General features: G+C 38.6%; 3 protein-coding genes across 5 annotated transcripts in view; 2 read left to right on the top strand and 1 right to left on the bottom strand.

The window, feature by feature from the left end:
- The first annotated feature begins 19,475 nt into the window (after window positions 1-19,475).
- pyya (peptide YYa) lies at window positions 19,476-28,159 on the top strand. The gene is made up of 4 exons (XM_083566314.1): window positions 19,476-19,577; window positions 21,901-22,088; window positions 26,059-26,139; window positions 27,891-28,159. The coding sequence occupies exons 2-4, from the start codon at window positions 21,901-21,903 to the stop codon at window positions 27,913-27,915; spliced, it is 294 nt and encodes a 97-aa protein (XP_083422440.1). The 5' UTR covers window positions 19,476-19,577; the 3' UTR covers window positions 27,916-28,159.
- A 900-nt stretch (window positions 28,160-29,059) lies between these two features.
- On the top strand, window positions 29,060-52,310 carry mpp2a (MAGUK p55 scaffold protein 2a). Of its 2 annotated transcripts, XM_083566977.1 has the most exons (15): window positions 29,096-29,183; window positions 33,023-33,202; window positions 36,304-36,347; window positions 39,631-39,728; window positions 39,808-39,960; window positions 40,792-40,941; window positions 41,138-41,365; window positions 42,193-42,324; window positions 44,514-44,616; window positions 45,895-45,963; window positions 48,297-48,458; window positions 48,624-48,826; window positions 48,930-49,058; window positions 50,092-51,847; window positions 52,051-52,310. In XM_083566977.1, exons 3-14 carry the CDS (start codon window positions 36,317-36,319, stop codon window positions 50,266-50,268), a joined length of 1,635 nt encoding a protein of 544 aa, XP_083423103.1. In that variant the 5' UTR covers window positions 29,096-29,183; window positions 33,023-33,202; window positions 36,304-36,316; the 3' UTR covers window positions 50,269-51,847; window positions 52,051-52,310. The 2 variants fall into 2 exon arrangements, with proteins under 2 accessions (XP_083423102.1, XP_083423103.1); XM_083566976.1 differs by lacking the exon at window positions 33,023-33,202 and having other exon boundaries at window positions 29,060-29,183.
- A 14,487-nt stretch (window positions 52,311-66,797) lies between these two features.
- The window catches only part of LOC310740383 (uncharacterized protein), a 6,727-nt gene continuing 1,435 nt past the window's right edge, over window positions 66,798-72,089 (bottom strand). For both annotated transcript variants that reach the window (XM_083567082.1, XM_083567083.1), the window contains exons 3-4: window positions 71,109-71,334; window positions 66,798-69,287 (exon numbers count right to left, since the gene is read on the bottom strand). In XM_083567082.1, coding sequence (XP_083423208.1) covers window positions 69,168-69,287; window positions 71,109-71,334 — 346 coding nt within the window. In that variant the 3' untranslated portion in view covers window positions 66,798-69,167. The remainder of the gene's footprint in view (window positions 69,288-71,108; window positions 71,335-72,089) is intronic.

The following is a 72,089-nucleotide window of genomic DNA, read 5'->3' on the forward strand; positions in this document are numbered from 1 at the left end:
ATGACTTCCCTAATGAGATTTAAGAGCAAAGCCTGTGGGTCAAGCACCTAGTGTACTGTAAAGTCTGAGAACATAGTGCACAGTGTGCCGTTTGAGACGCATCCCAACACGACGTGGTGCGAAAAGGCGATGAATAAATTGTGAAGAGAAAAAAAAAGAATAGAAAAGAAATATAGCTAGAAGTGTGTCTCGCTGAAGCAGTGGGAGTCTGACTCAGTCTGAGCAGCAAGTCCTCAGGAAAAAAAAAAACGCAGCACTTTTTTGCGATTCCCCTGGAGTGTTTCTCATTTCGAAAGGGCAGAGGAGATAATTGGAGCGATCAGGCGCGCTGAAGGGTCGTGTAGTTTTGAATTAGATCTCTTCGGCATTCGCCTTTTACGAGTCTCTATGACAGTCTGGAGCGAAAGAGCTGACAGAATGACACGCGGCTTGGCGGATCAAAGAAGAAGAAGAAGTAAGAAAAAAACCCTGTAAGTTCCACGTTGATCTCTGATGGCTTCCGTGCTGACGCATTCGTCATGCACACGCTATGAAATAATGGCTTCCTTGTCCTATGTAGTGGTTAATAGAGTGCCATTTGGGGATTCAGTAATAAAGATGTATTCTACTGGGAGTGTGTGTGTGTGTGTGTGTGTGTGTGTGTGTGTGTGTTTGGGATTAGAGGAATTGAAGCATCCAGTGATGCATTTGGTTTCGATTCCCAGGACCTCATGGCATTTTAATGATTATTATTATTACGACCTCTGTAAAACAAACCCTGGCTGCTGTTAGTACAGACATCCTTCATGATCTGCTGTCTCTGTGGACGCTCACGAAATAACCTCTTCACACACATGGCCACGTCCCTGCTGCTTTAAAGCAGCACAGAATGCATCTTACTGAGTGTCAGTGCGACTCCATCAGCTCAGGGACAATGAAACCAGTTAAACATGTGGTCATGTGACCAATATATATATTTATACCATAACATAACATTAAGACCACCTGCCTACAGTAATATTGTGTTGGTCCCCTTTTGCTGCCGAAGCAGTCCGACCCATTGAGCGCCACACGGACCAGCTTTTGCTTTAATGAGCCTCGGCTGCCCATGACCCTGTCGCTGGTTCACCACTGTTCCTTTCTTGGACCACGTCTAAAAGATACTGACCACTGCAGACCAGGAACATCCCACAATCCTTACGCTCACCCATTTTTTCTGCTTCTAACACGTCAGCTTTAAGGACAAAATGTTTACTTGCTGCCTAATAAATAAAAATCCCACAGGTGCCATGAGGAAGAGATCATCAGTGTTCTTCACTTTACCGCTCATAATATTATAACATCTATCTATCTATCTATCTATCTATCTATCTATCTATCTATCTATCTATCTATCTATCTATCTATCTATCTATCTATCTATCTATCTATCTATCTGTCTGTCTGTCTGTCTGTCTGTCTGTCTGTCTGTCTGTCTGTCTGTCTGTCTGTCTGTATGGTGGTATAGTGGTTGTGGACACCAGAACATATCCCATCCCACCCTCAGTCCCTATTATTAATCTGATGTAATAATAAGATCCACTGTTCTGGGAAGATGTTTGACTGAAGTTGATGTGAGGAGGCCTGGGGTGCCTTCAGCATCCCAATTTATTCATGTTCATTAGGGCTGGAGCTTTGAGCAGGAAATCTTTTACTCCAACCCATGGATCGCAGATCTTCATGAGGCTGGCTTTGTGCACAGGGCTATTGTCATGCTGGAACATGTTTGGGTCTCCTAGATCAAGTGAAGAGAAATTTTTATACCACCAAATGCATTCAAAGACCCATATACAATTGTGTTTAAGGTTCTTGCTGAAGGGCCCAAGAGTGGCAGCTTGGTGTGGCTGGGATTTGAACTCACTACCAATAACCTTAACCACTAAGCTACCACCTCTGCATATTAATGTAGTACACCAGTTTGGATAAAAAAGTGTTTGTTTAATGAGAAGTTGTAACAAATAATCATTCAGTTTCAGCAAGAAATTAAAGGAGCTTATAGCTACCAATATCTACAAGTGAAAAAAATAAACAGAAACTCCTTCCTGAAAGATTTAAATCACAGCTTTACATATGGAAAATGGGAGCTCATGTGTTTATGATCGGAAGGTTGTAAGTTTGAATCCCAACATGCCACAACTACTCAGTGTATAAATGCGCTAAAGGATTTCTGCTCATCGCTATGAATAAAGGATGTCATCAAAGTGGCGTAAAAGTAAAAGTTGACACTGGAGACTCCTTCCACTAAGCTGATGCTAAAGAAATGATCTATTTCAAATTCAAATTTTATTTGTCACACACATACAGAATACGACATGACAAATAGAAAAACAATATTAAACAAAACAAACAAAAAAGAATAAATTAATGTAAAAATTTATTACAAAAAAAAGTATTCAAGTATATAAAAAGTATAGTCTAAATATAAAGTATGAAAATCAGGTTAATATATATAATATATAATATAATATATATATACGCTCAAAACAATATATACACATGAATTAAACGGAAAGTTATGAATATGGAAAGATATTGACAGAAGTAGAGATTAAAGTGTCTGATTTCTGATTGGAAGCAGATAAAGTTTCTGCGGTGTTGCTTCTACACCAAACCAATAAAATAAAACATGCAACAGTCACGAAGCAAAATTTGTTTACACAAACCGAGGCATGACTTCGGGCGAAACCTTGTCACCCTGCGAAGACAAACAGCGTCGATTACGGACTTCGCTGCAGGAATGTTTCAGCTCGAGGCGAAACACATTCAGCTCCGTTATGAGGGATAGAAAAACAAAAATCTCCAGGTTTCTCTCATGTCTTTTATGCTGATATCCATTTTCTAAATGTATTTCTTTATGTATTGAACGAAGACCGTTATCCATCCATTACATATTAAAAGTAGAGAAAGAAAAGAGAAATCAGTTGTTCGCTCACATTGTTCATATTAAAGGTAAAGGACTTGACAGATTACACACACACGATATACCGCTCGCTTTCCTTTTCGCAAATATTTAATCAATTGAATAAATAAATCTCTTCCGATCGACCAGACGATAAATTCAGACCTTCTCACCATCCATTATTCATCTACATTATTTGAAAATTGCACCAAAAACGATTCCATTACCGAGTCTTCAGATCAGGGTTGGAAAAAAAACCCTCCAAAGCCCCGTTTCACCTACAGATCAAAAACAAGTCGATAAATATCGACGTGCTGGTCGCTCTGGAGATCTCCAGAGAGCTGAGGGTCTGGCTGTGATGATCCCTATGACTAGCAAAAGAGTATAAACCTATAATCCTGATCAGATTTTAGTGCATCATGGCCACTGAGATAAAAAAAATACACATCCCTAAATTCCATCAAATCTCCAGGAGAACTTTGGAAAGATGCAACTACTCGTAGCACCTTCTTCAATACTCACTATGGGTAAATGTTTGTGGACATCCAACCATAGGATTTGGGTGTGCTTTTTAAACATCACAATCTGGTCCTTTTATAGTGACCTGCATTCTTCTGAGAAGATGAAGATGAGTAGGTTTGTAAAGGTTTGTGCTTATTCAGCTACAATGGTGAGGTGAGGAGGTGAGGTGAGGAGACCAGGGGTGTGTGAAAAATTCATCTCAGAGGTGTTAGCTCTATAGTAGGATATCTTCCACTCCAACCAATGGAAAGCATATCTTCATGGAGCTGGTGTGGTGCACAGTGGAACAATTTTGGGTCTCCTAGTTCAACCAAAATACAATTCAATTGTGTGCCTTCTACTGGAACTTCAACTTCAAGTCCTAATACTTTTTATTATACAGTGTATATAACCAACACTGGAAAAAACATTTGGGGTTCTTGGGTTCCAGCGATCGCTCTAGACATAATAAATAAGGCGCTGGTGTTTGCTGGAATGAAGAACAACAACGTCATCATTTCCATTTCTGAAGATCATGTTCTCCTTCAGCCTTCAGAAGCTTAGATACTTTGGCAGTGCATTTTGATTTGCCTGAAAAATGTAGGACTTTGGATCTATGATCTATGCATCATGCATCACAGCTGTAGAAGATCTGAAATACGTCTCTGGCCGAGTTTTTCAGCTTTGCACACTTCAGAACAAGACCCTGATCTGGTTTGATTTAGAGCAGGGGTCTCCAATCTTTTCCAGAAAGGGCCAGTGTGGGTGCAGGTTTTTATTCCAACCAAGCAAGTCCACACCAAATTCTACCTGTTCAAATCTAATGATCCTTATTTTCAATGACTATCAGGTGTGACCATTGATTGGTTGGAACTAAAACTAACCTGATGTATTTATTATCTGCACAAACCTCTTCAAAGTCTTCAAATCAAGATTTCTCATACATCATCATCTCAGTTAGAGTGGATTCCTGTCTACATTCCACATATCTGACAATGAATCATGCTGATATTCTATTGCAGAAAGAATTGTGGACATGGTGACATTTATTTAGCAGTTATGGAAGGAGTCGTCAGTGTCAGCGTTTTGACCATCTTCAGGATAGAGAAGTTTGTGGGTTCTTGCTAGCATAGCAGCTGTTTCTAGCTGCCTTGGCACACATAATAACAAAATCTATATCAGTGAATTCACGTCAGAATGTGCTTGATCACACACTGTTATTAAAGTTAGCAAGCGTATTATATACATAAGGGAATACGTGATTATACTCCATGATGTGGAGGTGAAGAACAGCTTGAGGTGAAGCAGAGAGCATTAAAATGGTGTCCCACCTCACACTTAGCCATGGTTTAGCAGCTTATACCATGGTCACTCATTGATTGGCGATCATTGATGTCTGAATGTTTCACAATTTGGTTCTCTCAATCATTTTTACGGCTTGTAACGTCTAGAATTCTTCTGCTCCGACTCACACACAGAGATGAAACTCATTCATTCATTCATTTTCTCCCGCTTATCCGTAATTCGGGTCGCGGAAGGCGGCCCCACGTCACTCCGACGTCACGGACCTTGATATTTCCCTCGTAAGGGACCCCTGGAGCATAGAGGGTTAAGGGCCTTGCTCAAGGGCCCAAGAGTGGCAGCTTGGCGATACCGGGGCTTGAACCCCAGACCTTCCAATCGGCAACCCAGCGCCTTAACCGCTGGAGCCACCACTCCCCCAGAGATGAAACTGTGTTTACTTATTTATTTTTATTTTTATGAATTGTAATAGTTTGGTTAGACGGCAACAAAGAGAATCACGTGTGTGTGCTACGTCTATGCTTATAATGAAGATGTCGGAGTGAAACTCCTGGTGCCAATCTTTTGTTCAATTTCTCATTTGAACCTTCTCAAGTTCATCTTGTACCTCGACCCATTTATTGAAATCTCAGTATTAAGCATATGTTACGCCGCACGCTGAAATCCTCCAAGGAGCTCAGTGAGGTGATTAGGAAGTGTCTACAAAAGCTGTCTCACTTTGGATGAAACTGGAACCAGGAGTTTACAGGAGTTTATAAACAGTTCATTCAATTAGAATGATGATTCAACTAATCAGAAACTACCTTTGTGTTTAACACCGGAATTTCCAGCCAATCACAATCCAGTATTATACATTTATATATATATATATAGGACGTTTCCAGGTTACTTACCTAACATTAGTATATTTTATGAATTGTAGATAATATTTTGGTATAAGATGCTGGTACTTGGGCGTAAAATGGGAATTTACTCAGCTAGAAAACTTCAAGGACATTACACATTATACTACAAAACTTCAGCACCGGCGCCTCCCTTTACCTCCTGCTGCCAAAAACGCGGCTATGCCTAATTTCCCCACTAGAAACCCTGAGCGTCAGGACCACACACTCTCCTGCTGTTTTCTCTTCGGCTCTCATTTCCTGCGTCAGCTACAGTGAAGAACGTCGCCTTTCCAGACTTGGAAGAAACCGCAGGGAAACCCCTGGAGCTCCTCTGGTTTTGGGAAGAGATCCCAAACAAGCACTTAAGTAGCAAAGCGGGGGCTCGTTGACGTATTTCCACGATGCCTCGTGCGCACAGGCCCCCTTTCCGCAAGATTATTTTGGCAAATCCAGAGCTGAGAACGAGGTGGGACGAGGCTTTGTGGAGACGTAGGAACAGTTGGAGAGGACTGCAGTGAATAAGACAGAAATGAATACAGACATGTTTATAGTAGTGATCATAATTCCCTTATTGATGGGGTTCAGGGTTGCCTTTGGAACCGTCTCTGGTAATTTGATCAAACATTTCTGAGCTCCGTTGTTCGCTTCTTTGGTCGTAATGACACTAAATTGAGCCAAACAATTGAGCACATCACGTCATCACATCATTACACCCTGTAAGACCAACGTTCTGAAATCGTTGGACTGTGCAATCATAATCTGAGACAGCCAAAAATCAAGCCAAAACTCCGACTCTGGCTGGTTGTCATAGCAACATTAGCAACATTAGCATTGGGGGATGCAGGTAGCAGTCTGCTTTTCTCAACAAATCGGTTTTCTTGCTGCAAAACGTAAACATTTCGGAGGGATATAAAATTGTATGTAAAATTTAGCCGGATATAAACTGCCTCATGCACTCTACGCGATATTGCCAAATGTTTGCAGACACCTGACATTTCCTGCCATATGTGGTTCTCCCCCAAACTGTAACCACAAAGCTGGAGGTTCACAATTGTATAGGACGTCTTCAAATGCAGTAGCATTACATTTTGCGTTTACTGGAATTTGGAAAGCCAAACTTGTTCCAGCATGGTAATGCACAAAGCCCAGCTCCATGAAGATGCATGAAGAAACCATACCTATGATCAGGTATCCGCAAACTTTTAGCAGTATAGTGTATCAGGTATCACACCATCTATCAAGTGCTCTACAAGCTTTTCCCCCCGTAGGTGAGTCGCTGCACCGATTCACTCCATATTCGCTGTTTGATGAATCATGAATCAAACACATCAACATACTGCTTAGAATACACACCTATTTCCATTACGTTTATATTAGCTGGTTGTTGTGACGCAACAGTTAGCATGTTTTTGCTAACTGAGCACTTCCTGGTTAAAGAGGAACACTGTTCATTACATGTTCCATTAAAAACCTTACGTTTACTGCTGTACGAAGATCATTTTCTCCTGTACCAGACACTCATTTATTTCAAATGTCCTTAAATGCCCATTATATAACTGCTTTTCTAGTTTCATTAAACTTCCAAGCCCCGCCCAACACCCGTCCTCCAAAACAATCCCTGCTGAAACCATACCAAAGTGCTGCTATGATTTCTTTTCAGAACTTCTTCATTTGTTTTCCGAACGCAAACTCGTCTAATTCATGGACACTTGTTTGCTTTTGATTCCATCACATTACTGTGTCCTGTTGTCCAAGGAGACGGCCACAGACTCAGCAAGGTGAAAGTAAACAAAGCCACGGAAGCCCAGAGCTGTCAGTTTAGATCAACACCAGGAAGGCATGTTGCTGCTACAGGAGGAGGAGATGCCAGCTGACTGCTGGTTACATAGGTGTGGAATTCACACTAATGATTACACTGACGGATAACAGCATTATAAAATATAATAATATAAATTTGAGGATAAAAACAGAAACCACACCTTTTTAGCTAGGGAACAGAATCAGAAGCCACGCCCCCTTCATTAAGGAACAGAATCAGAAGCCACGCCTCCTTCACTAAGGAACAGAATCAGGAGCCACGCCTCCTTCATTAAGGAACAGAATCAGAAGTCACGCCTCCTTCACTAAGGAACAGAATCAGAAGCCACACCTCCTTCACTAAGGAACAGAATCAGAAGCCACACCTCCTTCACTAAGAAACAGAATCAGAAGCCACGCCTCCTTCACTAGTTTAGGAACAGAAATAGAAAACACACTTCCTGCGCTAGGGAACAAAATTAGAATTAAAAAAGTTTTGCTTCACCCCATTTGAATGTGTGATACTTTTTATTCCACTACGTTTTAGAAAAACCTCCACCTCATAAAAAGTGTTATATAAGAAGTCCAACGGTTCTGCTGAGGATGTGTGTGGGGTGAAGGTTCTCTGTGTGTGTGTGTGTGTGTGTGTGTGTGTGTGTGTGTGTGTGTGTGTGTGTGTGTGTGTGTGTGTGTGTGTGTGTGTGTGTGTGTGTGTGAAAACTCTATTTATCTCAATTATCTGGTGTGCAGGGCAATGGAACACTCACCTGCATTCTTTATTCATATATACACTCTATATTGCCAAAAGTATTGGGACACATTTTCCACCCATATATGGTTCTTCCCCAAAGTGTTACCACAAAGTTGGAGGCACACAATTGTATTGAACATCTTTAGATGTGGAAGCATAAAATGAGATGTGGTCCCCATTGTACTAGGAGACCCAAACCTGTTCCAGCATGCCACATTACACCTTGCCCCTGTGCACAAAGCCAGCTCCATGAAGATCTGCTTCACATCGGTCTGAAGATGTGGAAGATCTCCTGCTCTAGAGCTCCAAACCCTATTTACATGAACAAATTTGGATGCTGACTTCACACCAGTCTTCTTCACCTCACCTACATCATTACCTGACTTAGCTAACACACTTATGGCTACACAGGCCCACTCCAAATCTTGTGGGACATCTTCTCAGAAGATTGGAGGTTATTATAAGAGCATATGGGGACTAAATGTAGAATGGGATTATTCTGTACCCATACGCACTGCTGTTTCGAAAAGGTTCATTCACGTTCTTCTCATTTCTGCATTTATTCTCATAGTCTTTCAAATGAGAGTTTAAGGTTCATTACATTTTATGGAAAAGTCTCGAGTAAGCAAATAAAATAAAATACAAAAAAAAAAACGTCAGGACACATTTGTGTAACTGTTGCAGCATCTGGTGTCCACTGAAGCCTGAGGTGTTCGGAGCTGTTGCTGTTTCTTAATGAATGATTGACACAATGCGTAGATGGAGAACCCTGTGACGCAGAGCTCGCAAATCCTAAACACCTGCTCTCTCTCTCTCTCTCTCTCTCTCTCTCTCTCTCTCTCTCTCTCTCTCTCTCTCTCTCTCTCTCTCTCTCTCTCTATCTCTTTCTCTCTCTCTCTCTCACACACACACACACACACACACACACACACACACACACACACTACGCTAAGTGAACCACTGTGGGCTTCTCATATACTGTTTTAAACTGTGAGTTGTTTTAATAAATCAAACTGCACTTCTTAAGAAAATAAAATCATGGCTCGGTCATGTGATGATCCATTGGAGCTCGTCCCTCAATCAGAAGCTCCTCGTGCTTTTAATCATGTTCTCCTAGTGTACTCAATAGACCTTCACTGTGCCTGAATAATGAATAGGTTTCCATTTAAGTAAATTCACTTACCACTCATTTGCCCATTCCAGGTGTTGCCTTTCCGCTGCTAAACACAGTATTAGTTCCCAATCTGTCCATCAGTGGACCACCAGGTGGACATCAGTGAAAAGGGACCACCAGGTGGACATCTTAGCCGATATTTTTCGCCTGTTAGTTAGCATTTATGTGTCCAGAGTAATCAATAATAAGAGTAATCTAATTGTTTAGAAGGTGTTGATTTATTTCCTATAACAGCAGCAGCTACTCATAATAATGCACTCATTCCAATATACACCTGTAGCTATAGGGACCTTCATGGTGGATCACATTATCTAGATGGATGGATGGATGGATGGATGGATGGCCAGGTGGATGCATGAACAGACAGATAAACTGAAAAGGACAGAAATAAAGGGAGACACATTGTATAGATAGATGAGTGAATTGATAGATAGACATCTGGGTGGGTGGATGTATGAATGTATGGGTTGTTGAATGGATTGACAGAATGATGGGTGGGGGGGGTAAATAAATGGATGGACAGACTGATGGTTAGGTGGATGGATGAATGAATGGATTAACTGAGGGGTGAGTGAATAGATGGATGGATGGATGGATGGATGGATGGATGGATGGATGGATGGATGGATGGATGGATGGATGGATGGATGGATGGGGAAACAAATGGGTGGGTGAGTGTTTGGATAAACAAACGGATTGGTGGATGGATGGATGGATGGATGGATGGATGAGCAGATGGATGAGCAGATGAATGCATGAACAGACAGATGAACTGATAAAGGACAGAAGGAAAGGCAGACAGATTAGATGGATAAATGGGTGATTTGAAGAATGGTGTGTGGGTGGGTGCATGAATGTATTGGTTGGTGAATGGATGGATGGATGGATGGATGGATAGATGGAAGAAAGGATGGATGGATGGATGGATGGATGGATGGATGGATGGATGGATGGTTGAATGGATGGATGGATAGACAAATAAAATTCCTTGAAACCAAAGGGGAAAATTGGAGATGATGAAACTTTTACTAAATTAATCAGTGAATGAATGAATAAATAAATGAATAAATGAATGAATGAATGAATGAATAAATGAATGAATGGAAGTAAGCAAAAAAGGAAAATCAAAGTCACAAAGGGTCTTTCAAAACAGCACTTGAACCAAGCCCAGGTGTAAGAACTGCTATTACCCTCTTGTTTGTTTGTTCCTCTGCAGCTGATTGATGGGATGTGAGTTTATCCAGATCTGTGTCTCTGCACAGGCGGGAAGCTTCACCTCGCCATCCACCTGCCACAACAATTTACAACTCTGTCTTGGGATTACATTTGATTGTGTGTGTGTGTGTGTGTGTGTGTGTGTGTGTGTGTGTGTGTGTGTGTGTGTGTTTGTGTGGTGTAAGAGCCTCAGCATAGACAAAAGACTATGAAAATCCTTCACCACAAGACAATGCCATCAATCTAATACATGTACTGTGTTATATTTAGTTTCCAGCTCAAAACTTGTATATTTCTTTTACCACACAGTAGCATGTCATGCATTTCACCCCCAGGACTTCAGTGGTGTCCTACCTGCATCAATCCACCTCATCCCATCGTTATGACGCCACGTCTATAGAAACCATTAACATTATAGAGAAGCACAGTAGAACAGAACTCTGCATCACACACAGGAATCTCATACAGCGAGAATGAATATTGTTACTAAAGCAGGAAACCCAATGAACACAATTCAACTACAAGTTTTCTTTCACTGGAGCCACAACGGCACCTCCTGCAAACATCATCTCTAGCAGTAGCATCGACATTCACCTCATCAAATGACCTTGTGCATTTTTGTGCATTCTTTTTCTGTGCATTACGGTTTACATGGGGGTTTGAAACGAAGGCAAACTGTGTGTCTTTTTCGTGCAATTTCTTCATCAAATTATAAGCGTAACAACTTTTTTTTAACTCTTCGGGTCGACCTTTCCTCGCAATGTCCAGCTTTTCTTGAAAAGTCCATCTTGAAAATGTCCTCGAACGTGTTTCAGTGACCAAATCAGTTTCTTCTTCTCTGTCTGTCGTCGCGAAATGAAAAAAAAAACTGCTATTAAATCCACACGGATATATTTGAGCTGGTGCAGTTTGCTACAGATGCGGTCGGCGAGCTCTGACTAGTGCGCTCTCTAACCGTCCGATCAAAAAAGGACGTGAAAATGGTAATAGATGCCTTCTAGAGGGCTTCTGAGTCACAATCTGAATGGTTAAAGCTACAGTTTTAAGCAACTTGGATTGTATGCAATAGGACGCCTGCGGTGTTCACAGTGAAGGCTCAAGGCAGATAGGTACAACTGCTTCAGGTAAAGGAATGGCAGAAATCTGATTGGATAGAAACTCTAACCAAAATTTCCACTCCTAGCAGCAGCATACCTGAGGGAAAAGACATGAAATCCACAGAATCCACATATTCATGAACTAGAATGTAATAAAACACAAGTAAGTGCTCCTGATGGAGTTTAGACAGTAGAGAAGGCACATTATGAGAAGGCAGGTGGTCTCAAAAAGTTTTGAGACTAGCTCTGTTCCAGCTCTGTCTCTTTTACCGAAGGTCCTCCCTCAGACGCTATAACCTGGCAGTAGAACTTGCTATTAATGTTGTGGACAAGTTCTCGATGCACAATGTCGTAAAGTAATATGAGCATGCGCTTGGTCGAGCTGCGGACCCGCCTTGCCTTTTTTCGGTCATGTAGATGATTCGATTTTCCACTGTGAAGACTGTTAGGTCATGTCAGGGTCAAACACTTACACTCAAGATTCGTCACCTGTAATGATCCTTGACAAGGACAAGTCGTCCTCGGCACACTGACAGGGTTCTTGGCAAACTGACAGGGTTCTTGGCAAATTGCGACGCGGTGTTCCTTCTGCTCCTGGGCCAGCAGCCTTGGCAGCAAGTCAAACATGATCCGAATCATGTGGCAGATTTGCCCAGTTTCACACAGAAATTCACATTTCTAACTCGCTGTCCATGATGAAATCGCACACGTGATGACGTCATCACGTGATCAGAACAGCACCAGTTTCACAGCTCTCGCTGTACACAGGACGATGTATGTTGGCACACTTACTTATGAATGTCGGTGCTCCCTGTGACTGTGTGTGCGGCCTTGTGCTGCTATTTGTTGGCGTGTTATAAAACTAGTTTCTAAATTATTCGATACCACCTCGTATGTTACTACAGGAACAACTCCACATGAACTGATCAGTAAACCGATTAGGAGATGTTTATTCAACATTTTAGCAAAGGAGTCTCCAGTTATAGTGTTTTGTAAGAATCAGTGGTAAATCTGCAACATTTTGGGACACCAATGAGTTTATGCATTTTGGAGTTTCTCTGTAAATGGTAACTGGTTGGAGAGGCTGGAGAGGGAACGGCTACGTTTATAGCTGCTGTAACGTAAGTGAGAACAGGAGCTAATATTAAATGCACCTACAAAACGAACAGCTATTAGGAATTACTGTGAAATGGAGGAATTAAACATGTGGATTGACCTGAGGTGTCCTTAAATGATTTACTCGTTCCAGCTTCACACCTCCAATTTTACTCTTCGACCAGTAATCTTTTATACAGAAAAAAAACCTGAACAAATGAGTAAGCAGCGATGATTTGCGCTCCATTTGTGCGGCTTCTGAGTGTGAATGACTTGTCTGTAGTCAGTGCAAGCTGCAGACCTTTGTGTGATTATTTCACACCTCGAGAGTACACGGAATCATCCCGACTCGTCATTTCCAGCATTTCCATACAGCATCGTTTTATCAGCCCCGATGATCACGGTGAAACTGATATTAAACGCGCTTAGCCGACAGAGCCGGATCGTATCTGAATCACCTAGCGGTGTAATCCGATCTTCAGAACAACATCTTCCCAGATGCATTACTGCAGCTCTTAGGCTTGCTGGCTCGCATGACTCTGCATCATCCTAATGATCCGGGGCAAATTCGTGCAGTTAGTGAGTAAACCCGCTGACGTCGGGAACATAATCGGGGGTCTTCTGGCCGAGCCGGCTCCGTAACTCGGCCCCTGAGGAGAGGCAGAGCGAGAGAGGAGAGAATGTGTCAGCGTTCCTGAGGCTAAATGCAGCCCTTCTGACATGGTGAGACAACAGTCAAAACCCCGTCATCGTCTCACATCGTCATCATTCACACGCCGGCTGATTTGATGGCGTGTGACCGCCGCGACGAGAAGAACTTGTTTTCGTGGCTTTTACAGCAGGAGGTCGAAAAGTGACATTTGTGTATTTAATCCTGAAAACGTTCCTCTAAACATATGAGGTTCTTCATCTGTCCTGTAAAATGTGACTCCAGTAAAATTAAAAGTGTCTCTTCAAACTTTCACTTGATTAAAAGTACAAAAGTGTTTTGCCTTCAAATTGACTTCAGTATCTAAAGTACTGATTTATTATGACTATAATGTTCCTGTTATCATCTTTATTACAAGACTCTTTACTTAATAACCTCAGTTTATGTGAAAAGATTCGATTGTGACTCTCAGCACACTGATCTATTAATAGAATGACATTAATGACTCAAACACTGATTGATTTCTATTACAATTATGCAAATAAGTCCACAGGTGCTGTGGCTGTGTTCAAGTCAGGAGTTTCTAAATGTTCTGCTTGCTGTTGTGTATGTTGGTGATCAGTAGATACATCAAGCGCCAATCAACAAGTGTAAAACAGAGCGTGCGCTCGATCCTGATTGGTGGTTTGTTGCGTGTTTGAGCAGTTACGTTTTTATGCTCATAAATAAAAAGGAACGACTGATTTCACTAAAAATAGTTGAGTACAAAGTAAAATATTTTACTTTGAAATGTACTTAAATTACAGTAAAAATCTCCCCAAATGGAAACTCTTCAGTAAAGTACAAATACACGAAAAATCTTCTGAAGTACGGTAACGAATTACATTTACTTTCTTACTCTTCAAGACTGAATATCATGTTATGGATCCAATGACATCCTTTACAATTGTGCATCATGTGCTCTGCTCCCTAAATCACTTTCTACAGGCACATCATGGTGCTAAACCCATTTACATGAATCATGAAACCTCTATATTTTTTTATCTTTTCTTTTTGAATATTATAATCTATCAGCCAAGTCGGAGTTTTATTATTATTCATGAGTAAATTGTTGCCGTTGAAGTGTGTGTGTGTGTGTGTGTGTGTGTGTGTGGGTGTGTGGGTGCATGTGTGTGTGTGGGGGGGTGTTTGTGTGTGTGTAGATGTGTGGGTGCGTTGTGTGGATGTTGTTGTGTGGTTGAGTGGGTGTGTGGGTGCGTGTAGCTGTATGCATGGCTGTTTATGTGAGTGTCTGGGTGTGTGGGTGTCTGGGTGTGTGGGTACGTGTGGCTGTGTGTATGGCTGTGGGTGTGTGTGTGTGTCTGGGTGTGTGGGTGTCTGGGTGTGTGGGTGCGTGTGGCTGTGTGTATGGCTGTGGGTGTGTGTGTCTGGGTGCGTTGTGTGGATGTGGGTGTCTGGGTGTGTGGGTGCGTGTGGCTATAAGTATGGCTGTGTGTGGGTTTGGGGGTGACTGGTTGTCTGGGTGTCTGGGTGTGTGGGTGCGTTGTGTGTGGGTATGTGGGTGCATTGTGTGTGTGTGGGTGTGGGAAAAATAGATGGGAAAAAAATCTGCTGTTTGCGTGTTCTGTTGAACCAAAAGTTTACATGTGCAGTGTTTATTATTGATTTGTATACAGAAAATCCATTTGCACAACCTTCTGTACTGTTCTGTGCTGGTCAGCGCTACTGTGTTACCGTTTCCTTTTCTCATGTTCTCTTTTGTCTTTTCTTCGTTTTGTTTGTTTGCACTGTTGCACAGGTGCTTTTTTAAAGTATTTGATCCAAAACTCATTTTCTTCTGACTTTTGTTTGTTTTCTTCTCAATTGCTTTTCTTTTTTTGTTGTTTTTATGAAAGAAGAAACATTTGTAACTGACTCATTTAGCATTAGCATTTCTAACATCCTGTCTTGTGGAGTAGCAGCAGGTCTCCTGGTGTGCAGTGGTTTGTACCTTCTACCAAGACTGCTCCATTGAAGGACAAGCTCTGGGTCACAGGTGCTCAAAGCTCATTGATCCACATGAGGAGCAAAGGCTAGGCCAGATACCAGCAAATCTATGAAGATGAGTCAAATGAAAGCGTTCATATTGTTTTTTTTTCCTGCAGCATTTATTACAAATTTTCAACAGAAGGCCATTTTATTCCCTGCAAGTGTTTCAGCTCTTAATGGGATCCCACTGAGCTTCCAGATTCCTCTTTGCCAGAAAACAAATCCATTTTTCTCCTTTCCTGCAGTTTTCTCAGTTTTCATAAAATCTCACAGAAATGTTTTTATGTCGATCTTCAGCTCCGGTACGTATCTATTTCATTGCTGACATTTATGAAGCCATAATACCTGAGGAAATACAGCCTAGAAATCAAACAGTGTGATCTGAATAATTAAACAGCTTGCTAAATAATCTGCTCATCACCACCGGCATGTGACATCCATCACCAGAGGTGACAGGTTGAAATATTTCTGCTTGACTCGACGTAAACAGGAGATAAACTCAGCTCTTGATATCGTGTAGCGAACATGAGTATACACAATAAAAAAGGATGTCATGCATATAATTTGAAGAGGTTTAGAGAGAGAGAGAGAGAGAGAGAGAGAGAGAGAGAGAGAGAGAGAGAGAGAGAGAGAGAGAGAGAGAGAAAGTGAAAGATGAGATGAGATGAGATGAGTGTGTGGGCAGGGTGTGGGTTCGTGTTCATGCTTTTGTATTTTTGCCACGCAGTGCATCATCACAGCTGTGAGTGATTGTTCACAAACTTCCTGGTAGAAGATCTCAGTGGGTCTTAATCATAGCCTTGAGTTGATCATCGTCTAGATCCAGAACAGTACCACCGGACAATCAGACCTTCTGTGTCCTGTGTTTAGCTTCTTCTTCCTCTCCTTCTTTCGGCTGCTCCCGTTGGGGGTCGCCACAGCAGATCATCCGTTTCCATACCACCTTGTCCTCTTCATCTGCTTCTTCCATAACAACCACCTTCATGTTTTTCGTCACCACATCCATAAACCTCCTCCTTGACTTTCCTCTATTCCACCATCCACAGCAGCTTAGTTCTCAGCACTCTTCTACCCATATACCACATGTCCCCCCTCTGCACATGACCAAACCTTGTCTCACCTTGTCCCCAAAACCAGGTCCCTCTGTTACACTAAATTTCGATTCCTGTTAATCCTCCTCACTCCCGATGAAAACCTCAGGTCATGTCCACATTAATACGTTTCGGTTTGAAAACTTTTATTTTTCTCTATTGTTTGACCTTTTGTCCACAGTTGGAGAAGGAGATGTCAGTCAACGGAAACGCAGCATATGGACAAATTAAAAACTGCCTAGAAAATTAGAAACTCTCTTCTCTGGGGACTGAAAACTGAAAATGAAAGCGTGGGCATGGTTTCCAAATTTATCAGAATTTGTGTATAGACGTAGCACCAGGATCTTCCATTCTGCCACCTCTAGCGCTGCCTCCTGTTTGGAAGCTAATGTAGCTCACAAGTATGAGTATATAGCTCCCAGTTTAGCACTGTGTAAGATGCATTTGCACATTCGCCACCTATCATAATAAGAGTAAATCATAATTTACATTTACAACATTTGGTGGACACCCATATCCAGAGTGACTTACAATTATCTCCTTTATACAACTGAGCAGTGCTTAAAGACAGGAGGTGGAGCTGGAGGTAGCAGAGCTAAAGATATTGAGCTGTTCATTGGGAGCGATGACGATAGACAGAATTAGAAATGAGTTTATTAGAGGGACAGCGCATGTAGGATGTTTTAGAGACGAGGTGAGGGATGTGAGATTGAGATGGTCTGGACATGTGCAGAGGAGGGACATGGGGTATATCAGTAGGAGAATGCTGAGGATGGAGACACCAGGGTGGAGTAAAAGAGGAAGACCAAGGAGGAGGTTTATGGATGTAGTAAGGGAAGACATGCAGGTAGTTGGTTTGAAAGAGGCAGATGTAGAGGACAGGGGGTATGGAGACGGATGATCCAATCTGGCGACCCCTAATGGGATCTGAATTGGTGCCGTATATAATATAAAATATACATTTTCATTGTGGCTCTCACAGGGCAGAATACACAATAAATACTACATCATATCCACATCATTGTCCCCAGAATGTTCTTGTGACCCTGTAGCAACTGTTTCACGGCCCGTAACTGGGTCAGGCCCGGGGGTTCGGAATCTTTGATCTACACCTTTTACACATAATCATAGTATTATATTAGTTTGTTATCGTCGCTTACATTTTGAAGGAAATAACAGGAACCAGTCTGACTCAAAGAAATCAATTTAAACTTTTTGTGGTTTAAGGATGAAGAGGTCATGCTGTTATTGAAAATATCTCACCACATCATGGCGCCATTGGTTATTTTTTAAGACATTGCTTTCGGTTGTTTTATTTCTTGCTAAAGAGGTCAATAAGCACAAAATTCCATTTTATTCCAATTTAAATATAAAAAAATTTTGGGATACAGCTTGGAAGTTTGCAGGGTAAAGGTGAAAAAAGTGAAAAAAGTGTTTTGTCTCTAGCGCCATCTTGTCTTTCACTTCAATTCAATTCAATTTATTTGTATAACACTTTTACCAGTGGACATTGTCCCAAAGTCCAATTGACATTGTCCCTAAGCAGATAAATTATAAAGATAAGTTCTAAAATTGACATGTTAGTACTTATAAGTTTATCCCTAATGAGTGAGCCAGTGGTGACAGTGGCATGAGGAAGAAACCTCGAGAGGAACCAGACTCAAAAGGGAACTCATCTTCATCCTCAACACCGAATTTCCATTCATTACAGTTCCTTCATTGTTGATGTGTACTGTTCAGTGATGGTCCTTAAATTCAAAACTGCTCATGCAACCATTGTAGCAGACGGTTGATAATAGTTACAGCTCAAAACCATCCTCAAAGTTCTTGAGTTCATCTCAGTACCTTCATGGACATTTAGGTTGTTTATGTGAACCATCCTCAACTGCAGAGAGTGGCCACCTCTTCAAGACAACTCCATCCATGATGTACTCTAGGGATATAACAAAAGGATAAGAAAAAGAGAAAGGGACAGGATTGCTGAGATCTCAGGAGCACTGGTTCTGTGAGTATTGTATGGCATTTAAATGAGCTATTCTGTAGATTTTTTCTCTTTTATGAAGCCTCTATTTCTGTTAAACACCATCAAATATTCAAACTACACAGCTACACTGCTGATTTAACACATTAGCTCAATCAGCTAGTCCCAACTAAGTCCTAGACATGTAGGATTTAGGTTGTTCATTTAAGACCTTTATACAAAGTACAGTCTAATAAGAGAATTACATTTTTTTATCCTTCTCCACAAACATCAAAAATGTGCCTGAGAGTAAACCAAAATGATCATCAAAAGAGTGTCCTAATGTCCAAGATACATCCAAAAGATGTGCATGTTCTGTATCTCAGTATATGTTTGGTGATCAGTGTTATTGAGTCAATCACGTGAGTGATTGATAAATATGGCTGGTTTAACTGCATCTATCAGCCTGTAAAGTGGTAAATAATATAAATATATAAATGACAATATATACATTTAAAGTGATACATAGAATAAATAGAAAATCACATAAATATAAGATGGGTGAAAAGATCAAGGCATTTATATGTGACATAATTTTACACACACACACACACACACACACACACACACACACACACACACACACACACACACACACACACACACACACTTTATATACATAAAGCCAGTCAGTCATTCAATGAGCGAAAGCGCGCGCAACAGGTGCCAATTACGCTCTGCACAGTGCGCGCGCAACAAACTAATTGAGGTCGGATTAATTGAAATCACGTCAAAGGGATACATAAATAAATAAATAAATAAATAAATAAATAAATAAATAAATAAATAAATAAATAATCCCATATTTGATGTCGTGTACGTGAGTCCGCTCGTGCATTTATCTCTCTCTTTCTCTCTCTCTTTCTCTCTCTGTATTTTACTCGCTCTCACAATCCCCCCCGCCCCCAGGAGAGCCCGGCGCTTATAAAAGCACGTGTAACGGCGCAATCCGCACAACACTGACGATCAGCGCGCGCAGCTCTCCGAGCTCTAAGGACTTCAAGCCTCAAACAGAACCCAGACCTCAAACCAACCGCTTCATCCCAAACACCGAAAGTAAGTCTATTTCCGCTTATACCCCCCCTTATAGGAAGTACAAACCAGGCGCGTGCTTTTCTTTCCTTCCCTTCGTAATGCATTGATTTAAAAAAAATTATAAAACCAATTCAATTAAATACATCAACTTTATTATACAAGTGTAGTGCGAGTGCATCTGCGACACATCTGTCCAGCGCTTTTGCATGAATTTGCATTTATTCCAGCTGTGCAAAGTTCACAGTTTGACAAAAATTCAAAAACAAAATCATTGGATTGCATGGATGTATTCGATGTGGGTAAATTGTTCACAGATGATGTGCTCACTAAATCTTCAGTTGACTTGACAAAAAAATAAAAAAATTCATAAATAAATCTATTACAAAAGACAACAAAGTACAAATGTCACGGTTCCCATTTTCTACAAATTGTGAATTTCATTTCACTATTGTTTAATTCCTTTTCCTATATCTCCTATTTCTATTCTATTTTGATTCTATGATACTGTATATGGCTAAAATATGAATAATTGTGGAATGTGTGGAGCTGAAAGAGTTTATATGAGGTACGCTGATTGTAGAGACGCTCAAGATGTAAATGTGTGGAACTGGCTTAAGTCCAGTCAATGCTATGAAATAATAAAATTGACTGACAAACAAACAAACAAAAATAAACAGTGAGTGCATTCAGAACCACGGACAGCAACCTCAACAATCTCAATTCCAGTAAGAAAGTTTTCTAAAAGTTGAAAGGATTTGGACCAAATCACTGGTTTAAAATATATTAATGTGTAAAATCTGTCTATAAAAAGACAGCTGAAAACATAATCATACATGTAATATATTCAGAAGTTTCTCCAGTGTAACTGAACGATAAATTCACTGTCTTTCTCTGGTATTATGCTTCATTAGTCATTTAGGGTTAATAAATAAGCTCAATGAAATTTCTATTTTGAATTTCAAATACACATACATTCACACACACCTGAAACTCCTCAGGATTTCACACACACACACACACACACACACACACACACACACACACACACACACACACACACACACACACACACACACACATCCTTCTTAACAACTAATATTAACACCATACTGGTCAGCGTAACATTTTCGCTTGTCCTAAAGAAAGTTTCTAAATCTCTGAAATCCGAGTACACAGTTAGTTTTCGGATAATGTCTGACTCCAACTATATATGATGCCCTGCAAATAGTTTAATATCTGAAACCAGCCTTTTTACTGATAAAAATGCTTTACGTATAAACACGATGAACAAATCAGTGCCTTTCTGTCAAAAGGTAATTGGATTCTTATCAGTTTGTGATCAATTTGATTCATTGACGCACCTAAAATGTGCTTTACAGGCTAATATTCCAGGTCTGCTTTCTAACTGCGTTCTCTTATAAAATATGATTCTGAGGGGGGGGTATAAGGTTTCATCCTCAGGGAAAACACCTCTGTCTTGTTCATTAGTGAATAACTCAATGTCCATCCATATTCAGATTTCTTGACTGAGTTTTAATAATGCAATGGGAATAAAAATCAAACTGAATGAACGAATGAATGAATGAATGAATGAATTCCTTCAGGATTGATTTCAGTATATTCGTCTATACACACAGAAGGCACTAATAACAGTATAACAAATTTATTTATAGAATCATGACGTTATTTTTTATACTTTTTGGTCATATAGGAGTGTATAAATGTTAAAAGATAGAAGCTCTATTGAGGTAATTAAACTGTAGCTTGTTGGGAATTGTGCAAAATACCAGCAACAATAAAAAATAGACCTGAACTAAAATAAGCTGATTTAATATCTTACTCCTGTGGTAGATTTAGAATCAAATAATTCTTGAAAAACAAAATTGTGTTTTACGTGTTATGGAAATGAAAAATGGGGGAAATTCCAGAAAATATGAAAATATGAGAAAATATTATTATATATATATAATCTTTTATTATATAGCTAAAAATATAATATAAAAATAATAATATAATAACATGCATTTAATATACAATTTGTGCTTTTTTAATTGTGACTATATATTTTAGGAAATCCTATTTATTTATTTGTTTGTTTGTTTATTGCCTGTTCTGTTCTCTTCCTTGAGCTGTATTAATGCTCCTGCTGTGGTTATTGTGAACAGGATCAGACCAGATCAGACTTATTCAGTATTTGACAGCAAAACACTGTACCATCTAGATAAATGGTCTTAGGCCATCGAAATCAGCGCTACCGAGTTCTCCAGAAAGAGAACAATCACATGATTTTCATTTATATAAAAGTGAGAGCTCTTTCCTTATGTGTGTTCTCCCTCGTTCTCAGATGAGTGCAGCATTGAAGTCGTGGACCGTGGTCTTCTCTCTGTTCCTGTGTGTTCTCCTGTACCTCGGCACCGTGGTGGACGCCTACCCGCTCAAACCGGAGAACCCCGGGGAGGACGCGGCCCCCGAGGAGCTCGCCAAATACTACACGGCTCTCAGACATTACATCAACCTCATCACCCGGCAAAGGTGTGTGTGATAGATAGATAGATAGATGGATGGATGGATGGATGGATGGATGGATGGATGGATGGATTGATGGATGGATAGATAGATAGATGGATGGATGGATGGATGGATGGATGGATGGATGGATGGATTGATGGATGGATAGATAGATAGATGGATGGATGGATGGATGGATGGATGGATGGATGGATGGATTGATGGATGGATGGATGGATAGATAGATAGATAGATAGATAGATAGATAGATAGATAGATAGATAGATAGATAGATAGATAGATAGATAGATAGATAGATAGATAGATAGATAGATAGATAGATAGATTATTATACTGATATCTTTCTTTGTTTGAACATCAGTATACAATATACGGTTCCTCATACATGTTATACAGGCTCTGATTTAAGTATTAAACAGATTCTTATTTAGATACACAATATTTCCAAAAGTATTGGGTCACCTGGTCATAAGTACGGTATGTGATCATTTAGTCCCAATTTGCTCTTATAATTCCCTCCATTCTCCTGGAAAGATGTTCCACTAGATTTTGGAGTATGCTTATGGATATTTGTGTTCATCAGACACAAGTGTGTTATGAAAGGCAGGTACTGATGTAGGTGAGGAGACCTGGGGTGCAGTCAGTGTTCACATTCATCCCAAAGGTGTGACTTGACTTGACTTGACTTGATTACGGATGAGATCAGAGCTCAATAGAAGGAGATCTTCTTCTCCAAAGCATGTACACCAGATCTTCAAGGAGCTCACTTTGTGCACAGGGGCATCGCCATGCTGCCAAAGGTTTGGGTTTCCAAGTTGAAGTGAATGCAAAATGTTATTATAGCGCCATCTAAAGATGTCCTGTACAATTGAGCGCCTCCAGATTTGTGGTAACATTTCGGAAAAGAACCACATAGAGCAGGAAAGGTCAGGTGTCCCAATACTTGTGCCAATATAGTGTATGTTACAGATTTTCAGATTTTAGACTGCATTTGGGATTTTTAAACAATAAATAGCATATAGTTGATCGTTAGCTCAGTGGTTAAGATGTTGAACGTCTGATCAAAATAGTCATGGTCAAAGGTTCAAGTCCCAGCCTCACCAAGCTTCCACTTCTGGGCCCCTTAGTAAGACCCTAAACCCCATAGTTGCTCAGTTGTATGAATGAGATGATTGTAAGTTTTCTCTAAATATGAGATCTGCCAAATATTATATATACGTATATAAATTTCTTTTTATATTTACTGATATAGCCTTTGGTTCTGAAAGGTTTAAGTCTGAGATCTTCCAAGTCCTGGACTTCACTGCAGGTTTTCTCATGCTCCTGTCACTCACTGCAGTCTATCCATCGCTCAGCTCTTTACTCAGAGCATCAAATATCATTAAAGGTTGCTCCAAAAAGGCAGACGGAGCCGCGGGTTCGCGCACCGAGCCTATAAAATGCCAAGCAATCGCAGGCTGAGTGGTTCAAAATCCAATCCCGAGCAAATTTGCCTGCTCAGAGCTTCATCTCTGACTCTCCGAGCGACTTTATTGACACGATTATGTCTTCTGAATGTCTGCCTGACATTTAAAAAAAGAATACCCATTGTATTTTGGAATTCTGCGCTTCATCACGTACGTCTTCCTCGACCTTTATGAGAAATAAACTACTTAAAAAAAGTTTATGATCAGAAGATGCAGATAGACGCAAAAAAGAAAAGGTACTTGAAAAAAGCACTTTTTTTTTTTTTACACGTGTATTTTAAGATCCAGATGTGGTTCATCTCCAGAATGTTCCTACAAAGTCTGAGAATTGTATATGAGTCGTTCGGATGCATTTGGTAGCATGAAATTTTCCCTTCACTTGAGACCCAAACCTGCTCCAGCGTGACCCAAAGTGCACAAACCCAGCTCCATGAAGGTCTGTTTTCCATGGGATGGAGTGGAAGATCTCCTGCTATAGATCTCCAACCCTTTTGAACAGCTTTAGGATCGGGTTTTCACGCTGACTCCACCCCAGGCCTCCTCACCTCACCACCATCAGTGACTTTACTAACATCCTTGTGGCTGAATAAATCTCCAGACAAATCTCAGAAGAATCTAGTGGAACATCTTCACAGAGGAGTGGAGTTTATTATAAGAGCAAATGGAGACTCAATGTGGGATGTTCAAGAGGAATCTTATGGTCAGGAATTTCGATGCTGATGAGAAAAACACTTTATACTGATAAGTTTTATATATAGTGTAATTGACTGTGTATATATTTATACACTAACGAGGTTTTTACCTGCTTTAAGACGATGAGATGATTTTCTGGTCGTTCCTCTAATCAGTTCTCCTGCTTGTCTTCGAGCTGTGATGTTTCTCCACATGCTCTGACAGAGACACAGAGACACTTCAGCACCACTTCAGCTTAATTACCCCTCTGTCTCCATTCCCCCCCGCTGCCCCTGTTCACCTGCACAATTAACTCATCCAGGGTGTAAAGTCAGTGAGAATGAAGAGGTGTGTGTGTGTGTGTGTGTGTGTGTGTGTGTGTGTGTGTGTGTGTGTGTGTGTGTGTGTGTGTGCTATATAAAGTTCTGACGTTTTCATTAGTGAAGGTCAAAGATGGTGATAATTTTGTTCATATCCAAGGAAAAAAAATTTTCTGTGTCAAAGGAAAGAAGCTGATTGTGTGTAGTATATCTGACTTCTCTCTCTCTTTCATCCTCTCTCTCTCTCTCTCTCTCTCTCTCTCTCTCTCTCTCTCTCTCTCTCTCTCTCTTTCATCCCTCTCTCTCTCTCTCTCTCTCTCTCTCTCTCTCTCTCTCTCTCAATCTCTCAATCTCATATCTGACTTCTCTCTCTTTTTCATCCCTCTCTCTCTCTCTCTCTCTCTCTCTCTCTCTCTCTCTCTCTCTCTCTCTCTCTCTATCTCTCTCTCTCTCTTAATCTGTTTATCTCTATCCCTCTCTTTATTCCCCTCTCTCTCCCTGTCCCTCTCTTTATCTTTATCTCTTTCATCCCTCTCTCTATCCCTCTCTTTATCTTTCTCTATCTTTCTCTTTTTGTCCCTCTCCATCTATTATTCTCTTCTCTATCCCCCCCTTTATCCCTTCCTCTCTCTCTCTCTCTCTCTCTCTCTCTCTCTCTTCTCTCTCTCTCTCTCTCTCTCTCTCTCTCTCTCTCTCTCTCTCTCTCTCTCTGTCCCTCTCTTTATCCCTTCTTACTCTATCTTTCTCTCTTTAATACCTTTTTCTCTCTCTATCCTTCTCTCTCTCCCTATCCTTCTCTTGCTATCGGTCTCTTTCTATCTCTCTTTCTCTCTATTTCTCACTTTTATTGCTTCTCTCTATCACTTTCTCTCTTTCACTCTCTCCTTTTAAACTTCTCTCTCTCTCTCTCTATTCATCTTTCTATGTTTGTTTTTCTGTCCTTCTCTCTGGTTTTCTCTCTATACATCCCTCTCTCTCTCTCTCTATCCTTCTTATTCTCTCTCCTTCTCTGTATATATATTCGTTTTACTCTTCTTGTTCTCACCTCTCTCTCTTTCTATCCTTCTCTTTCAATTCTTGTCTCTATATCCTTCTCTTTCTTTATTCCTCTCTCTATATACTTCTCTCTCCATATCCCTCTTGCTCTACCCTTTTTTCTATCTATCTTCCTCTCTCTGTCTTTCTCTTTATTACCCTCTTTCGGCTATCCTTCTTTTTCTTTCTTTCTTGCTTTCTTTCTTTCTTGCTTTCTTCCGCTCTACTCCTCTTTCTATGCTTCTCTCTCCATCCTCTGTCTCTATCCTTCCACCTCCCTGTCAATGCTTCACTCTTTTTTACTCTTTTAATCCATGTCTATCCTCTATGCCTATTCTCTCTGTTCTTCTCTCTTTTTCTTTCCGTTATCCTTCCGTTATTCTTCTCTCTTTCTATTTTTCTCTTCACCATTCTCTATCTTTTACAACCTTTCTCTCTTATTCAAACCTTCTCTCTCTGTTTTCTCTCTCTCTCTCTCAGGTATGGTAAGAGGTCGACTCAGGAGGGAAGTCTGGCAGACCTGCTGTTCGGAGACAACAATGAGCACAACCAGCGATCAAGGTGAGACACACACACACACACACACACACACACACACACACACACACACACACACACACACACACACACACACACACACACACACCCACGTTTGCTCACACACTCAGAGCTGATTTATACCTTAAAAACTGATAACAGAACTCGGCTTGTTCATGGCTGTACCACAACACCAAAGTAACTCTAAATGGATAAAATGTACACATGTGAAAAATGAATGAGTAATTGATCGGTGATTATCAACAGATTTTCACAGAGGATCCCTAGTCTTGTGAGGGAACTCTTTTCTTTTTTCTTTATGTTTATTTGCCATTATTCTGTCCATTCTGGTGTTAAATCAAATCAAATGAGTCAAATGAAATACTGGACACAAAATATTGGTCACTTTCGAAACTTTCATTGTACTGTAGAGTTTACAGGTGACAGAAAAATCGTTCCTCACAAAAAATCGTTCCTCACGTTCCCCCCCCAATACCCACCTCCTTGTTTGTATTTTCTTCACCGTGGCTCTCAGACCAGCGCATGCCGGATTCGATCAGAGCTCTGTGAGAGGTTTTAGTCACTATAATGAAATATTAACGGCGTCACAGGCGTGTCAGAGCAACAAACACTACAGAGGGAGAACACAGAGTTTTCATACCACACTTCATGAATCTTTCACAACCGGGAGCAGATCAGAGGGACAGATGGGAAAGTTGATGTCCGTGCTCTCGTCCTCTCTCTCTCTCTCTCTCTCTCTCTCTCTCTCTCTCTCTCTCTGTGTCTCTCTCTCTGTTTTTGTCTGTCTCTCTTTGTCCCTGTCAGGACGGAGGTGGGTTTAGATCATGACACATGCCGAACAGCTGAGAGGCCATGACATTTTACCACACCATTAAAATCAGACTTCAAAGGTGCAGGAAACGGCATCGAGCTCATCACAGAGAGAGAGAGGGAGAGAAAGAGAGAGGGAAAGAAACAGTCGAGAGAGAGAAAAAGAGAGGACTGTTAGAAAAAAATATCTGTGATTTTTCTGTTCAACGGCACAATCAGAAGATTTTTTTTTTTTTATATCTATATCTATATTTATAATGATCTCGAGGTTAATGCACACTTTATTGGCTTTTCCACCCATATGTGGTTCTAGAGTTTTAGAGTCTTTAGATGCAGGAGACCCAAATCTGTGCACAAAGCCACCTTCATGAACATCTGGTTGGAGTGGAAGATCTCAAGCCATTGAGCTCCTATTTAACACGTTTGGGATGAATGAAATCTTACAAATCTGCACAAAATCCAGTAGAACATCTAATGATCAGATTTCCACAAGCGTTTGGTCATATACTGTACATTTGTATAACATAACATTTTATTTCTCATATAATATTTTATATTTTAGTTTACCTTATAACAATTTGGTCCTTATAATGGAAAATATAGCAAAAAAAATAACATGTATTTAAATATATTTAAATTTGCCTCAGTAATATTTATACATGTATATGCATATGTATAATTTATTAATTTATATATATATATTTATTTATTTATTTATTTATTAAAATTTTTTTGCACTTTATAATTATTGAGCTTTATAATATAATATATACTTTTATAAGAATATAAAATATAAATTATAATTATAATAATGATATATATATATATATACACAATGTACTGTAATATAATATGATAATATGTATTAAAATGTTACTATGGAGTGATGTTTATGGAAAAGGTAATAACATCTAGGTGTATTTCTTGTTTATTTTTCTCCCTAGGTATGATGAGTTGTACATGTGGTGATGCTCGCTGCTGCCCCCTATCGGTCTGCTGTGCCTCTTTTCCCTGCTCCTGACCCTTTCCCTGCCCCACGCCCCCTGCTCCCACCCTGAGCAGCGCTCTTCTCCCGTCACACATCTCTCCTTCAGCACATCAAACTGTATATAATTTATTTCTAGACAGAGAAGTCGTGTCTCTGGAACCATCACTGTGTCTCACTGAGGATTTATTGTTCCTGTTTGTACATATCAATAACTGTGATTAAAGGTTTACATGACAGATGACGTCTGAACTGCTCGTCTTTACACTTTACAGGTTTAAAATGAAACAAAGACTCAATGGCAGTTTAGGACAAAAGTTGGTCCACTAGATTTTGTGGAGATTTGAGATCATTCAGCCACAAGGGCCTCAGTAAAGAAGGCCTGAAGAATGAAAAATTCATCCCAAAGCTGTTCAATAGGGTTTACAGCGTTTATGCTCTGTAGGAGATTTTTTCACTCCAACCCATGGAACACAGATCTTCATGGAGCTGACTTTGGGCACAGACATTGTCATGCTGGAACAGATTCGAGTTTATCAATTCAGGCGAAGGCAAAATGTCACGTTACCAAATACATCCAAAGACTCGAGGATTCAAGATTTTTATTTTGTCAAAAAATATATATATTTATTTTTTGTAAATTGTGCATAAAAAAGAAGAAAGAAATATTTTGGATATTATTTATATATATGGAACTATTTGTTATTTATATAAATGAAACTATAAATATAAAAATAAGATAAAAAATATATATCAGATAAATGTGCAAAAGTGAAGTAGAGATAATATGGACTGTTATATAACAATAACAAAACCAAAAACAGTAAAGGTAACAGTTACAGTAATTTCAAAGACAGTAAAAAATAAATAAATAAAATAAAACTAAAGTAAAAATGTAAAAGATTATATATATAACACATTTATAACACTAAAAAAATATATTTATACATGTTTTTGAACCATATTAGTATCAACAAATATAAATATACAAATAAAATCCTTATATGCAGATGATATCCTTCCCCTACATGAATATTCAGAGAATTAAATGGGCGTGGCTGTTTCGTTAAAGCAGTATCAGTGGAATCAGGGCAGTCGATGGGCCCCACCCTGCACCAAGCCTGCTGTTGCCGCTTTAAGATTCCCCACGCTGATCAGAACAGTGCGAGATCTTCGCATCCAGCCAGACGAGGCGCGCACACACGCACACACGTGCACGCGCATCCAGGACAGACGCCGGGTACTGAAAGAGGTAAAGTGTGACCGTGTCTTTCTTCCCTTCTTTCGTTCATTCTGGTTTTTTTTTCTTTTACATGCGGTGGAAGTGTGTGTGTGCGTGTGTGTGTGTAAGAGCGCAGTGATGCGGTTGCCATGGCAGCGTGCGTGCGTGCCGTCGTTCCCCGCGTTCGTGTTTATCGGTTTTGCGCGTGCCCGTGCGCGCCGCTCCGTCAAGCGTCTTTTGTTCTTCTTTTCTCTCTGTTGATAAACAGAAACGAGAAATAATGGGAGGAGAGACATAGAGGGGAAAAAAGAGATATAGGGAGAAAAAACTATTTATTTCTCAGTAGATCTAATTTTTTTCCCTCACCCTCTCTCCTCCATTTATTTCTAACGGAGATGTAGAAAGATCGAGAGAGAGAGAGAGAGAGAGAGAGAGAGAGAGAGAGAGAGAGAGAGAGAATAACTGAGCGCTTGCGGGAGAGAAAACAGAAATAAATGAGAAATAGAAGGAAAATAGCGGTACATTTAGTCTCAATCTTGCGCCCATTCATGACTGAATTTGCATATTATTAGTGTTTCCGATTAATTATTCACGAGTGTGTTGTTTGCTACAAGTCACGTGGTTCTTTTTCAACCCGTTCTGTCTGTAAAATACGTGGTGTTTTCACCGTTTTTTTTATACGATAGACGTTGACAGACCGATTTTACCATCCGAGCAGGTTATCGTGTTAATCTGTTTTAATGAGACAATTTGCATATTTGCAGCTCATTTGGATATTATGTAAAGAGGAAAACAATCCGTCCAGGGCTGCGATGGGACAGTAATCAATCAATCAATCAATCAATCAATCAATCAAATTAATCATTACAAAGTGGTGAAAAATATCGTCTTACTGCCAACATGAGCACTGTTTTATTTATAAAGATAAACACAGCAAAAACACAGGGACGTCCTCTGTCCTCAGAGGTTCAGATTTACCTCTGAGTGGTACAAATTCCTTCCATTAAACACTGGAGACTCCTTCCATTAAACACTGGAAATTCCTTCCATTAAACACTGGAGATTCCTTCCATTAAACACTGGAGATTCCTTCCATTAAACACTGGAGACTCCTTCCATTAAACACTGGAGACTCCTTCTATTAAACACTGGAGACTCCTTCCATTAAACACTGGAGATTCCTTCCATTAAACACTGGAGATTCCTTCCATTAAACACTGGAGACTCCTTCTATTAAACACTGGAGACTCCTTCTATTAAACACCCGAGACTCCTTCCATTAAACACTCGAGGCTCCTTCTATTAACCACTGGAGACTCCTTCTATTAAACACCTGAGACTCCTTCCATTAAACACCCGAAACTCCTTCCATTAAACACCCAAGACTCTTTCTATTAAACACCTGAGACTCCTTCCATTAAACACTGGAGACTCCTTCTATTAAACACCTGAGACTCCTTCCATTAAACACCCGAAACTCCTTCCATTAAACACCCAAGACTCTTTCTATTAAACACCTGAGACTCCTTCCATTAAACACTGGAGACTCCTTCTATTAAACACCTGAGACTCCTTCCATTAAACACCCGAAACTCCTTCCATTAAACACTGGAGACTCCTTCCATTAAACACCCGAGACTCCTTCCATTAAACACCCGAGACTCCTTCTATTAAACACCCAAGACTCTTTCTATTAAACACCTGAGACTCCTTCCATTAAACACTGGAGACTCCTTCCATTAAACAATGGAGACTCCTTCCATTAAACACTTGAGACTCCTTCCATTAAACACTGGAGACTCCTTCTATTAAACACCCAAGACTCCTTCCATTAAACACTGGAGACTCCTTCCATTAAATATCACATATCAGGGCGTAGTCTTGGTGTTACTGCTAAGCCGTTACTGTGGCACCTTGACGAGTGCATTAACAAATAATAAAGTTGAGGTGTGAAATGTTTTACCGTATCAGTTTTGGAAACAGCCTGATGCTCCGTGCAAGTAGAACTGTTGGATCAGACCTCATTTGCATATCGGTTCTATGTGCATCCAATAAAACGGTTCAACCGCTTATTTGCATATTAATGATGTCTGTGGATTATGATGAAATAGAGGATTATAAGAAAATGTGTCAATTTAACTTACATTTTTTTTATATTAGTCGTAAGGTTTATGTGTGTGTGTGTGTGTGTGTGTGTGTGTGTGTGTGTGTGTGTGTGTGTGTGTGTGTGTGTGTGTGTGTTTGTGATGAGCGTGATTAATGATATTTACTCAATCCAGCTCACACCACTTACTGCCCCTGGGGTGGGAATCTGGAGAACCAAGAACTCATACACACTTTCACAGAGCACTGGGCCTTTGTTTGTGTCAGGTGTGTGTGTTGTGTGTGTGTGTGTGTGTGTGTGTGTGTGTGTGTGTGTGTGTGTGTGTGTGTGTGTGTGTGTGTGTGTGTGTGTGTGTGTGTGTGTATGGGGGGGGTGTTTGGGGGGTCGGGGGTGTAGCAGATGGGGCCCCAAGGAGCAGATGGAGATCAGGAATGAGTGTGATTGCCACGGTGGGGTTTTAATTAGAAGTGTCTGTTTTTTTCTATTTGTTATACAATTTCTATAGTTGCAATACATTAGTTTATTTATTCATCCATCCATCCATCCATTTATCTATTCATATATTTATCTGTTTATTTAAAAATCATCCTATCCATTTGTTTCTCTATCCCTCTATAAATTGCTCAATCTATCTGTCTATTCATCCATTTATCCTTTATTTCCTCCATTTTTTATGCATCCATTTATGTATTTTTCCATCCAGTTGTTTCTCCAAGTCATCCAGTTATTTATTCATCCATACAATTATCCATCATTCCATCAATTTATTTATCCACCCATTATTGCATTCATCTATTTGTTTATCCATCCATCATTCCATTCATTAATTTCCCCATCCACTAATTTAACTATTCGTCGCCATTCAGTTATATAGTTTTACCATTCATCCATTTATCTATCATTTTATCCATTCATTTCTTCACCCACCCATTTAGCTATCCATCAAGTCACCCAGTTATCTATCCATCATTTCCACTATTTATTTATCCATCCATTATTCCATCTATTTAATCATTTATTCATTTATCCATCCATCCATCCATCCAACTATTTCTTCACTTATTTATTTATTTATTTATTTATTTATTTATTTATTTATTTATTTATTTATCTGTCTATCCATCATTCCATCTATTATTGATGTATCAATCCATACATAGATTTATTCATCTATCCAGCCATCTATTGGCCACATTTGAATATTCAATTATCTTCCATCCATCCAATGGGAAGCTGTTTATGTCTGGGAAAAAAAAAACATGCTTTTGAACTGATCAGGTTCACACTGATGACACACTGATTCATCTCCGAACTGAAGTGTTCTTCAGTTGTCTCTCTGTGAGAAACGCCAAAGCTTCCATGTTCAAACCTACATGTTTCTCTATTATACCAGGTGAGAGATGAATATTTTATTAGTAGAAAGAGAACCATGAAGGTTTGAGAAGCCATGAAGGATAAAATATTCAAAAAACCTATTAAATAACCTTCAAAGAACCTTTCGGTCCAAGAGTGTCTGTATATCGATTGTATATCTGTCTATTTATCTCTTCATCCATCCATCTGTGTGTCAGTGAGTCAGCAAAGCACCCCCCCTTCCCTCATCCACCTGCCTACCTATTTATAGAATTTTTATAGAAGTTTTGGCACCTCCAAAATCATTTAGCCTCTGTTCTGCTGAGTTTATCTGCTGAAGATCATCAGCAATGTCTTCAGTAGTTTCACACTCAATATACTGAGTCTTATGACCTTTATTTACTGCTCCTAGACTCCATTTTTCCTATAGAGGAACCCTCTGCGCTCTCCACCCCCTCACATACACCCCTCGGGGGCCGAGCTGGTCGACACGCTTAGCTGAAGGGAACTGGAGTGAATCCATTTGGCAGCGACGCATTCAGCTGCTCACGTCAGAGCTTTTCTGGAAACATCTACAGATCGGTCTCTTTCAGTAAACACTTTAATCCGGCCGGTGGATCCCGAGTCTATCCCAGAAAAATACTGTGTGGGAGGTGAGAATACACCCTGCATGGGGTATTACACGTTTTTATTTAGATTTTTATATCTGTATAAATGACATGAGTTTAATACGAGGTCCTGGTTTGACAATGCAATTGTCAACTAGAATAACTCGAGCTGGGGCGATATGATATTTTGTGATGTGATAAAAATGACTGTTCAAAAAACCATCACCATACCAACGATATCTCAGTAAAGTGGATCGCAATATCAAAATCATGATACCAAGATTATATCGATGTATCGCCCAGCCCTACCACAAAACCATTAAACTCGGAGAACCCGAAAACAATACACAATATGGACGAAGGTTTGTAGACACCTGAGCATAAGATGTGCTTCTTCTTGAACATCTCATTCCACATTGAGTCTCCATTTGCTGTTTTAATAAACTCTATTCTTCTGGGAAGATGTTCCACTAGATTTTCGTGAAGATCATTCAGCCACAAGGGTGTTAGTAAAGTGATGAAGGTGAGTTAAGGAGGCCTGGGGTGAAGTCAGTGTGGAAAATTTATCCCAATAGGAGACATCCAAATTATTCAATAGGGTTGGAGCTTTATAGCAGGAGATCTTCCAAACCAATGAAAAGCATATCTTCACAGAGAACGGGGGTATTGTCATGGTTATGGTCTCCTGCATCTGAAGATGTCAAAACATTTGTTTGCTTCAAACCTTTTGGGGAAGAACCCCATATGGCTGCAAGAGGCAGGTTTTTGAGAGGCACCGGTTTCTCAAAAAGCTACATTCGATAATTTGGACACAAATTTTGGCTTAGAATGTGAACGCTTTTGAAAGTCATCCGAACTCTTAAGATCTTTCACCCTTTGGTAACCCTTTGAATATTCGAACTGTCCGTGTCCATGTGGTCCTTCATGGGAGAAAATCACTTTCACGTAAAGTCAGTTATCAGTCTTACGCCGATCTGAGATGACGTGTGGAGTGTTTGCCATCAACCAAGATCTGACTCACACCCATGAATATGTATGAGCACAGCATCGAATCCAAGGCGTGTCTCTGTGTGTGTGTGTGTGTGTGTGTGTGTGTGTGTGTGTGTGTGTGTGTGTCTGTGTCTGTGTGTGTGAGAGTCAGGCTTGTTCACCCTGCCGAGTCTCCCTACACACACGGATATAAATATCTGGTGTGTGTGTTACATCATTTAGGTTCTTCTGGAAATGTGAGCATTACTACTGCAAAATCAGCGGCTTAGACTCAACTTCTATCCATTTGTAGCTACATTAAATGTCGGAGAACATCCTGAAGCATCTCCGTTCTGAACTAAAAAGCTCACAATTTCAAATCCAGAACATACAGTGGTGTAAAAACTTCTAAACTTTAGGATGCTGATTATTTTTCAATAAAGGCACAACCCCCTGGTGGTTTATACTGCCTCGAAGCCACAGAAGCACCTTAAAGAGTTTAGGAGATGATCTCAGCTCCACATGGCCATTAGTCAGGTGCAAGCAATTCACACCAACATCCCACAGGTACGCAAGTGTGCATGTGTGTGTGTTTGTGTGTGTGTGTGTGTGTGTGTGTGTGTGTGTGTGTGTGTGTGTGTGTGTGTGTGTGTGTGTGTGTGTTTGTGTGTGTGTGTGTGTGTGTGTGTGTGTGTGTGTGTGTAAGACTCTATTAAAGAATCCTGAAAATGGTTTTATCCCACCGAGTCTGAGGGTTTTGAGAACAGAGGCCCTGAAGCCACAGTTTCATCCCACTCTAGTCAGGTTTATGAAGATGCAGGGGAATAGTTTTGCCCCCGATACGGATATAACAATCTCCGAATCACACCAGAAAACATCATTACAGACGTTTTTTGACCTCCTGACAGGATATGGGGCTGTCAGCATACACCTGCTGTCCGTTATTATATTGTCCTGTGTGGCACAGAGATTTCCCATCAGCCCTGAAATCAGCAGGCATGTGAAGAGTGAAGTCGAGTCATGTTTTCTGAAACACTTAAATGTTCCTTCGGTTTCTATGCAACAAACTCGATAAAAAGGCAAAAACACACAGAAAATGGACTTTAAATGAGTGGAAGGAAGTTCTGTGGAAACCAAAACGGGGCACTTTCATCTGTAACAGAAGAACTCGAACAGCAAAGAAGATGTTAGCAGACTTCCTCACCCCCACAGTCAAACATGGAGATGGAATAAAGGAAGGAATAAAAAGGAATTCTGAACCAACATGCAATTCTGTCTGGACTGCAGCTCATTGGAAAAAACAAGACGATGAGCCGAAGCGACGAATGCGTCCGAACTCCGAAAGCGTTATTTAGAGAGCAAACAGTCGTCTGGAGTGATGTCTATCATGGAACGTCCTGCTCAGTCACCGCACCTAAATCCTAACTTCCCTGGGATGAACTGGATCACAGGGATGAAACCTCCAACTAGTGAAGAAGTAAAGCAAAGTATTTCAGCTGAATGGACGAAAAAATGAAGTGTCTGGATGCCGAGAATGCGCAAGCTGTACTTCATGCTAAGGGAGGATTTTTCAATCCGAAAGAAGTGGAACATCTGGACATTTATAGATTAGTTTGGTCAAGGTCAATATCCAAGTAGTAAACATAATACATAAATGCATTATATATATATATATATATATATAGTTACATTAGTTTGTCCAATTGCTTTTGAACCTGTGAAATTGGTGGGATTGAATAAAAATATGTGAAATTCCAAAACATTAGGCCTATTGACTGCTTGCACAAGTGGGAAATGGTAGCTCAGTGGTTAAATTGTTGGTTTACCGACCAAACATGGCCAATTACATGACTGAGTTGCATTGGGAACAAAAGAACATGCCTCTCAAAAACCATATAAACACTGTGGGCATGCTCTGAAAGGATAATAAGTTGACTTCATGTTTGTTTGGGAATCTTTGATTTTTTTTTTTTAAAAGGGAAAAATTGTATACTGATATTAATGTAGCTTGTTGGGGGAAAAGACTGTATGACTAAAACCTGCAAATACATTACTCTCTCTCTCTCTTTCTCTCTCTCTCTCTTTCTCTCTCTCTCTTTTTCTTTCTTTCTCTCAGAGATCGAGTCATCATGCCTGTGGCCGACACTCGTACCGAGCCTGGTAAGTCCTCATCGTGCCCTCGTTCACTCAGAAGTGTTTGTCATCAGTGCATAAGTGGCCACTCGCAGTTGAAAACAAATTAGCTGAAGTGATTCGATCAAAACACGAGCACAGGGAAAGTGCAGCTCGAATTGAAGCGAGTGATAGAAGGTCTTCTTGGGTTTTTTGTTCTGTTTAAGAAGACCTGTGTTCAGATCTACGATTCTGCAGCCACTCCTGTACCATCTGGGAGAAGTTGCTGAACGGGACTCAGAGAAACAAGCTGCAGAGAGCAAAGTCTTATGTTTGATGCTGGAACTGTGATCAGTTCAAAGTGTAAAGTATTTGAGTAAATGTACTTCGCTACTGTATTGCAAGTCATTTTTTGGCTACTTTCTAGTTTTACTGAAAATCAAAGATCATAACCATCTTTTCTCTCTACTCAACTACACTGGTGATTCAGTAGATGCACTTTTCACTTCATTATATTTTAATAAACAATGAGCATTAAAACATTTTTGCACCTCTGTTGAAGTTGCCATTAAACACATTAAACACTCCCCGACCTGACCAACGATTTCTTTTTAAACGTTTTGATTCCTGAAAAGTTTTTGCTGATTGTGACAGGTATCTGGTGGGTATGTTTGTTTCTAATACGCGATTAAGTTCAACCATTAAAAGTGTTTTGCTCTTGATTTTCGTTTGTATTCAATGTCTGGTGCATCACGTTGCAGTGTCCAAAAGTAGTCATCAGCATTGATGGATTCCATGTTCGTCACTGAGAGAACCGAGATTTGCACGGAAGAAGTCCATGTGTGGGTGGGGGAAATGAATCTTGAGTGACATGTAGCACTTCATTGTTTTTTTATGCTTTGAGAAGTTTGTCTACTGGCTGAATGTAATGTGGGGCTCTGTAATTGGCAAAAGATTTGTCAACAACATGTTTGAAGGCTTTCCAGGCAATCTCTTCTGGCCCAACTGACAGATCTTCAAACCGCTAGTCACTCATAACATGTCTGATGTTTGTTATTCTTGGGAACATCTGTCTTAACTAAAACCTTCGCCTTCTTTGTTTATTGCTTTCACGAAATTCTTCATGAGTCCTTTTTTCATATGAAGAGGAAGCACAAATATCTTATTGTGACCTGGAACTAACTTTTTACAGAGTGGCCAACCCTGTGTACAGTAATGTGACTCTTTGGCACGACTGTCCCATTCACAGATAAAACGCCTGGCTGCAGTCCCATTAACAGAGCAACGACTTTTAGATCTCCACGGATATTCCAGTTGACCTTGCTGTTCTGGATGTGCTTTAGCAACATTTCCATGTTCTCATAGGTTTCATTCATGTGTACTGTATAGCCAATAGGTATTAAGGGTGAACGTTGTCATTGAGTAACAGAACAGCTTTGAAGCTTAACGTTGACGAATCAATAAAGAGACGCCACACTTGCGGGTCACGGTCACGACCCAAAGCAGAGAGCAATCCTTCGATGTCAACACAAAAACAGAGATTGTCAACTTGTTCAAAGAATTTGGTTATATCATCTTATCGGCTTCGGAAAACAGAAATTTTTTTACCTGGTGACAGCAAACACCATTCCGAACCCAGCAATTTGGCTTTTGCTTTAGACAGACCCAAATCTCTGACCAGACGGTATAATTCTGACTGTGTTATGAGATGTGGATCGCCTGAGGAGCACGGTTCAAAACTCGGATCAATGTCACTGCCAGTTCCCTGCATTGCAGTTTCTTTATCTGGTTTGTATAAGACCCGTTCCTCTGGTTTCGGGAATGGGAAGACTGTCGTCATGTGGCACGGGTCTCAATGCTGAAGGCAGATTATTGTATTGACTTCTTGTTTTTGTCAGAGAAACCAGACACATTAGTCAAACAGAATTAACACTCCGTCACATGGACTTTCTGTTCTCTCCAAATCATCGGGGCAGAAATCGGCATTGTTTTTCGAGTGCCAATTGTGAGGCGCCCATTTCTTGTCTGGATCACCAATTTTGCAGCCCAAGTACAGATGATATGCTTTCTTCACAAGAGCAGTCATTGAGCATCTCTGATGAATAAACGTGTACTCAACCACAAATAGAGCAGAATGCATCGTTTCAACATTGATGAGACGTATCGCCCGACACCAATCGTCCTGTAAAACCTATAACATTCAAAGTACTTGTTAAAGTGCTACCGAGGCTATTCTATTTTCTGAAACAATACATACACACTACAGTGCCTTGCGAAAGTTTTTGGCCCCCTTGAACTTTGCGACCTTTTGCCACATTTCAGGCTTCAAACATAAAGATATAAAACTGTAATTTTTTGTGAAGAATCAACAACAACTTTTTTAACAAATAAAAAACTGAAAAATTGGGCATGCAAAATTATTCAGCCCCTTTACTTTCAGTGCAGCAAACTCTCTCCAGAAGTTCAGTGAGGATCTCTGAATGATCCAATGTTGACCTAAATGACTAATAATGATAAATAGAATCCACTTGTGTGTAATCAAGTCTCCGTATAAATGCACCTGCACTGTGATAGTTTAAGAGGTCCGTTTAAAGCGCAGAGAGCATCATGAAGAACAAGGAACACACCAGGCAGGTCCGAGATAAGGTCTATGCAAGCCACTGTTATAAACCTGCTGAGACAGTGTCATGCCCAGGCTGCTAATCCTGTCCATCATGGTCACTCCCAATGAAAACCTCAACAGCTTCAGCTCTGCTAACTCGATTTTCTCGTCTTTTATTCAATGCCACTTTCTCTAAACCATACAACATCTCAGGTCTCACCACAGTCCTATAAACTTTCCCTTTCACTCTCACAGATACTCTTCTATCACAAATCACTCCTGCTATCACTCTTCTCCACCCACTCCACCCTGCCTGCACTCTTTTCTTCACTTCTCTAACACACTCTCCATTACTTTGCACTGTTGACCCCAGGTACCTGAACTCCTCCACCTTCTCCACCTCTTCTCCCTGCAACCGCATCCCTCCACTGCCCTCCCTCTCATTCACACACATGTACTCTGTCTTACTCCTACTGACTTTCATTCCCCTTCTCTCCAGCGTGTACCTCCACCTATACACAAATATAAGAAAGAAAAACATGACATGTGATGGGCAAATTTGGATTTGATTTTCGTGATCAGCAGTCAAAAACTTATAAGGAACACCCAACAGTGTCCAAGAAGCAAAAACTTTGTTGTGCAGTGTAATCAGTGTTTTCATGTATATATGAGTATATAAAGTATATACAAAATATATAAGGAATACACATACTCCTTCTCTCTCGGTAGCTCTATCGCAGATGGATGCTCTGAGTGACAGCACCAGCTCCGCCACTGCCAACGACCTCGACCTCATCTTCCTCAAAGGCATAATGGAAAGTCCAGTGGTGAGTTGTTTTTTTTAAACAAAAGCAAACACACTCGAGTCAGAATCATGTAAAACGCTTGTCTTGCTGTGTTCTGCAGAACGCAGAGAGTCCGGAGGAACCTCGACTGGAGGCAGTGGGGGACAAAAACATGGAGCTGCTGCAGGACATCCTGAGGGACCTGAGTCCCATCACTCATCGCAGTAACACGGCTGCGGAGCTCTCCAACATCCTGAACCAACCCCATTTCCAGGTATACGTTTAAGTTTGGAAACACTGAGACTTTGATAGTTTTTGAGAGACACATGTACGTTTCTTTTGTGTCTATGCAACAAACTTGGTCACGTAACTGTATGAAGATTTACTTTGACCAAACAAATACATAAATATCCAGAATTTATTTATAGTGAAAAATCCTCACTTAGCATGAAGAACAGCTTCACACACTCTCAGCATCCGGACAGTTTGTTTCTCCAAACATTCAGCTGAAACTCGCCAAAGATGTTCTTCACTAGTTTGAGATTTCTTTCTTGTGATCCAGTTAATCCCAGACCAGTTCAGTAGGATTTAGGTGCGGTAACTGGACAGGACATTCCATTATAAATAGCCCTCCAGACGACTGTTTGATCTCTAAATAACTCTTAGAAAACTCAGACGTACGTGTCCGATTATTGTCTTGTTGTACAGTGAAGTCAGTTCCAAAAAACCGCCTTCAGTCCAGATGTAACTGGATGGTGTTGAAGTATGGAATGAGAGCCATGTTGGTTCATTTGGAATAAGTCTCCAACCTTCCCTGCTCCAAAACAACCCCAAACCATAAAGTTTCCACTTCTAAGTGTGGCTGTGGGGGTGAGGGAATGTGATCACATCTTCTCTTCTGTTTCCTATCTTACACAAGTTCTTCTGTTAGAGACAAAAAAACTTTTACTGAGTTTGTTGCATAAAAACCATAAAAGACCACACTTTTGATACCCTCTGTACACAATGCATATTACAAATCTTATAACACCACATGATTTTTTTTGTTCTTGCCTCGATTAAGGCATTTAAACCGACAGTCAAAAGATGCATGATTGTTTTGCAGTCTCTCCTGGAGACTCATGATTCAGTGGCCTCTAAGACATGTGAAACTCCACCGCCAAGCCCACAGGCCTCTGTGGAACCGAACTTGCCCCCAGTCCCAGCTGACGCCGTGCGCATGGTGGGCATCCGCAAAGTGGCTGGGGAACATCTGGTATGTTCTCCACAACGTAATGATTTCATACACAGTAGTTCTGGTTCACTGGTGCTGAGTTACATACACAAATTTCCTGGCAATGAGAAGATGCTTTCAAACAGAAACTTCATGATATCCATAAGTAACAGACAGACGACAGAACAGGAGTGGAGACCTATTTTCATATCATTGCTTTCAACCCCTTCCCGTTCAGGGCGTGACATTTCGGATTGAGAACGGCGAGCTGGTGATCGCTCGGATCCTGCACGGCAGCATGATCGATCAGCAGGGTCTCCTCCACGTAGGGGACATCATAAAGGAAGTGAACGGGAGAGATGTCGGGGATGACCCACGCGTCCTCCAGGAGATGCTGCAGGAGGCCAGTGGCAGCATCGTGCTGAAAGTTCTCCCCAGCTACCAGGAACCACAGCCTCCCAGACAGGTAGCAACATGGAGCGTGCACTTCTGATCTTATGCTCTTATCCTAATAGGTTATCATTTGTAGTATCTAAGTAGGAGGATCCAGTGTCAGAATGTCAAACCTTAACTTGACATTTTGTAAAACACGAAAGTCTTTAGGACTTTAACACCACGTTTTTTTTTTCAATAAGGTTGGCATACGTCTTTAAACCCATTTTTGTGTTGAGATGTTCCACCCACCCAGCTTTTAATGCATCCTGTTTCCTTCTTGAGTTCCTAATTGGAATTCCTAGATTAGGGATGGATTCAATTTAACACCCGAAAGATCCATGTAGTTACTAAGAAACTCTGAACATTAACTGTAATTAAAATCAACAGTCTGCTACAATGGTTCAGGACCACAGGCTGCAAACAGTTCCGCATTTCAGCACCAATAACTGAACACCTAAACAGTGATGGAACTGAAAATGAATAGAGCGAATTCATTGACGTTGCAGAACCATTAACGTCCAGTAGGTGGCAGAGTAACGAGTATAAGAGCTTATTTCATTTACGGTTTCATTTACAACATTTGGCAGACGCTGTTATCCAGAAAGACTTACGAATTTCTCTGTTAAGGGGTAAAGAGTTTTGGTCAAGGGCCCAGCAGCAGCAAAGGCAGCTTAAGGGTGGTGGGATTTGAACTTATGACCTTCTGATCAGAAGTCCAACATCTTAATCACTGAGCACTCATTTTGCACTAATGGCCAAATAAATAGGCAGAATATTAGATATAAGATAAATATAAGTTTGTAGATATAAGATTTGTGTTTGTTTGTTTTTTTCATCCCATTTCAAATTTTCTCGCAGGTCTTTGTGAAGTGCCATTTTGATTACGACCCGGCCGACGACAACCTGATTCCCTGTAAGGAAGCCGGCCTGAAGTTCAGCAGCGGAGACATCCTGCACATCGTCAATCAGGAGGATGTAAACTGGTGGCAGGTACGGATAGCAGGAGGAGAAGGACTGGATATATACAAAGTCTCATACACACTGTTAGGAATTTCAAACATCCCAGATTGTCTTCCATGGCCACCTGAACATCTGGAGAAGTTTGTATGCAGGATTTTAATGTGATGAAACAAAATAGCGTAGAATTGAAACATTTGCATACACTGAGACAACAAAACGAGGTGAAGTGGTAAAAAATTGAGAGACCCAGAAATCAGATTACATTAATAGAACATACTCATTCATTCTAAGTTTACTTGAGTTTATCCATAACATGTGATGTGAGCGAAAGTATTTGGATACTGGACTTTTTCAGCCATGTGTGATTCTTCCATGAGCTATAACCACAATGTCAGAGCAGGACAATCGAATAGGACTTCCTTGGACCACGCCATGACCCAATGTCTCCCCTTTGGAGACATTTAGTTTCGTCTCCGCTATTAGTTCCAGCTTTGAAAAGCTCCTCTCTGATTCAGTTTTCCCCCTCCATCTTTCCTCTTTTTTTCTGATTCGGGCTCCTGAGGGTTTAGATCTTTTTTGTTATTCATTGTTTCATTTGAATTCAGTTCATCCTACTGACGTGACGTCACCCAAGCCCCTGTCTTTCCTTTCTGTGAGGGAACTTCTCCAGGCGGTGGGTTCAAAGTCCCATCCAGGTTCATTTATCGTGACAGGATATAATAATTGACGTGAACGTGCAATGAGCGTTAAAAAAAAAAATGGATCAATTTTTTTTTTTTCTGTAACCTGCCATGTCGTTTAAATCGGCCACTGCCAAGCGCCAATCAAAAACAAGTTTAAAACAGAGCATGCGCTCTGTGTGGGTAATCAGTGTTGCTCACTTCCCTGGTGGTCTAGTGGTTAGGATGCGGCGCTCTCACCGCTGCGGCCCGGGTTCGATCCCCGGTCAGGGAACCGACCCCAGCCGCTCTTAGTGCCGGTTCCAAGCCCGGATAAATGGGGAGGGTTGCGTTAGGAAGGGCATCCAGTGTAAAAACATGCCAAATCAAACATGCGGATGATCCGCTGCGGCGCCCCCTAACGGGAGAAGCCGAAAGCAAGTTTAATCAGTGTTACTCACTTCACCGCTCATACGGTTATAATGTCATATTATGGTGCCTGTTCAGGGTACAACTTAATATGTATATTTTATTTTAAGTGTATTATATTTTATTTTATCTGTAACGTGAGCAACTGCAACCCAACAATTTCTTTATGGGATCAATAAAGTATTCTGATTCTGAAAAAAGGAGCAAATACCAAACTTATAGGTGATTGAGGCCAATTATTATTACGGGTACCAAAGTTCAAATACCAAGTAAAAGAAAAAAAACAAGTTCAGGATCCAAAGACTTTATTCAGCAGAAATCAGAGTAAAAGTTCCATGAAAGAAGTCTTTTTTTATATATATTCCATTCGTCATTTTTATTTGTAAAGAACTTCTTACAGTCTTTAAATAGATAAAGCAGTTATAAAGGTTGTATAAAAGAATGTTAAGTTTGTTCTTTATAATTGTTTAGCCCTGGTGAGAAAGCCAGCGGTGACGGTGGCAAGTGAAAAACCTCCTGAGATGGATGTTTGAATATCACACAAACATTCTCTTTATCTGCTGACATTGTCTTGGAATTCCCAGGTTCTTTACAATAATGCTAACGCAGCCTATTCATCATTATATTTAGAAAAAACTAGCGTGTAATTCACGCTCCATGACCCTCGATTTCTACTATACACAGTGGTACACAGTAGACAGACAATAAACAGACAAAGTTCCTCCAGAACCCTGGTTCTACACTAAACAACAACATAGAGCTACAACACAACACAACACAAAGCTAGATAAAGTGTATCGAGTGCAAACAGTACACACAGACAACACACAGACAACACAAGACAAAACATTTTTTTACACGTTTATTACTTTTGAAAAATCACCCTTGAAGTACGAGATATGAGGTGTATCATTACTGCCTCAAGTGTTTACATTCTGATCACACATTAAATCATCTTTTTGAACATTGAGACTTGACTTGGTTGTGTACCAAAATATATATATCTTTTATGCATAGTTCCTGCATTTCATGGAAACTTTATATAAATATAGGGAATGTCAGTCCCGTCACACATGTCAGTCCCGTCACACACCATCCAACTAACATATTTCACAAACTGTGTGTGCGTAGGCTCGAAGGGTTCAGGGAGGAAGCGCCGGACTCATCCCGAGCCAGCTGCTAGAGGAGAAGAGGAAAGCTTTTGTAAAGCGAGATGTGGAGCTCCCACCAGCAGGTAGCGCTGTTCCTTCATTATGATCTCTGCACATGAAGATCGTTTAGACAGTAGGAACGATACATACGTCTCCATAACTGAAGCAGATGCGATTCGCATCTCGATTCATAGCCAATGATACGCTACAAGATACGTATAAATCAGCTAAAAAAACAATGCTCTAAAATTCAATATGTTACAGTTCACTTTCACGTGGCCTCTTTCACAAACTGGCCTTTGTAGTGGCAAAAAAAAAATAAAGATTAACTAAAAGCAGACGTTCATTTCCTGTTGTGTCTCCAGTAAGACGCAGCAGTTTAGCGACTGGAAATCAATCAGCATAGCAAATATTATTGGTCACCTTCTGTATAATAAAAGTGTTGCGCATCTACTAAAAATTATATATAAATAAATTGTTTTTTAACGATGCAACTAAGTGATACAAATGCCAACATGTATCCTATCCACACTTTTTTAAATCAATGCATCACATCGTTTAACTTTTATGCCGATGTACCGACGTGAATTGCTGAATCTTAACGTTCCTATCAGACAGGTTACACTATACGGGCAAATGTTTTGGACATAAGATTGGGATGTCCGTATTCGAACATTCCATTCCACATTTAGTTTCGATTTGCTGTTATTTTTCGAGTTTGTATGTTGCCACAAGGCCACAAGGGTGTTAGTAAAGTCATGTACTGATGTAGAAGCAGTTAGGAGGCCTGGGAGTTCACATTTATCCTAATAGGGTTGAGGGTCGGATCCCTATAGCAGAAGATCTGTCATTTTCCAACCCATGGAAAGCAGATCTTAATGGAGCAGGCTTTGTGAACAGCAGCATCATCATGCTGGAACAGGTTTGTTTCTCCTAGTTCGAGTGAAGGGAAAATTTCTTGCTGGCACATCCAAAGATGCAGATTTGGGTGAAAAAATCTGATGACCCGAAACCTGACCGTATTTGTGATCATCAGTGTTACAGTTAACAGCAAGTACAAATTTAGATTTGATCTTATGACTAAACGCACTGCATATTATGATGAGAATCGCAGATAAATGGTAAACATCAGATCTTTCAGAGCAATAAAAATCATGTTGTATAAATCGGGATCATAAAACTAAGCTCTACGTGTTTCAGGGTTTTTTTTTTAAGTGACCCAGAGGAATAATCAGGCGGAGTTTATCAATGTCCTGTGCTCTCCCTTTTGATTACTTCAGATCTCGGGTTGATATACAGGTGCAGGGAGTGTTTATCCGGAGCTTTAATGTGCACGCTAATGGAACTCTGGTGTGTTTCAGGAACGCTGTGTAGCGGGATTGGAGGCAAGAAGAAGAAGAAAATGATGTATCTGACCACCAAAAATGCAGGTTTGTGCTACAGAACGTTTCACAAGAAGCAAATTGGAATTGTATATAAACATGAACGATGTACAAGCACAAGTCCCACCCCTTTTACAATACTTTTTTTTTATTTATTGTAAAAAAATGTAATTGGTAACACTCATTATTTATTAAAATATAGTGAAGTAAAAAGTACATTAACGAAGTACATTTACTCAAATACTTTACATCACTGCTTTAAAGTGACCTGCAGGTGCATCAGCATTAAAGCACAGTGTTTGGAGAGAGTTAGACTTTCTACAGTGGATAGAAAAAGTCTGCACAACCTTATAAAATTGAAGGTTTATAAAATATAAAGACGGGAGGAACAACAAGATGAACATCCGAATCGTTCAATCTTTACTGCGATATTCCAACAAACAGAAATCCAGAGGGGGAAAAAATTCAATTATTGGAAATGTTTTAAATAAAGAAAATAAATAGATACCACACCCTGATTGCACCACCTCCAAACTAATACTATGTGGAACTGGTTTTTGACTTGATTACAGCATCAAGTCTTTGTGAATTAGTCTCTATCACATTCACACATCTACACTTTGGAATTTTTTCCCACTCTTCTTTTCCAAAAATGTTTAAGTTCCTTCAAACTGCAAGGGGATCTTCTGTGGATCTTCTGAAAAACTCATGTGGTTCCTTCAGTGTTGCTGTTAGCCTCTTGGTAGCTTCCCTGAACCTCTCTCTTTGTGGCCCACGGCTCTTAGGAGAACGCAACAGCAAACATTTAAGCAAATCCTACAGCAACAGCTGACTTTTATCTGGTTTGAATCAGAATCACTGTAATTGATGGTAGGTGAATGTCATTTACCTGCAGACCTCATTGTGAGTGGAAATGGTACACTGGTTCAATATTTCTTTTTATCTCTGGATTTCTGCTTGTTAGAAGATCAGATTAAGAAATCAGACAATGACTTAAAATATTACATCACGCACATTTTTATCTCTTCTAAATGCACCTTAAATTTTTTTTAATCCTCTAATCAATGGATAAATATCGATGCTTGTCAATGCAAAAATGTATGTTTATTATTAGTGAAACCAAACTCAACATAGAGCATGCAGACAAAATATACTTTTAAAGTTTTTAAAGTAATGATGGTGTTTTAAATGACGTAAATCATCAGGACACCAAATGGAACTAACGCTATGTTTCCACACGGACGCTTTTAATCGCCGGATGTGCGCATCATGGCGGATTTTGGTGCTGATTTGAGACTTGGCGCATCAGTAAAACAAATGTTGAGTAATTTAAAATAATTTTTTGGTGTATCCGAGTAAAGAAAAGACGTTGTGAAATAAATGTTAAAGGTTTTAATTTATATATATATATATATATATATATTTTTTTTTTTTTATAAATTTTTTAAAATAAAAATGGCCAAACTGAAATGCGCACCGCATAAATCACACGTTCCTAAAATTTGCGCTATTATTAAGTGCTGTGTTCATTTTGACAGCCCTGATCATATATTTGAAAATCCTGCAATTTCATAAGGGTGTTTTAGAGGTGTAGTTTTTAAGTCACAGGTTAATTTCAGTACAGTTGTTTTGTAGAAATAAAAACCTAAAAATGCTTGTAATTTATTATTAACTCAGTTTATAATTAGTTTATAATAAAATGCCTGTTTGGTTTTAATTTAAAAAATCAATGAACTTTTTTATAATATTAAATAAACTAAGTACTCGATAAAATTGCCATAAATAAAATAGATTAAATAATGGAAAAATGTAATAAAATAGTTTACATTTAAAATATCCTATTTGAGTACTACAGATGTGTATGTGTGTGTTTGTGTGTGTGTGTGTGTGTCCCTATTTAACAATTTTACTAATTTTAGCATACCTTAACAAATTTCTACATGTAAGAAACACAAGATACTTCCATATTTATTTTTATTTTTAATTAATTTATTCATAGATGAATTCATTCCTTTCATCTTTTATTCATTCATTGACTCCTTTGATATGTGGAATTCCTTAGATTTTCTTCTTTTAGGAAGCTGTACGTAAAACGCGAAAGAATTCATATCGCTCGACTGTTGAACAAACGTTGGCAGTGATAGGAAGCGGCGGCGCAGGACAAAATCTGCAAACTTGCGGTCCACCACTTAATATGCCCATGAGGGAACTCATGTATTTTAACTATGTTCAATCACATAAAACAAAGATTGCATTCGGTACACGTGTGCACTGAACAGGAAGTCCTGTACTGAAACAGTTTGGTACAAATAGCATTATACCATTACACCCCTAGTGTCTAGATTTTGTATTCACTGTCCTTCCTCTCTGGTCTCACTCAGATTTCGACATGCACGAGCTTATGATCTATGAGGAAGTTGCCCGGGTTCCGCCGTTCAAAAGGAAAACTTTGGTTCTGATCGGAGCTCAGGGAGTCGGACGGCGCAGTCTGAAGAATAAGCTTCTGGTTTCTGATCCCCAGCTGTTTGGAACTACAATTCCATGTGAGTAAAAGCTACACTGATATTAGCATCAGATATTAGCCCAAAAGAAAGACTAAACCAAAGCTCTATTTTACTCCATTCATTTTTAAATGAGTTGAATCTATTAAAGATCTATTTATTAAATGTATTTCTATGTAACCAATGAGTGCATACTGTATTTCTCAGACACTTCCAGGAAGCCTAAAGCAGGCGAACGGGAGAGCAGGATGTACGCTTTTACGAGCCGAAGCAAAATGGATGCGGACATTAAAGCAGGCCGTTACCTGGAGCAGGGCGAATACGATGGAAACTTGTACGGCACCAAGATCGATTCCATCCACGAGGTAGCCGAGGCAGGACGCCTCTGTATCCTGGATGTCCACCCACAGGTGAAAACACAAATATCTACAAGCCTGTCATTGATTTTTGGACTAATAATGGATGATGCAATGGTGAATGAGTGAGCTTGATAGTGTACTTTTTCCTTTTTAGGCTCTGAAGATCCTGAGGACATCAGAGTTCCTGCCTTATGTCGTTTTCATCGATGCTCCGGAATTTGAAGTGCTCAGATCCATGAACAGAGCGGGAATCGAGTTAGGAGTGGTCAGCAAAGAGCTAACGGTGCGAGCTTAAGTCGTTTTGTTTATGATGTCTAGAACACAAAATCCAACTCCATCATACTCAATCCTCTGAACCACACATTCAAGATCCCAAACACTAACCTCCAACCCCTTAGTGTCACTCCAACTCCAGCCCAAACCTCTCCAAACTCCAACCTTTAACTGTCAAACTTCAGCCCCTAACCCCAAACACTTTCAAACTCCAACACATAAGTCCTTCAGAGTACAAACCCTAACTTTCAAAATGTAACCCCCAACCACTTCAAACTCCAACCCGTAACCCCACCATTCAACCCCTACATGCCAACTCCTAACAACCACAGTTCAAACCCTAACCCAAAACTTCAAACCTATTCAAACTCAACCCTTAACCCCTTCAACTCCTAACCCAACAAACCCTAACCTCAAAACTTCAATCCTTAACCCTACAACCTTTAACACATAACCTCCAAACCCCTACCCCCCAAATCTTCAGCCGTTAACCCCACAACCCTTAAACCCACAACCCCTAACTCCAAAACTTGAACCCATTACCTCACTTTCCCTAACTCTAAAACTTCAACCATTAACCCCACAACCCTTAACCCAACAACTTCAACCCTAACCCCACAACTTCAACCATTAACCCTACAACCCTCAACCCCACAACTTCAACCCTTTACCCCACAACCCTCAACCCCACAACTTAAACCCTTAACCCCACAACCCTCAACCCCACAAGCATCAACCCAACAAATTTACCCTATATCCCCACAACCCTTAAACCCAAAACTTTAACCCTTAACCCCACAACCCCTTACCACGAAACTTCAACCCGAAAAGGGACAGGAACCTGTACACTAAATGATCTTTATCTCAACCTAAACTTTAAACGTATCGCAAGATAAGGGTGATGACCAAACTCCAGTGCAGTACTAATCCTAATCCCAGTCATCAAGCAAATGACATGTCGCACAACAGACATCAAAACAACAGAAAATGTACCATTGCGTTTGCTGAACCCCAGGTTTTCTTTTCTGTCTTCCTACTGGCAGGATGGTGAGCTGAACAGGATACTGGACGAGAGCTGGAGGCTTAAGAGGGCGTATGGACACTACTTTGACCTGACCATCGTGAACGACAGCCTGGACGAGGCCTGCAGCACTCTCAAGGATGCTTTAAAGAAGCTGAGTGGAGTTCCCCAGTGGGTTCCGGTTAGCTGGGTGTTTTAGGGGGAAAAAAAACCCTCATTCATGAACCCTCATTTATTTAGTGACTTACATCAAACTTATTTATTTTTTATTTATTTTAATGATGGTATACCTAAGTGATAGCTTGTCTTGTAGTTTTTAGCTGCCCTTCTCGTACATACGTGGCTTTCCGAGCATAAGGCTGTGTCTCAAATTGCGTGTTTAATAACAAACACATGAGCCTGACGAACACGTACAATAATATAACTGGGGTTAACAGCAGATATACTGTCTGTTTAACCAGTAGGACCAGTCAGTATTCTAGTTTACTACAGAGTCAGGAAGGGTGTGATTTGAGACACGGCTCATCACTGACTGATAAAAGACACACGGACGAGAACAATGTCTGAAATTCTTGCACTAATACATCAGGGAAAAAAAAATAACACAAAAACAAGAACATGGTCCACTACCAAGTACCGCTTTATTGTTTTTACTCCTTAATTTGTAATAAAGCGACCCAAACTGCCTGTCGGGTGAAAGAGGAAACTGATGACGCCTTTTTATCTTTTTAAAGTGAAAATAAAAGGCGATGTGGATAAATGTTCATTAAACAATTTTAAAGCCAAAAACATTTTAAACCCACGATGTATAGAACAATCACACAAAGATATAGATGAAAATGTATACAAACATTTTGGATTAATAAACCTGAAAAATAACTAAGTACAGAAAGGCCACAATGCGGACAGGATTTGCATTTCAAGTGTCAGCAAATCAGATTAAATGCAAATTGGTGCAAAGCCAATCATATTACTCTCTAAATTGCATTTTGTTTAAAATACTACCTCTCAGGAGCTTATAAAGAGCATAAACCATTTGTATGACACCTCCTCATGCTACGTCTAGACTAATCCAGATACATTTGAAAACGGCGTTTTCGTAAAAATAAACGGTCCGCGTCCACAGTCATTTTTAAAAGTTGCTCATCTGCACTAAAACGTCTAACAATGCTCAAGTCCCCATACTGGGCATGAGAAAAATGTACCACGCTTCAAACTGCGTCACTTCTGCCCGACGTTTATTTACTTTCCGGCTCTTTGAAACGTTGTGACAATGTCTAAAAATGCATCATCGTTTTCGGAAGCCTTAAATTTCCCACTAAAAAACACCGTTTTCCAATTTATCCACGTTTTCAAAAAGCTACATTTTCGTGGACTGAAAATGGCGTCACAAAAGGGCAAAATGGAGAAAAAACTAAAAAGCTTGAGACCTCCAGCTCCTCAGATGTGCCCGTGAAATCATGAAAAGCAGAACGATGTAGTTAAAGGCACCATAAGCGTCTTCTGGATAATGTGATCGAATCTGGCGCTTCCTATTGGACGTCTGCTAAATCAGGAAACGTGCGCACGAGCAATTAGCCTTTTTATTTATTTTTTATATATGTATAAAAAAAACTATTTGCATAATATCCAGGACCAAATATAATTTTTTTTTTTTTTACAATTAAACCAGTTCTTGATAGTGGACTCACACTCGTTTATAGACACTACTGTAGTTTCCCTTACAGAAAAATCGCACTGTTTATCAGCAAAATGTATCTCTCCGAACGTGACCGCAAGTGAACACGTGAGCAACATGCTGCATTCGTGTAGAAAAAATAAAAACAGAAGTGGGTGTTTTGCATCATTCACATTATTCATATGCAAAATAAATAATCATGGGGAAAAACACATTGTATTAAAATATTATAGAAACACACTCTCTCTCACACACACACACACACACACACACACACACACACATGCGATAATCCTGATACAGTTGTGATTTTTCTGTAAGCGTCCGTATTTAGATGAAACCACGTCAGATCCTCACATCACAGCTTTTAAAATTAAATGAACATATAATATAAGTGTGTAATATTGATTTAGGCAATGGTTCAAAGTCTCGTGTTTTTTTACCGAATTCTATTTTATTACATTCCGTGCGCGCTCTTGTAAATCTTTCCTCGTTATACACGTTGTGGTAGTGCAGGATTTATTCTTTTTACCCACACCATTAAAGCTTGTATTGAAATCCTACATTATATGTTTCTTGCACGATCGTATGTAGAATGAGTTTTTACACTGATACAGAAATACAGTAATACACTGATACAATAATACAAAAATACACTAATACACTAATACAATGATACACTGATACAATAATACAAGAATACACTAATACAATAATACACTAATACACTGATACAATAATACACTGATACAATAATACAAGAATACACTAATACAATAATACACTAATACACTGATACAATAATACAATAATACACTGATACAATAATACAAGAATACACTAATACAATAATACACTAATACACTGATACAATAATACACTGATACAATAATACAATAATACACTGATACAATAATACAAGAATACACTGATACAATAATACACTAATACACTGATACAATAATACACTGATACAATAATACAAGAATACACTAATACAATAATACACTAATACACTGATACAATAATACACTGATACAATAATACAATAATACACTGATACAATAATACAAGAATACACTAATACAATAATACACTAATACACTGATACAATAATACAATAATACACTGATACAATAATACACTAATACACTGATACAATAATACACTGATACAATAATACACTAATACACTGATACAATAATACAAGAATACACTAATACAATAATACACTAATACACTGATACAATAATACACTGATACAATAATACACTAATACACTGATACAATAATACAAGAATACACTAATACAATAATACACTAATACACTGATACAATAATACACTGATACAATAATACACTGATACAATAATACACTGATACAATAATACAAAAATACACTAATACAATAATACACTAATACACTGATACAATAATACACTGATACAATAATACACTGATACAATAATACAAAAATACACTAATACAATAATACACTAATACACTGATACAATAATACACTGATACAATAATACACTGATACAATAATACAAAAATACACTAATACAATAATACACTAATACAATAATACACTGATACAATAATACAAGAATACACTAATACAATAATACACTGATACAATAATACACTGATACAATAATACAAAAATACACTAATACAATAATACACTAATACAAGAATACACTAATACACTAATACAATAATACACTGATACAATAATACACTGATACAATAATACAATAATACACTAATACACTGATACAATAATACACTAATACACTGATACAATAATACACTAATACAATAATACAAGAATACACTAATACAATAATACACTGATACAATAATACATTATACACTAATACACTAATACAATAATACACTAATACAATAATACACTGATACAATAATACACTAATACAATAATACACTAATACAGTAATACAATGATACAGTAGAACATTATACAGTAAAACACTAATACAGTAATACAATAATACACTGATACAATAATACACTAATACAGTAATACAGTAATACACTGATACAGTAATACACTGATACAGTAATACAATAATACACTAATACAGTAATACACTGATACAGTAATACACTGATACAATAATACACTGATACAGTAATACACTGATACACTAATACAGTAAGACAATGATACAGTAGAACATTATACAGTAAAACAATAATACAGTAATACACTGATACAATAATACACTGCTACAGTAATACAGTAATACACTAATACAATAATACATTATACAGTAATACACTGACACAGTAATACAGTAATACAGTAATACACTGATACAGTAATACACTAATACACTAATACAGTAAAACACTGATACAGTAATACACTAATACAATAATACATTATACACTAATACACTGATACAGTAAAACACTGATACAGTAATACACTGATACAATAATACATTATACACTAATACACTGATACAGTAATACACTGATACAGTAATACAGTAATACACTAATACACTAATACAGTAATACAGTGATAAAGTAATACACTGATACAGTAATACACTAATACAGTAATACACTAATACACTAATACAGTAAAACACTGATACAGTAATACACTAATACAATAATACATTATACACTAATACACTGATACAGTAAAACACTGATACAGTAATACACTGATACAATAATACATTATACACTAATACACTGATACAGTAATACACTGATACAGTAATACAGTAATACACTAATACACTAATACAGTAATACAGTGATAAAGTAATACACTGATACAGTAATACACTAATACAGTGATAAAGTAATACACTGATACAGTAATACACTGATACAGTAATACAGTAATACACTAATACAGTAATACAGTAATACACTGATACAGTAATACACTAATACACTGATACAGTAATACACTGATACAGTAATACACTAATACAGTAATACACTGATACAGTAATACAGTAATACACTAATACAGTAATACAGTAATACACTGATACAGTAATACACTGATACAGTAATAAACTAATACAGTAATACAGTAATACACTGATACAGTAATACACTGATACAGTAATACAGTAATACACTGATACATTAATACACTGATACAGTAATACAGTAATACACTAATACAGTAATACAATAATACACTGATACAGTAATACAGTAATACACTGATACAGTAATACACTAATACACTGATACAGTAATACACTAATACAGTAATACACTGATACAGTAATACAGTAATACACTGATACAGTAATAAACTAATACAGTAATACAATAATACACTGATACAGTAATACAGTAATACACTGATACAGTAATACACTAATACACTGATACAGTAATACACTGATACAATAATACACTAATACAGTAATACAGTACTACACTGATACAGTAATACAGTAATACACTAATACAGTAATACACTAATACACTAATACAGTAATACACTGATACAGTAATACACTAATACAGTAATACACTGATACAGTAATAAACTAATACAATAATACACTGATACAGTAATACAGTAATACACTGATACAGTAATACACTGATACAGTAATACACTAATTCACTGATACAGTAATACACTAATACAGTAATACAGTAATACACTGATACAGTAATACAGTAATACAGTAATACAGTAATACACTGATACAGTAATACAGTAATACACTGATACCGTAATACACTGATACAGTAATACAGTAATACACTGATACAGTAATAAACTAATACAGTAATACAATAATACACTGATACAGTAATACAGTAATACACTGATACAGTAATACACTGATACAGTAATACAGTAATGCACTGATACAGTAATACACTAATACAGTAATACACTGATACAGTAATACAGTAATACACTGATACAGTAATACACTAATACAGTAATACACTAATACAGTAATACACTGATACAGTAATACAGTAATACACTGATACAGTAATACAGTAATACACTAATACAGTAATACACTGATACAGTAATACAGTAATACACTAATACAGTAATACACTGATACAGTAATACAGTAATACACTGATACAGTAATACACTGATACAGTAATAAACTAATACAGTAATACAATAATACACTGATACAGTAATACAGTAATACACTGATACAGTAATAAACTAATACAGTAATACAATAATACACTGATACAGTAATACAGTAATACACTGATACAGTAATAAACTAATACAGTAATACAGTAATACACTGATACAGTAATACAGTAATACAGTAATACAGTAATACACTGATACAGTAATACAGTAATACACTGATACCGTAATACACTGATACAGTAATACAGTAATACACTGATACAGTAATAAACTAATACAGTAATACAATAATACACTGATACAGTAATACAGTAATACACTGATACAGTAATACAGTAATACACTGATACAGTAATAAACTAATACAGTAATACAATAATACACTGATACAGTAATACAGTAATACACTGATACAGTAATACACTGATACAGTAATACACTAATACAGTAATACAATAATACACTGATACAGTAATACACTGATACAGTAATAAACTAATACAGTAATACAATAATACACTGATACAGTAATACACTGATACAGTAATACACTAATACACTGATACAGTAATAAACTAATACAGTAATACAGTAATACACTGATACAGTAATACAGTAATACACTGATACAGTAATACAGTAATACACTGATACCGTAATACACTGATACAGTAATACAGTAATACACTGATACAGTAATAAACTAATACAGTAATACAGTAATACACTGATACAGTAATACAGTAATACACTGATACAGTAATACAGTAATACACTGATACAGTAATACACTGATACAGTAATAAACTAATACAGTAATACAATAATACACTGATACAGTAATACAGTAATACACTGATACAGTAATACAGTAATACACTGATACAGTAATACACTGATACAGTAATAAACTAATACAGTAATACAATAATACACTGATACAGTAATACAGTAATACACTGATACAGTAATACAGTAATACACTGATACAGTAATACACTGATACAGTAATACAGTAATACACTGATACAGTAATAAACTAATACAGTAATACAATAATACACTGATACAGTAATACAGTAATACACTGATACAGTAATACAGTAATACCCTAATACAGTAATACAGTAATACACTAATACAGTAATACACTGATACAGTAATACAGTAATACCCTAATACAGTAATACAGTAATACACTAATACAGTAATACACTGATACAGTAATACAGTAATACACTGATACAGTAATACACTAATACAGTAATACACTGATACAGTAATACAGTAATACACTGATACAGTAATACAGTAATACCCTAATACAGTAATACAGTAATACACTAATACAGTAATACACTGATACAGTAATACAGTAATACACTGATACAGTAATACACTAATACAGTAATACACTGATACAGTAATACAGTAATACACTGATACAGTAATACACTGATACAGTAATACAGTAATACACTGATACAGTAATACACTAATACAGTAATACACTGATACAGTAATACAGTAATACACTGATACAGTAATACACTAATACAGTAATACACTGATACAGTAATACAGTAATACACTAATACAGTAATACACTGATACAGTAATACAGTAATACACTGATACAGTAATACACTGATACAGTAATACACTGATACAGTAATACAGTAATACACTAATACAGTAATACACTGATACAGTAATACAGTAATACACTAATACAGTAATACACTGATACAGTAATACAGTAATACACTGATACAGTAATACACTGATACAGTAATACAGTAATACAATAATACACTGATACAGTAATACAGTAATACACTGATACAGTAATAAACTAATACAGTAATACAGTAATACACTGATACAGTAATACAGTAATACACTGATACAGTAATACAGTAATACACTGATACCGTAATACACTGATACAGTAATACAGTAATACACTGATACAGTAATAAACTAATACAGTAATACAATAATACACTGATACAGTAATACAGTAATACACTGATACAGTAATACAGTAATACACTGATACAGTAATAAACTAATACAGTAATACAATAATACACTGATACAGTAATACAGTAATACACTGATACACTAATACACTGATACAGTAATACACTAATACAGTAATACAATAATACACTGATACAGTAATACACTGATACAGTAATAAACTAATACAGTAATACAATAATACACTGATACAGTAATACACTGATACAGTAATACACTAATACACTGATACAGTAATAAACTAATACAGTAATACAGTAATACACTGATACAGTAATACAGTAATACACTGATACAGTAATACAGTAATTCACTGATACCGTAATACACTGATACAGTAATACAGTAATACACTGATACAGTAATAAACTAATACAGTAATACAGTAATACACTGATACAGTAATACAGTAATACACTGATACAGTAATACAGTAATACACTGATACAGTAATACACTGATACAGTAATAAACTAATACAGTAATACAATAATACACTGATACAGTAATACAGTAATACACTGATACAGTAATACAGTAATACACTGATACAGTAATACACTGATACAGTAATAAACTAATACAGTAATACAATAATACACTGATACAGTAATACAGTAATACACTGATACAGTAATACAGTAATACACTGATACAGTAATACAGTAATACACTGATACAGTAATACACTGATACAGTAATAAACTAATACAGTAATACAATAATACACTGATACAGTAATACAGTAATACACTGATACAGTAATACAGTAATACACTGATACAGTAATACACTGATACAGTAATACAGTAATACACTGATACAGTAATAAACTAATACAGTAATACAATAATACACTGATACAGTAATACAGTAATACACTGATACAGTAATACAGTAATACCCTAATACAGTAATACAGTAATACACTAATACAGTAATACACTGATACAGTAATACAGTAATACCCTAATACAGTAATACAGTAATACACTAATACAGTAATACACTGATACAGTAATACAGTAATACACTGATACAGTAATACATTAATACAGTAATACACTGATACAGTAATACAGTAATACACTGATACAGTAATACAGTAATACCCTAATACAGTAATACAGTAATACACTAATACAGTAATACACTGATACAGTAATACAGTAATACACTGATACAGTAATACACTAATACAGTAATACACTGATACAGTAATACAGTAATACACTGATACAGTAATACACTGATACAGTAATACAGTAATACACTGATACAGTAATACACTAATACAGTAATACACTGATACAGTAATACAGTAATACACTGATACAGTAATACACTAATACAGTAATACACTGATACAGTAATACAGTAATACACTAATACAGTAATACACTGATACAGTAATACAGTAATACACTAATACAGTAATACACTAATACAGTAATACACTGATACAGTAATACAGTAATACACTAATACAGTAATACACTGATACAGTAATACAGTAATACACTGATACAGTAATACACTGATACAGTAATACACTGATACAGTAATACAGTAATACACTAATACAGTAATACACTGATACAGTAATACAGTAATACACTAATACAGTAATACACTGATACAGTAATACAGTAATACACTGATACAGTAATACACTGATACAGTAATACAGTAATACACTAATACAGTAATACACTGATACAGTAATACAGTAATACACTGATACAGTAATACACTGATACAGTAATACACTAAACATAACAGCTCATTTGTCCTTCATCCTATGGAATATTAGGAGGCCATGCATTACAGTAGTCCCCTGTTTATTGGTTATCTTCCAAAACCGCACGCGATAAAAGAAAAAAACGGCGCCACCCCAAAAATGCTTCTTTTAATTTTTCCGTTGTTTAAGCCATAAATCATCCTCCCTCACACATTATACACACACAGAAAACATTTGCAAAAATACAGTAATTATAATTTTTCTTTTTCCAATCTAACAATGACAAAAATTGTAAATTGCATCGTTCAAACCGAACACCTACAAGTCCTTATATCACCACCGCCATAAACCTCCTCCCTAGTCTACCTCTTTTCCTCCTGCCTGGAGTCTCCATTCTCAGCATTCTTCCACCGCTTCATATACCCTGTGTCCCTCACTGTCTCTCTCGCCTCGTCTCCAAAATGTCCTGTCTGCTCAGTCCCTCTAATAACCTCATTTCTGATTCTGTCCATCCCGTCCAATACCAATCCTCCAGTACATCTGATCAGTGAGGTTATTACATGCTGATTCTGAACAAACAGAGGTGCGATGGAGAAGAGAAAGGAAGCATGTCGTCTGTGAAGTGTCTCCTCCCTGCATGTCTGATTGTGTTATTAAATGCTCCAATGCTTTGCATAAAAAACACTTAATAGATGTGCTGGTATCTGCTCTGTGATCATCTCCTTCCTGAGCGTCGATTCGTGCAGACTGCGAGCATCGAACCTGGCAGCTATTATTTATTTATTTATTTATTTATTTATTTATTTATTTATTTATTTATTTATTTATTTATTTATTTATTATCATTAATGAAGGCTGTAAATATATTAACTTCTTCTTCTTCTTCTTCTTCTTCTTCTTCTTTCGGCTGCTCCCATTAGGGGTCGCCACAGCGGATCCTCCGTCTCCATACCACCCTGTCCTCTATATCTGCCTCTTTCACACCAACTACCTGCATGTCTTCCCTCACCACATCCATGAACCTCCTCCTTGGCCTTCCTCTTTTCCTCCTACCTGGTGGCTCCATCTTCAGCATTTTTCTACCAATATAATTCATGTCCCTTCTCTGCACATGTCCAAACCATCTCAATCTCGCCTCCCTCACCTTGTCACCAAAACATCCCACATGTGCTGTCCCTCTAATAAACTCATTTCTAATCTTGTCCATCCTCGTCACTCCCAACGAAAACCTCAACATCTTCAGCTCTGCTACCTCCAGCTCCACCTCCTGTCTTTTACTCAATGCCACTGTCTCTAATCCATACAACATCGCAGGTCTCACCACAGTCCTATAAACTTTCCCTTTCATTCTTGCAGATACTCTTCTATCACAAATCACTCCTGTCACTCTTCTCCACCCACTCCATCCTGCCTGCACTCTTTTCTTTACTTCCCTAACACACTCTCCATTACTTTGCACTGTTGACCCCAGGTACCTGAACTCCTCCACCTTCTCCACCTCTTCTCCCTGCAACCACATCACTCCACTGCCCTCCCTCTCATTCACACACACATGTACTCTGTCTTACTCCTACTGACTTTCATTCCCCTTCTCTCCAGCGCATATCTCCACCTCTCCAGGCTCTTCTCAACCTGCTCTCTACTCTCACCACAAATCACAATATCATCTGCAAACATCATAGTCCAGGGAGACTCCTGTCTGACCTCGTCCGTCAACCTGTCCATCACCACTGCAAACAGGAAAGGGCTCAGGGCCGATCCTTGATGCAGTCCAACCTTCACCCTGAACCAGTCTGTCGTACCTACTGCACACTTTACTGCTGTCACACTGTCCTCATACATGTCCTGCACCACCCTCACATACTTCTCTGACACACCTGACTTCCTCATACAATACCACAACTCCTCTCTCGGCACCCTGTCGTACGCTTTCTCTAAATCCACAAATACACAATGCAGCTCCTTCTGTCCTTCTCTATACTTCTCCATCAACATCCTCAAAGATAATAAGGCATCTGTGGTGCTCTTCCTCGGCATGAAACCATACTGTTGCTCACAGATGGTCACCTCTTCTCTCAGCCTGGCTTCCACTACTCTTTCCCATAACTTCATGGTGTGACTGATCAACTTAATTCCCCTGTAGTTACTGCAGGTCTGCACATCTCCCTTATGCTTAAAGATCGGTACCAGCACACTCCTTCTCCATTCCTCAGGCATCTTCTCACCTTCCAGAATCCTGTTAAACAATCTGGTTAAAAACTCCACTGCCATCTCTCCTAAACATCTCCACGCTTCTACCGGTATGTCATCTGGTCCAACCGACTTTCCATTCTTCATCCACTTAATCGCTGCTCTCACTTCCTCCTTACTAATCCTATCTACATCCTGCTTCACCAACTCCACATCATCCAACCTTCTCTCTCTCTGATTTTCCTCATTCATCAGCTGCTCAAAATACTCCCTCCATCTTCTCAACACACTCTCCTCATTAGTCAACACATTTCCCTCTCCATCCTTTATTGCTCTAACTTGCAGTACATCCTTCCCAGCTCGGTCCCTCTGCTTGGCCAATCGGTATAAATCCTTTTCTCCTTCCTTAGTGTCCAACCTCTTATACAGTTCCTCATATGCCTTTTCCTTGGCTTTCGCCACATCCCTTTTAACCTGCTGCCGCATCTCCTTGTACTCCTGCCTACTTTTCTCATCACTCTGTCGATCCCACTTCTGTTTTGCCAACCTCTTTCCCCTAATGCTCTCCTGCACTTCCTCATTCCACCACCATGTCTCCTTGTCTTGCTTTCTATTTCCAGATGTCACACCAAGTACTTTTCTAGCTGCCTCCCTCATCACTCCTGCAGTAGTTGCCCAATCATCCGGCACCTCTTCACCACCACCAAGCCCCTGTCTGACCTCTTGCCTGAACCTCACACTACACTCTTCCTCCTTCAGTTTCCACCATCTTATTCTTCTTTCAAACCTTACTTTCCTCCTCTTCTTCTTCGCCTCCAAAACCATCCTACAGACCACCATCCGATGCTGTCTAGCTACACTGTCCCCCGCCAACACCTTACAGTCTCCAATCTCCTTCAGGTTGCATCTCCTACACAGAAGATAATCCACCTGTGTGCACCTTTCTCAACTCTTATACGTCACCCTATGATCCTCCTTCTTCCTAAAATACGTGTTCACCACTGCCATTGCCATCCTTTTAGCAAAATCTACCACCATCTGCCCTTCCACATTCCTCTCCTTAAAACCATACCTACCCATCACCTCCTCATCACCTCTGTTCCCTTCACCTACATGCCCATTAAAGTCTGCCCCAATCACCAATCGTTCTTTTCTAGGTACACCATCTACCACTTCATCTAATTCACTCCAGAATCTTTCCTTCTCCTCCATCTCACAGCCAACTTGTGGAGCATAGGCACTGATGACATTTATCATCATCCCTTTAACTTCCACCTTCACGATCATCACCCTATCAGAAACTCTCTTCACCTCCACTACACTCTTACTGTACTCTTCCTTCAGAATCACCCCTACACTATTTCTCTTCCCATCCACACCATGATAAAACAGTTTAAGCTGTAAATATATTAACGAGGAACTGAAATGAAGTTGAAATGAAGCTGGTTGAGTTTTTATTTTTTTACTTAATGTGATGTAGCCACATGGATCAGTTTCCATTTGTCCTGTTCTGCTTATGATACGTTTTCTTAGTTTTTTTGAAATAAATGTATGAAACAAAAGTCTTTGGCATTTCTAAAGGGAAAATATATACATACAGTTTGGATTTCTATCAGCTCAGGGGTTCATTCTTTATTGGATGACTCAATTAGCTGGAGTTGCTGTCATGGCAACAAGTCCGTGCTCAAATCGGGGGTCTGGTCTTCATACATGGATTTTTCAGTTACATGGATTTAGTTGATTTGACCTGATCCTTATAAAAGTCTCCGCCTCATAAAATAAAAGGTTTGCCTAATTGTGACTCAATTAAAATGTCTCAGTTCTGACATTTTGTTTGTAATTCTGATATTTTGCTCGTATTTCTCACTTTGTCTCGCAATTCTGACTTTTTGCTCACAATTCTGACTTTATTTCTCGCAATTCCGACTTTTTGCTTGCAATTCCGACTTTATTTCTCGCAACTCTTACTTTATTTCTCACGATTCCAACTTAATTTCTCACGATTCCAACTTTATTTCTCACGATTCCAACCTTATTTCTCCCAACTGTGACTGCTAATGTTTAGCTAATCTAGCACCGTCACCCCTCTGTCAGACCAGAAAATTTTACACATTAAAAATTGAATATTCACCATTTTTTTCCGAACAGTGAGATCTTGTTGTTACTGGCAAAAATAAAGTCAGAATTGCGAGAAATAAACTAAGAATTACAAGCAATAAAGTCAAAATCGAGAGATTCTGTGAGAAAGTAAGTGACATGAGTCATTTAGTCGGAATTGCGAGAAATAAAGTATTGGCAGAAATAAAATCATAATCGTGAGGGAAAAAATAATCAGAAATTCCGAGAAATAAAGTGAGAAATGCGAGAAAAAAAGTGCGAATCGTGAGAAATTTAGTTGGAATCACAAGAAATAAAGTCGGTAGTAAACTTTTTTTTTATGCGTTGGGAATGGGCTTCCATAGATCCGAGATTTGTTGGATTTTGGTGTTCATCCTGGAGTTGTTGTCATGGCAATGATGATTTTCTCATGAGGGAATCGTTTACCTCGTTCATTTGTTGGCGCCTCATAATAAAGTTATCGAGTGGCGTGTAAACAGTAACATCATCTCTAGAATGTTGCATTTAATTCTGTTAAGCTGCTTTTTAAAAGCGTTTTACTAATTACTCTCAATTTCAGATTTTTACTTGCCCCCAACTTCTACTGTGTCCTGTGGTGACTCCGACATGTGCTGCCAGAAAGATGTAATAATATTCATAAAATAATTAAATATAAAATTTCTCATAACCGCTCATTGAATATTGTACCATTGACCAGCCAATCACAATATTTCAGATCATTCAGATCAATTCAATGTTATTTGTAGAGCCAATCTGAACAATGGACATTGTGTCATTAGAGCTTCACAGAAATAAATACAAATATACATTTCATCATTGTGGCAACGGTATCAAAGAAAAACTCACTGAGATGGTATGAGGAAGAAACCCTGAGAGGAACCAGACTCAAAAAGTGAACCCATCCTCATCCTCAACACGGAAAATCCATTCACTATCGTTCCATCATGGTTACATTTGTTCACTGATGGAGACTTAAATTTAAATCTGTTTATGATCATTTTAACCATAATATCTGATAAGCAAGCAGGATAAAACTTTATGCTCTTTAGTGCCACAGAAAATAAAAACCACAATCACGCTGAACTTTGCTTTCAGTCTCCCCAAGCCTTTATAGCACTTACGGTAAAGCATCTAATTACCATGTGATAATTAGATAGTCGATTCGTGCACACTGCGAGCATCGCACCTGGTAGCTATTATCTATTTGTTTATTCATTATAATTAATTAAAATTGTTATTATATTAACGAGGAACTGAAATGAAGTTTACATAATGTGATGTAGCCAGTAGCTCAGTTACAGTAAGGAGCTCGGGTTTTTATTATTATTATTATTATTATTATTATTATTATTATTATTATTATTAAGTTTTATTATTGTTGTACCACAAGGGAGCAGAGTTTCTCTGGTTTTACAAGACTTGATCGTCTTTTTGTAAGAAATCTGGTGTGTGTGTGTGTGTGTGTGTGTGTGTGTGTGTGAATGTGACCAAGTGAGCAAAAAAACAAACAAACCAAGTAGACAAAAAACTGTGTGTGGGCGGCCGAGGCTCATTGATGGGGAGTGAAGGCTGGTTCATGTGGTCCAATCCAACAGACAAACTCCTGTAGCTCAAACTGTTTTAGCAGCAAATATATATATATATATATACATACACGTGCATTGATGTGACCTTTTTATTCCAATTTTAAAAAATACACAAAAAAGGGGGTGAAATTTAAACCTTCAACACAACACAGATTTATTCACAACATTCTTTCTTTACTCAGATATATTACAAAAATATTAAAATTGTATATCATTTTTAAATTATAAAATAAAACAATTCTTTTTTACGCATTAAACATTTGTTTTACTGATGCGCCAAGTCTCAAATCAGCTCCAAAATCCGCCACGGTGCAACACATCCGGCGATTAATACCGTCCGTGTGGAAACCAAAGCCAAAGTTCCGTTTGGTGTCCTGATGATTTACGTCATTTAAAGCACCATCATTACTTGAAAACATTTACAAGAATATTTGGTCTTCATGTTCAATGTTGAGTTTGGTTTCACTAATAATAAACATGAATTTGCATAAAGCATCAATATTTATCCATTAAAGATGGCAAAAGTTCACACATCCTTTACTCAAGAAGAAGTGCAGATTTCTGTATTTTAAAAGACTTTAAAAGGAAAGAAAAGTTGAAGTACTGAAAGAAGTTTGGGCTCTGACATGTACTTAAGTAAAAAAACATTAGACGATACTCCTTTTCGAGTCCGGTTCCTCTTAAGGTTTCTCATACCATCTCAGGAAGTTTTCCGTTGCCACAGTCGTAACCGACTCGCTCATTAGGGATACACTGGTACTGGGGCAGGACTCGGTGCTGTAGGATCTCTGCTCAAAGCAAATCTAAACTTCAGCTTCTTGATAGTGTAGAGCTTTAAACATAACAATAAAACTGTGACCTGTGACTGTGAGAAAGTGACCTTAATATCTGATAAGCAAGCAGGAGAAAACGTTATGCTCTTGTGAGCCAAAGAAAATAAAAACCTCAATCACGCTGAACTTTGCTTTCATTCTCCGCGAGCCTTTATAGCACCTACAGTAAAGCTGAAATGAAGGTGAAGGTGAAACGTATCATGTGATGATTAGATAGAGCTCCGAGACGTAGTCAAGGGTGTAACTCAGATCATATTACTTTCCAGTGATTGCTTTATATTAGTCGATGTTCAAAGCGTGTAACGGGTTCCTGGATTGGGATCGGAAAGTTATATTTTTTTACAACACAGAAAGGCACATTGTCGAATCGAATTCAAATCCAATTCATTTTTTATTTGTTAAGCAATTCACATGCTCGTACTTATTGTCATAGTATGTAAAAGTAATCGCAAAGGAGTGGCACAAAAAAAAATCACATCTACACAATTTCCTCGTTAGTCCTGAGCCAGTGAAATGAAGTGACCTGGTGGTTCTTCTGTGACCGTAAATGAACATATTGACATGTTAAAGTCATTAAATGATATTATGTGATCGAAGATAATGTGTTGAGGCCACAAGGTCTTCAGAACCTATTCAGACCTTTAGAGAAGATATTTAGGGGTTTTTATATATATATTGAGACCACAATTTTTTTTGTAAACATATGTGAGCTTTAAGATATTCAATTGAGACCACAAGAGAAAAGAACAATATTAATTATATGACATATTACAAATAACATGTTGAGCCTGGGAGATCATTTCATCAGCACACAATATGAGATAATAAATGTAGTCCATGAGAAAGTGCATCGACACCACCAGATAATGCTGAGAATTTATGAGATACTATATTGAGAATACAAAAAAATACATATTGAGGTCACAAGGCAACATTTTGAACCCATGAGATAATATACACCATGAGATAAAGTAGTAAGGGCACAAGAAGCCATAAAATAATAAATTCGAGGTCATGGGAAAGTGCATCAATGCTACCAGGTAATGTAATGTGTTCATGAGATAATATATTGAAGACCTCAGAATGCTTATTGAGGTTGAGAGACAACATACAGACGCTATGAGATCTTTGACACGACAAGATAATGTGGTAAGAGTACGAACTTCTGGAAGCCATGAAAAAGTGTGTTGACGCCACCAGATAATGTAGTGAGGACATGAGATAATTTATTGAGGACTTGAGATCATTAATAAAAGTCACTAGACAGCATTTTAAAGATATGAGATAATTGACACTACAAAATAGTGTAGTACAAGCACAAGATAATCTCTGGAAGCCATGAGATAAAATAAAGCCATAAGAATGTGTGTCGAAACAATCAGATCATTTAGTGAGGACACGAGATAATCTTATAAGGACATGAGATAACTTATTTAGGTCATGAGACAACACATTCAAGCCATGAGATATAAATACTCTTTCGAGGACCTGAGATATTTAATGAGGTCACAAGACAACTTATTGAAGCCATGAGATAATTTACATCTCGAGAACATGTAGTAAGGAAACTACAAACTCTGGAAGGTACGAGATAATAAATTGAAGCCACTAGAAAGTGTGTTGATACCACCAGATAATTTAGTGACAACCGAGATAATCTATTGAGAATTTCAGATAATTAATGAGACAACTTATTGAAACCATGAAATAATCTGTACCATTAGATAATGTAGTAAGACCACAAGATAACTTCTTAAAATAATGAGATAATAAATTGAAGCCATGAGAGTGTGTCAACGCCGCTAGTTAGGTTTGTGAGGACACAAGATAATCTACTGAGGACCTATGATAGCTCAAATTACACAATGAGATGTTGTAGTGCAAACATGAGATAACAGCTTGAGGATGCACGAGCTAAATATTAAGACCATGAATTTCGTTTCTCAAGATCTTTACGGTGCTATATCTCGTGGTCACAACTTTAGTGGAATAATACTTAATATTTAACCTAGAACCCGTGTCCTAAAAATTAAAACAATGTGATCATAAAAAATTACCACCATGTCACCTCAAACGCTCTGAACTTTAGCTCCTAAACATCTCATTTTCTGAACCGTTCATTTGGTGCAGGAGTCATCGATCAACAAATATCACGATGGCTGCCATTTTGAACAACCAGAATCAACCCTTTTTGCTCTGCCCCTTAGAACCCGCCCTCTAGACCACGCCTCCCAGCTCCTACAGTCTGAAGGTGGGTTTATAGCAGGAAGCTGGACGTGTTCCAGATGATATTATAACTTTAATGTTAATACACATTCCAGCTGCTTTCTCAAGTAAAAAAAAAGGAGATTTTATAATTGTATTAAAGGCGGAATTATTAAATATTTGTTTATTTATTTTTGAAAATGATTTCTTTACTATTAATGTTATAATAAAGACTATTATATAGCTATATATTAAGCTCTGAGATCTTTCCTTTAATTCCTAAATTATAGCATTCCATGCGCTCTTTATAAAATGATGTGCTATAGTTATTGAATAACTTAAAAAGATAAAAACCCACAAAATTATACACAATAATACAAGTATGTACACGATTGAACGATCGACAAAAAAATAGCAGCTCTGGCTTTCAATCTCCATGGTTTGTTCATCGCTGTGTTGGAAGGAATGAAGGAAGGACAAAGGGGACATTTTCAGCTTCTTATTCCACAGTTCTATTTTCTCTACAGTTCTTCGGACTCTTCGATGTCTTACTGTGGCAAAGGAGGACAGGATGAAGTGATCCGGCCTGGTTCGGAAGAGACAAACGGAGTGGCGATGGACTCTGTGTACGAGGGCGGAGGCTCGTTCGGGATTTCAGGTTTCATTATCTGCAAAGAACAGACAGAGAAATGAGGAGGGGGTTAAGTTTGGCCTTGGTATTGTAGTATGGACTAAACCTGCATTCTTGCTAGCAAGCAACAATATGACAGAGCACAGGGTCCGCCATGATACAGCGTTCCTGGAGCACAGAAGGTTAAGGGCCTTGCTCAAGGGCCCAAAAGTGGCAGCTTGGCAGTAGCAGGGTTTGAAGTTGAAGCACATTGGTTAAGGAATTGTTCCCTGGATCAGAAGGTCACAAGTTGAAATCCCAGCACCTGCCACTCCTGGGCCCTTAAACAAGGCTCTTCATTCTTAACTGCACAGTATATTGAGGCTCCACAATACGCACAAGCCTCAGATCGCTATGAGTTAATGAACCCCCAGGAGCACACAATAATACATTAAGAAAATGAGAAAATGCAATGATACCACTAGCAACCACATGATGTCGTGAGGACATCAGATAATATATTGAGTACTTGAGATAACATATGGATGGTGCTAGGGAACATATTAAAGCCATGAGATGATCAATCAAAGCCATGTGATGCCACAAGATAATAGATAATTGAGGTTTAAAAATATTCTAGTGACAACGCGAGATAATATAGTAAAACCGAGATAATGAGATAATGAGATTATCATATTGAGACCGTGAGATGATACATTGACGCCACAAGATAATGCAGGGGACAAAGGATAACAGATCAAGGACAAGATGAATGAATGAGACTGCGAGACGACATATTGAGGACGCACAATGAATATTTTAAAGCCAGGAGACGACATATTGATGCCACGAGATAATATTATGTAGTAAGGACACAAGATAACATATTAGCTATGGGATAATATATTACCACCATGATGACCAAATGTTTAGGTTCTAGAATGTAGCAGAGATAAAGCATGTTGAGGTTTTAAAATATTATAGTGACAACGCGAGATAATGTAGAGACAATACATTGACTCCATGAGATAATGTAGTGGGGACATGGGATAATAGATCGATGAATTTATAGGGTTCCTTGTGGATTTAATATGCTACAGATTTGGGGCTCAGGAGGGTTGTTGGTTTGTTACTCCAAATCCAACTTTCCCACCAGCAGCATGGGTCCTTATATCACTTTTTTTTTTTTTTAAGTGGATCAATAAATGGCAGGCGGAAAACGTCGCGGTCGAAGCGTCTTGCATTTTGCTCACGTGCAGTACATTTACAGGGATGTAAAGCGGTTTCAGGTGTTTTAGTGCGGATGAACATCTTTTGGGAAACAATTGAAAGCGATAATGTGGACACGAGGCGTTTTTGGAACGGAAAAAAACGCCGTTTCCGAATTCATCCGTGTAAGAGCCAATTTAATATTTTGATTTTACAAATGTATAAACAGGACCTTGATTCTATAATCCGGATTAGTGTAGGCACATTCTTAATCTTTCATTCGTTTTTAATGGAACAGGGAGAACAATACGAATGTCAACACCTCCTTTTTATATAGACTGAGGAACCAGTCGACTTGGTTGTAGCTCATTCAGCTTTGTGTCATTACATATTCATGACATATTCCCATTCATAAACATGTACATTTACATTGATGTCTGCATTTGGCAGACACGCTTATCCAAAGCGACTTACATTTATCTCATTCAAACAACTGAACAGCTGTGGGGTTAAGGGCCTTGCTCAGGAGTCCAGGAGTGGCAATTTGGTGTGGCTGGGATTTGAACTCATGACCTTCAAAACCAATGCTTTAACCACTAAGCTGCCACCTGCTGTATACGCATATGTTCTGTTTCAGTACTTCTCGGTTCTCCTCGGTGGTATGACGTACCTCGTTGTACAATGGAGGAGGGGTGTAGTGCTCCGGCAGGCAGTAGTGTAGATGTCCGAGTTGTTGTTGATCAGTCTGTGGATGGGGGATGACATAGACGGACTGAGGAGGTTCCACAGCACGTGCCGACGCCTCGGCCAACTCTCTCCGTTCCCGCTTCCTCTTCATGAAACATTTACACAAACCCGTGCATAACACAATCACAGCGAACGTTGGGATGAGGATTCTGCAGAGGGAGACGAGGGGAAGAGTACAGCGGGTAAAAATTTAATGTACATGAAATCGTAAATGTAACAGTGTGAAAAAAATTTATGCAGATATAAAATATGTGGCCAAAATTAGGACACCTGCTTCTGCTTTTTCCAGCCATCTGCGGTTCTTCCACAAAATGTTACCACAAATTCGTAGGCACACTTGCAAAAGAACACCTTAGGATGCTTTGGTAGCATGAACATTTTTTCCTTCACTTGATCTAGGAGACCCAAACCTGTTCCAGCATGATGATGCCCCTGCTTTAGTGCTCAAACCGTGTCGAACACCTTTGGGATGACCTTTTCACACTGACTGCACTCCAGGCCTGACTTTGCTAAATACCCTCATAGATGAATGAAGCTCACACAAATATCCACTCTCCAAAATGTAGTGGAACACGATTGGAGGTTGTTATAACAGTAAATGGGGACCACCTCTAGGGGAAGTGGTAGCTCAGTGGTTAAGGCTCTGGGTTACTGATCAGAAGGTTGGGGGTTTAAACCCTGGTATCTCTAAGCTGCCACTCTTGGGGCCCTAGAGCAAGGGCCTTAACCCTCTGTGCTCCAGGGGTGCTGTATCATGGCTGAACATCAGGTAAAAAAAAAAATAATTTAAGGTTAAACCTGGTTATTCAGGTAGTCAGCTGACCTCATAATTTGGGTACAAAACCTAGACCTGAACAACTGAAGCAACCTCGTATCATAACACTGCACAGAAGATACTAGGCAC

The sequence above is a fragment of the Silurus aristotelis genome (assembly GCF_946808225.1).
Source record: "Silurus aristotelis genome assembly, chromosome: 17".
NCBI lineage: Eukaryota > Metazoa > Chordata > Actinopteri > Siluriformes > Siluridae > Silurus > Silurus aristotelis.

Coding starts and splice junctions, on each gene's coding strand:
- mpp2a (XM_083566976.1), top strand. CDS start 36,317: ATGCCTGTGGCCGACACTCGTACCGAGCCTG. Junction 36,348..39,630: donor CGACACTCGTACCGAGCCTG/GTAAGTCCTCAT, acceptor CTCTCTCGGTAG/CTCTATCGCAGATGGATGCT. Junction 42,325..44,513: donor AGGATGTAAACTGGTGGCAG/GTACGGATAGCA, acceptor GTGTGTGCGTAG/GCTCGAAGGGTTCAGGGAGG.
- pyya (XM_083566314.1), top strand. CDS start 21,901: ATGAGTGCAGCATTGAAGTCGTGGACCGTGGTCTTCTCTCTGTTCCTG. Junction 22,089..26,058: donor AACCTCATCACCCGGCAAAG/GTGTGTGTGATA, acceptor TCTCTCTCTCAG/GTATGGTAAGAGGTCGACTC. Junction 26,140..27,890: donor GAGCACAACCAGCGATCAAG/GTGAGACACACA, acceptor TTTTCTCCCTAG/GTATGATGAGTTGTACATGT.